The following is a 72,089-nucleotide window of genomic DNA, read 5'->3' as shown; positions in this document are numbered from 1 at the left end:
GTATTAGATAACACAGCTCTAGCCATTAAGCCTCTCATTTGCCAAGTTACTTCTGTTTCCAGGTTGTGTGTATTCTTTTGTTTTCCGTGGTGTGATCTCAGTGCATAAAAGCTACGCAATATGGGTCAGAGAGGGCAGATCCTGTCTCTCTGATTGACCCCATCAACTTAGCCTTTGCTGGAGGGATTACTGATGCAGAGCAAAAGGATATGAAGCTCCAATGGTGGCCATCTCCCTCAGGGTCACAGACTAGGAAATGCCAGCTCTTCCTGGTCAGTATTTTCCCTGAAGATTTCCTGGATGTATCCTAAAAACGCTTCTAAACAAACTCAAAGCAGAAAGAGACTGCCTGGGGATTTCATCATGCATGGCAATGAATGACTTTATGTGTGAGGATAATACTATTGAAGTTTCACTGCCAGCTGAGGTGATGGGTTTGTCCTATGCCATCACATTCCATTGCATGTTACTGTGAGTTCCTTTTGTGAAAAGCTGGTGAGTGATAAGGTGCAGTTTGACAAGAATCCAAAGAGAAAATGCTACCCCTTCATTTTTCTTTTAAAAACATTATAGATATCTAGTATCAGAAGTTCTCTAAGAGGTTATTTGAAATGAGTAATACACTTCTCTTTATTACATGGGAAGTTTAAAAGACAGTAGAATACATCGTATATATGTATCGGAACATCACACTGTACCCCAGAAATATGCGCAATTATTACGTATCAATTAAACATAAAATTAAAAAGACAGTGGTACAGTAGCACAGAAATGGTAATACAATTTTCTTTGTGGTCCTGATGAGCAAGGAGACCATGCTTATATCTTTTATCTTTGAATAAGATCTCTAAAGACAGATTACCCCTGATATCTTTTATTCCCAATCTCTGTCTCCAGCCCCATCTGATGAATATTTGAATAAATGTTAAAGCCTCTCCGATCAATACTGATTTTATATATACCTTAATGGTTTCTCTAAGATGATATCTTGAGAATACAAAGCAAAGAGTGAAATACAGTGAAATGATCATGACATGAGAGCAGCAATTCATTTTCAGAACTTCCTTCCAGATAGCTCATGTGCACACAGCAATGTGAAATACATGCAGGGCACTCATGGGTATGACATCATAGTCTACCTGTGTTCCTGCAGCTGATTTCTTTTAACTCAGAAATGTCAATATGTCATGACATATTGCCATGTCAAAAATTATTGTGATAAGAACAAACATCTATTAAATGTTTACTTATTCATTTAATAAAAGTGTTTTGAGGCTCCACCAGGCCCTGTGATAAGCATTTCAAATGCATCCCCTCACTTAATTTCTACAATTCTCTGAGTCAGTTACTTCTGGAGAGGAGATATAACTTGCTTAAAGTAATAGAGCTAATAAATGGTAGAATGGGGATTTAAAGCTTGGCTTATCTGATACCAATGTTTGTGACCTTAAACCCTGTGTTACACTGTCGACATGATTATTTTTAATGACTCATTTGCATTCCATTGTGTTATGTCTCATAATTTATTTAGGGTGGTTGGAAAAATCTTTTATCACATTCAGCTACCTAACTCTGTAGACAAGATACAAATCCCAAAAATAACTGATTTATTCCTTGGAATCCAATTCCTTTTTTTTTTTTTTTTTTTTTGAGATGGAATCTCGCTCTGTCACCCAGGCTGGAGTGCAGTGGCATGATCTCGGCTCACTGCAACCTCTGCCTCCTGGGTTCAAGCGATTCTCCTGCCTCAGCCCCCTAAGTAGCTGGGATTACAGGCACGCATCACCACACCTGGTTAACTTTTGTATTTTTAGTAGAGACGGGTTTCACCATGTTGGTTAGGCTGGTCTTGAACTCCTGATCTCATGATCCTCCCACCTCGGCCTCCCAAAGTGCTGGGATTACAGGTGTGAGCCACTGCACCCGGCCTGGAGTCCAATTCTTATGCTTCACCTTAGAGTTTTCTAGTTTTAAATTTTAAACTTTTCATTGTACCAAGAATTTGCTAGAAATATTCTTGGGATGATACGAAAGGGAGTGGTTACCTTGAGCTGCAACAGGGTTTTGCATGTTTTTATCATTTGTGTTTACAACTATAAAAATAAATATATACATACATAAATGCATAAGCAAAACCCTTAATGCAATAACTTGTAGTTCTCCATTGTTCCCCCTCTGAACATTCAAAACAAGCTCCCAAAACACAGAATTGCCAACTCATCATTCAAAGATGGGCAAATCTTTGTCTCCAGATAAAGCTGTTAATTGTCCATTTATTATTCTCCAATGATCCCCAATTGTTTCATTAGCTGACAGGAGAAAATGCCAGTTCATTCCCTGTTAAAAAAACAAGGCCAGTATGAAGTTACATACTTTTACTCAGGCAACATGTTAGCCTGTTGTTTTATGAATAATGTCTTAGATAAAAACAAAATCTCTGCCCTCATTATTCTCTCTCCCCTAACCCTGGAAAATAACAGAAGAAAAAATAATCTCATGTTGATTTCTCTACTTGCCAACCAAAGATTTTACATTTCTTACGTAGTTAGTATGTAAGAAAGATTTTGAAGATCAAATTATATCTAGACTATTGAATACTTATCAAGAGTTTATCCCCAAACTATTATACAGTTATTTTACTTTTAACTTGATATTTTATATAATAATATCTAAAAATGCTTTATAGGTATTTTTACCTGTGTTCTGTGATTGAAGGACAAGTTTATTGCATTTCACATGAATTGAGCCAAAAAACTGTAGACCTTATGAAAGAATAAAAAGTATATAATTGATTTTCAAAGTAGGTCATACACTGTCATTGGCAAAACTTTAAGACAATTCAAGTTCATAGGAATGAGAAAAGAAGGAGTTTATTTGTATGTGCCTATATGCATCTTAGGAAATAAATTGTCCTTCTCAATGTAAATATAACAGACCTTTAATTTTAAGAAGTATTTCAAGGCTGGCATCTTTTTATTAAAGTAATTAGATTTTAATGTGTTTTTTATAGTTGTATCTAAGTCAGGAGATACATTCTTAATTTTTGATTAAAGCCTAAAGTTAAAATGCCCATCCCCTTTCAATGAAGAGAGATTCAATGAATTTCCTCAGAGATGAGCCCTTATTCTAACATGTCTTAGCTAAAGCTTTGATGGCTATTTGAATATCAACAGTATTATTGACTGTGATGAGTAAAAATAAAAATAACCTGAAATAAGTTTCCAAATTTAGACTTAGTTACAATCTCTGATCATGTTGTTATTTTTTTCCACTTTGCTTTTCTCACTCTTTCAAACCTTCTCTCTGATCATTTTTCTTTTTCCAGAAATTTGTGAGAGCCATACAAACAAACCAAAAGTAAATCAACAGACATAGGTGTCTAAATGAAACACCTACGACTTTTTTAACCTAAAATTCTCTAGAGTTTTTAGCAATCACTTTAGCTCTTTGCTTATCAGTCAGAATCTGAAATGCTACCCATTGTAGGAAAGCCGGAAGCCATCAACAGGCAGAAGTTATGGAAATATTTAACAAACATAGTCTTGTTGATGTGATTATTGTTGCTTTTTATTTTTACAGTATGGTACAGCCAAATGTAAAATTTCTTTTGTAAGTGTTGATGTTGAACACTTACAAAATGTAAGTTGATGATAAACCAACTGTAGATGCCTGAAATTCAGCTCATTCCCTTAATAATGTCTATTTTTTGAAAACCATGGACTTTATTAAAGGATAAAAAGGATGTGTTGAGAAGACAAAAGGGTACTGTTGGTGTAAGCAATGTGTTCTACATCATTTAGTATGAAGTTTTCATATGAGTGCATATATACACTCACATTCATTTCAACCTGTAACAATTAATTAGAATGCTTATACATTAATGAATATTCTATACCTAGTTCTCTTTAAGTAAGGAGATAATACACATTTGTTCAATTCTAAAAGTATATGTGTACTTGTGGCTTATTATACATACATATATGTTTAATATCTATTTATCTGTCTATCCGTAATCTATTTGTCTGTAGAGACTTGCAAATTACATAGATTGAGGTTAGGGATTGGATTTGTTCCTCGTTATATCAATATATGTAATGTACCAGCCATTATTCTAGAACCTAGTAGGTATTGCATAAATATGTATTGATTGAATAAATGAATGACTATTAATAGTTTTATTACAAACTCTCAACTGTTTTTCACTAAGATGTTAGCAAAACTCTTTCCCATAAAAGGTAAACAAAAATCAGCTTTTAATAGTGTGGAGAAGATGTTTAAAAATTTCATTATAAAACAGCTTTAAAAGGTCATGGCCATGGTGGCTTATGTCTGTAATGCCAGCACTTTGGGAGGCTAAGGCAGGAGGATTGAGGATTGCTTGAGGCCAGGAGTTTGTGACCAGCGTGGGGAACATAGTGAGGCCCCATGTCTACAAAAAATAGAAAAATTAGCTGGAGATAGTGGCTTGCACCTGTAGTCCCAGCTACTTGGGAAGCTAGGGTGGGAGGATTGCTTGAGCCTAGGAGCTCCACACTTCAGTGAGCTGTGATCACGCCAGTGCACTACATCCTAGGTGACAAAGCAAGACCTTGGGTCAAAAAAAAAAAAAGTCCATATACTCTTACTAAAAGCCCTTTTCTCTTCTGTTCCTCCGTCTTTCTTGTGGAGTGTAGCAGAAAGAGATTTTAATAAGCTTGTTACTGGGAAAAGTTTACCTCAAGGATATAGGCCTCCCTTTAAAATCAACCTATTTCAAAATCATGTGTATTTTGGTACTTTCTGAAAACTTATATATCTCCATCCCAGCATCCCTGAAGATTTTGCTTCTTACTTGATTTGTGATTGCTTATGTGGTTATTGGATAAAGAGGTAGTGGTTGTTCCTGAAATTCAAAATCATGATCCATCATCTGTCATCTTCTGGGTAACATGTGGCCAGAGTTCTAAAGTCTTCAGGATATGACCAGCTGAAGATAAAAATAGGAATAATTTTAGAACTCAGGAAAAGGCCCTAAATATGGTAGATATTTTGGTACTTTTAGCCACATAGAGTGCAGATAGGACTAGCCTAAATACTTGTGAGAACTACAATACAATTTCCAGGAAATAAGTAGATGAGAATAATAAATCAGGCCTTTACTTTAGAAAGGTGGAGGTGAACCAGAAAAGGGGCCTGCAGGTACACAAAACTAAAAGATGCTAAAACAGAAATCGTTCACCAAAGAGTATATTCAATCTGCTACAGTTTTAAGTCATGAATAACCATAAAGAATTAAGGGAAATGCCCCTTTAAAAAATAGATTGGCTACAAAACTAGGGGAATAGTTGAAAAAATAATTGCATTGTTAAGATTTACTTTATGAGTACATTTACAGAGTTAGAATAAGTAGGAAGAAGGAATAATCTGTCACTGAAATGTCTGCAAGGAAATTTAAGTAATGATTGAACTTAGGTGGGGATAATGAACTGCAGAGTGGGTACTGAAAAAAATAGAATTTGTTCCATGGAAGGCAAATCAAAAAAATTACCCATAATTCTATGGCAAAAAAGAAGTGTTAAAAATGATGAGCGAAAAAAATAAGAGATGAGGATAGTTCCAGGAAATCTACAAAACAAGAATTGCAGAAAAAGAGAACACAGGCATAGTGAGTCTAAATCTCAAACATTAAAAAAACCCAACCAGCCAAATAATTAAATCTAAAAATCAAAAAGACCAACGATTAGTCCTGCCAAATTAAATAAGACAAGCATATTAGTAAAACATTTACATTTCAAGGATAAAGAAATAATCTTTCAGGACTGTAGATTTTCAGATAAACAGGTTGCCAAAAATGAAGAAAAATCTCTCAAATAAATTAAAGTCTTTGAACAAAATAACAATAAAACAAGAGGTTAGAATATATGGAGCCTCGCTAAATCTACTCTTAGAGAACAATTTATTTTTCTGAATGCTTTTGTGATTAAGGAAGAACAGAAATTGTTGAACTACTTGATAAATAATAATTTTAAAAAATTATAAGCCTGAGCATAGTGGCTCACTCTTGTAATTCTAGCACTTTGGGAAGCCAAGGCAGGAGTATTTCTTGAGCCCAGGAGTTTGAGACCAGCCTGGGCAACATGGTGAGACCCCATCTCTACAAAAAGTTTAAAAATTAGCCAGGCATTTTGGTGTGCACCTGTGGTCCCGGCTACTTGGGAGGCTGAGATTGGAGGATCACTTGAGCCTGGTAGGTTGAGGCTGTAGTAAGCTGTGTTTGTGCCACTGCAGTCCAGCCTGAGTGACAGAGCAAGGCCTTGTCTAAAAAAAAAAAAATCTAAGTTACATATGTATACGTGTGCCATGCTGGTGCGCTGCACCCACTAACTCGTCATCTACCATTAGGTATATCTCCCAATGCTATCCCTCCCCCCTCCCCCCACCCCACAACAGTCCCCAGAGTGTCATGTTCCCCTTCCTGTTTCCATGTGTTCTCATTGTTCAATTCCCACCTATGAGTGAGAATATGAGGTGTTTGGTTTTTTTGTTCTTGCGATAGTTTACAGAGAATGATGATTTCCAATTCATCCATGTCCCTACAAAGGACATGAACTCATCATTTTTTATGGCTGCATAGTATTCCGTGGTGTATATGTGTCACATTTTCTGAATCCAGTCTATCATTGTTAGACATTTGGCTTGGTTCCAAGTCTTTGCTATTGTGAATAATGCCGCAATAAACATACGTGTGCATGTGTCTTTATAGCAGCATGATTTATAGTCCTTTGGGTATATACCCAGTAATGGGATGGCTGGGTCAAATGGTATTTCTAGTTCTAGATCCCTGAGGAATCGCCACACTGACTTCCACAAGGGTTGAACTAGTTTACAGTCCCACCAACAGTGTAAAAGTGGTCCTATTTCTGCACATCCTCTCCAGCACCTGTTGTTTCCTGACTTTTTAATGATTGCCATTCTAAGTGGTGTGAGATGGTATCTCATTGTGGTTTTGATTTGCATTTCTCTGATGGCCAGTGATGGTGAACAGTTTTTCATGTGTTTTTTGGCTGCATAAATGTCTTCTTTTGAGAAGTGTCTGTTCATATCCTTTGCCCACTTTTTGATGGGGTTGTTTGTTTTTTTCTTGTGAATTTGTTTGAGTTCATTGTAGATTCTGGATATTAGCCCTTTGTCAGATGAGTAGGTTGCAAAAATTTTCTCCCATTTTGTAGGTTGCCTGTTCACACTGCTGCTAGTTTCTTTTGCTGTGCAGAAGCTCTTTAGTTTAATTAGATCCCCTTTGTCAATTTTGGCTTTTGTTGCCATTGCTTTTTGTGTTTTAGACATGAAGTCCTTGCCCATGCCTATGTCCTGAATGGTAATGCCTAGGTTTTCTTCTTGGGTTTTTATGGTTTTAGGTCTAACGTTTAAGTCTTTAATCCATTTTGAACTGATTTTTGTATAAGGTGTAAGGAAGGGATCCAGTTTCAGCTTTCTACATATGGCTAGCCAGTTTTCCCAGCACCATTTATTAAATAGGGAATCCTTTCCCCATTGCTTGTTTTTCTCAGGTTTGTCAAAGGTCAGATAGTTGTAGATATGTGTCGTTATTTCTGAGGGCTCTGTTCTGTTCCATTGCTCTATAGCTCTGTTTTGGTGCCAGTACCATGCTGTTTTGGTTACTGTAGGCTTGTAGTATAGTTTGAAGTCAGGTAGCGTGATGCCTCCAGCTTTGTTCTTTTGGCTTAGGATTGACTTGGCGATGCGGGCTCTTTTTTGGTTCCATATGAACTTTAAAGTAGTTTTTTCCAATTCTGTGAAGAAAGTCATTAGTAGCTTGATGGGGATGGCATTTAATCTGTAAATTATCTTGGGCAGTATGGCTATTTTCACAATATTGATTCTTCCTACCCATGAGCATGGAATGTTCTTCCATTTGTTTGTATCCTCTTTTATTTCCTTGAGCAGTGGTTTGTAGTTCTCCTTGAAGAGGTCCTTCACGTCCCTTGTAATTTGGATTCCTAGGTATTTTATTCTCTTTGAAGCAATTGTGAATGGGAGTTCACTCATGATTTGGCTCTCTGTTTGTCTGTTATTGGTGTGTAAGAATGCTTGTGATTTTTGTACATTGATTTTGTATCCTGAGACTTTGCTGAAGTTGCTTATCAGCTTAAGGAGATTTTGGGCTGAGACAATGGGGTTTTCTAGATATACAATCATGTCATCTGCAAACAGGGACAATTTGACTTCCTCTTTTCCTAATTGAATACCCTTTATTTCCTTCTCCTGCCTAATTGCCCTGTCCAGAACTTCCAACACTATGTTGAATAGGAGTGGTGAGAGAGGGCATCCCTGTCTTGTGCCAGTTTTCAAAGGGAATGCTTCCAGTTTTTGCCCATTCAGTATGATATTGGCTGTGGGTTTGTCATAGAAAGCTCTTATTATTTTGAGATACTTCCCATCAATACCTAATTTATTGAGAGTTTTTAGCATGAAGGGTTGTTGAATTTTGTCAAAGGCCTTTTCTGCATCTATTGAGATAATCATGTGGTTTTTGTCTTTGGTTCTGTTTATATGCTGGATTGCATTTATTGATTTGCGTATATTGAACCAGCCTTGCATCCCAGGGACGAAGCCCACTTGATCATGGTGGATAAGCTTTTTGATGTGCTGCTGAATTCGGTTTGCCAGTATTTTATTGAGGATTTTTGCATCAATGTTCATCAAGGATATTGGTCTAAAATTCTCTTTTTTGGTTTTGTCTCTGCCTGGCTTTGGTAGCAGGATGATGCTGGCCTCATAAAATGAGTTAGGGAGGATTCCCTCTTTTTCTACTGATTGGAATAGTTTCAGAAGGAATGGTACCAGTTCCTCCTTGTACCTCTGGTAGAATTCTGCTGTGAATCCATCTGGTCCTGGACTCTTTTTGGTTGGTAAGCTATTGGTTATTGCCACAATTTCAGCTCCTGTTTTTGGTCTATTCAGAGATTCAACACAAAATTGGTCTTTCTATGCAATAAAGCTTCAAAATGCAACATTTTGTTGTTACCAAGGAGCATTCTACAGTAGTGTGGTGTATGATATAAAGCAAATTTATGGGAATTGTCTCTGCCATATGAAAGTTTAAAATATATTATTGAATAAAAGATGCTATTTTGAAAATAGAATGCACTTAAGTGCATTTTTTAAAAGCATATACATATTGAAATTTGTAAAATATTTTAAAAATACTCTGAAAAGAGACTGCAAAAAGTTTTTGGTGAAGTAATGGAATACAGAGTTCTTGTCAATATAAAAATTGTAGACATTAATCACTTAAAGTTTATATGCTTTATTACCTCTAATAGAAACATGATTCTTTGGGATTTGTGATACTCGATATAATATGTAAAATATTTAATAAATTGCTAGATCATTTGAAAAAAAAATCTAAGTACGAAAGCAATGAATATTCTTGTACCTGTGTTTGGCATTTCCTTTTCATAGTTTTTGCAGTATATCTGAGAAAGATTCCATGAAGTGGAAGTTCTGGGTTAAAGGATAAATTTGTATGGATTCTTGATAGATATTGCCAACTTCCTCTCAGAGAAGGTGAATCACTTTGCAATCTTATTGTCACCATTGGGAAGAGGCTCTTTTTTCAGAGTTTCCTCAACAGTGTGCATTGCAGAGCCTTTGGATTTTTGCCTATCTGATGGGTGAAGAGTAGATGGTAGCATGCTATAGGAGCTCATTATTCATGAGCCAAGGTGAGTTTTTATTCCCCACATCTTTAAGGATCAATCTGCATTCTTTTCAGTGAACTGTGAACTTTTATTATTATTATTATTATATTTTAAGTTTCAGGGTACATGTGAACTATGAATTTTTGTGTCTCTTAGTACAATTACAAAAAAATTATTGTTTGAGGATAGTGTATCCATCTGAGGAACTTAGAGAATCACCTGGAAATCTATTAGAAGAACTAAGAGCTTTTAGTAAAAAGGATTATATACACAATAAATGCACACAAATGAAGATCTTTATATAGAACAGTAATATATACTCGGAATATATAATAAAATGTATTAAATTTTCATTAGCAATTAAACAACTCCCCTACACAATCCTAAAGGAAATGTGTATTTTTAAAATAAAGATAATGGAAACCTTAATGGAGACATAGAATACTTAACTCTGATATAGAAAATCATATTTCTAAATGGTAAAGTTTAGTATTCTGAAGATGCGAAGTCTTTCCCAAATAATTTGTAGTTTTAAATGAATTTTAATCAAAATCCCAGAGGAATTCATTTTTTCCCTTGTAGCAAAATCTGTTGCTCATTTGAAAGAATGATACAGAAAGTTGATTAAATTTTCTAAAAGCAGCATAGTTAAATGAGACTTTGTTGCCAGTTATTTAGGTTCTTCTAAAGTTATAGCAATTTACACAGTATGATTGTAAACCAGGAAGAAATATGTAGACCAACAGACAAATCAGATACATAGACCCAAGTGTTTGATGTGTTGGTGGGGCCACTTCAAATCGAGGGGACAATTATTTGGCTGTGTGCTTTCAGGTGTGAATTTTATTTTTCTCAAAAGTAGAAGGACACTACAAACATACCTCAGGCAGTCAGGAATATTAAGGGGCCATATAACTAAGGTATTGAAACATAACTTATTTCTTCATAAATGATACTAGTTCAATTCGTACATCCTTATTTCTTTTGATAGCCAAAAAACCTTTAAATTTGCCATATTAAAGCAAGTCAGTCTCTTCTGGTGTTATATGAGTCTTACCTTCTCTCCAGGGATGATCTGAGATCCGGGATGTGTGGAATGTGGGTGTGTAGTTGTCGTGTGCCAGCCTGGCCTCTGGGGAGGGACATGTGGTACTTGCCAGTGCTCTTTTCTCACCCTACCAAGCTTCCACATCTTTGCTGTGTCACCTCGGTACTACCACTGATGTCCACACTTTCATGGTTTACTGCTTGTACAGTTTAACAGTGTATCCTTTAAAAGTATCCTCTTGTCATTCCTGAAAGTCATCTTCTAGTTCACCTACTCTCTCATCCATTTCTTCACCCATCCTTGGGTATTCCTTAGAAGCTTACAGAAGTTCTTTTCCACCATCCTCATGTGTGCCATACTGGTTGCAAGCCTGTGGCCTTCTGGCCATAGTTTTTGTCTGGCCTGCGACCTAAGAATATGTTTTTAATTTTACATTTGTTGAAAACTAATCTCACAAAAATTATATGACACGCAAAAATTACATGAAATTCAAATTTCTGAGTCCACAAATAAAGTGTTACCAGAGCACAACCTGGCCCATGTGTTTGCATGTTGTCTATGACTGCCTCCTCATTACAGTGGCAGAGTCAAGTAGCAACAGAGGCTAAAATATTTACTGTTTGGCCTATAGGACTGTGTGAGACCATAATCAGGCTCTCTGCCTTTATCTTTTTACCTAGGTCTTCCACTTTGCCACTCTGCGGCCTGGTTAGGATGAGGGGGCAGGGAGCTCATGAAGGGCTCTTCAGTCTTTGTGGGCTCTACCATGGGAAAAGAAGTCCCATCTCTCTGTTTTGTAGAACTTCTCTGGGATTGCTGCCATCTTCCCTCTAAGGTCATGGCCTGGCTGAAATACAGGGTAAAAACAAGAGGTAGAAACCTCATGTCTGCCTTTAAGTTATCTTTTACTCTGTCTTTCTTTTCAAATTTTCCCTTACCTCTTCCCAGAAAGGGTTATTTCCGTGCTGTGTCGTGAGAAAATTTTATTAGCTGTTATAAACTCTTCTTTGAGACACAAGTACACCTTTGAAATTTAAAAAAAAAAAGAGAGAAAAAGAGAAAAACCTTTTTGTAGTGCTCAGCTCTTCCAATCAAAAGACAAGGTTTTGCAGACTTTGCTATTGTTGGGCTCTTTTATGTCCTGAATTTTTTTGGGCAGTCTCTTCCAGAATGGGTCCAGTTTTAATGGGGGCAGTGGTCTCTAGGTTAAAACACCTACTTATGCATGTATACATACACGTGTATATGTCTCTCTCTGTCTCTTTACTCTCTCTCTATATATATATATTATATATGTATATATAGAAAAAAGTATATAGGAATATATATATATATAGAGAGAGAAATTTATATGTATGTATATAGAGAGAAGGGGAAAGGCAACACTTATTAGTTCAAAATATTTCCCTGCTGTATATTAATCATATATTAATCACATTTACATTTACATCCTGTAGACACCAGTGAATCTTGTTATATTAATAAAAATCGTGAAATAACCTAGTAACAGTTGCAGCATGAGCATGTGACATTTTGTTACTGTTGGAAGGTTGTATAAATGAGTTTCAAGTGGCAACCTCTAAAAATTCATTTGGGAAGGAGGCATTGTTTTTTTCTAAAAAAATGTGTTATTGTTTTTAAAATAACAATATATTTTAATGCACGTTAAAGGGACATGAAACCACATCAGGTGAGACTTTATTTCCAACTTGTGCTAATCGTGGGAAGTGTGATAAGATAATTAGCATCTGTTACCTCTGACTGTGACACACTTCCTCCTGGTCTCATATTAGAAACAACTTGACATATTAGTTAGAGAAAGTTGTGCCATATAACAGCAAGAAATAATAAAAAAATTATTAAAAACAACCTCTGAAAAAATGAGTTTTCTTTTTTTTTTTTGGTGGGGGGACAGGGTCTTGCTCTGTCACTCAGGCTGGAGTGCAGTGGTGCAATCTCAGCTCACTGCAGCCTTGGTCTCTCGGGTTCATGTGATTCTTGTGTCTCAGCCTCCTATCTGGAATTACAGACATGCACCACCACACCTGGGTAATTTTTGTATTTTTAGTAGAGATGCAGTTTCACCATGTTGGCCAGGCTGGTCATGAACTCCTGACCTCAAGTGATCTACCCACCTCAGCCTCCCAAAGTGCTTGTATTACAGGTATGAGCCACCATGCCCAAGAAAAATGAGTTAATTTTCTTAGAGAAAGTGAAACCCCATCTCTACTAAAAATACAAAAAAAAAAAAAAAAAAAAAAAGGCTGGGCGTCGTGGCGGGGCCGCTGTAATCCCAGCTACTCAGGAGGCTGAGGCAGGAGAATTGCTGGAACCTGGGAGGCAGAGGTTGCAGTGAGCCAACATCACGCCACTGCACTCCAGTCTGGGCGACAAAGCAAAACTGTCTCGAAGAAAAAAAAAAGAAAGAAAATGTATTAACATAAGTTTCAGATGGCTTAAAGAGTTACAAGTAAAAAATAAAACAACAAAAACAAGAGCGGCAGCATAGAAAGACTTGAAAGGATGACATAAAAAAGGCAGAAAGAAGATTTGATGGCTGCTTAGCAAAAGGTATACTGTGTGCCTTTGTCAAGACCCAGAACTTCTGTAGGACAAGAAATAAACACCATAAAATTCAAATTCAAACAATAAACCAGGAAATATATTTTCAGCCAGGGAGTAATTTTAAAATAAAAAGAATTCTTAAAAGCCATTGAAGAAAATGATACCTTAATGGAAAAAATGGGCAAAGGATATGAAAAGAAATAGAAATTTACAGAATAATATACATTATGACTGGAGAATATATATAGGCCTTCATCTTCACTAGCAATCAAAAAGTTGCATCTCAAAAAGCAACATGTACTTATTGCTTATCAAATTAGCACAGGATTTCTAAAAGTTTACCTTAATTGGCACGATCATACATTGCTTAAGGAAATAAAAAGTTGTTATCTTTCTGATGGACTGTTTGCCAGTATGTGTGAGAATTTTAAAAAGGCTGATACCAGTTTCACAAGTAGAAGCTATGAACCATCTGTCTGCATAAGAACTGCTTTTGGAGCTTACTAAAAAATGCATACTGTCTGAGACCTAATGAATCCAGACACTTGGGGTGGAGTGGCAGGTAAATCTGTAATTCGTAGGTGTATCAAGAACACAATGGTGAGGTTTATAGATACCACTGTATGGAATTGCTAGTTGTCCTAAACCCAGTTGTTCTCTTTAACAATAAATAACCCCCCACACACACATATTATTATATTTTTATATCTTTATAAAAGTGAAAAATTAAGATCAATCTAAATGTACAAGGTAGACATAGTTAAATAAAACATGTAAATTTATATAACAGGTACTATATGTATACACAACAGAACTGTTTCTCAAAAATATATTAGAAATGCCCATGATACAATTTAAATTTAGTTTTAAAAAGGGCATAAACCTTTATGTATTGTGTTAATTTAAGTTCATAAACCATGCATTTACACAGATAAGAAAATTAACTAAAATATTCACATTGTATCAATATAATTTTTTTCCAGATTTATTTTTTTGTTTTCTAATAGTTGTCTTCAAAACTATAGTTTTAAATATAAAATCATAAATTGGCATTTTCACAAAAAGTGTTATTTAAAACAGATTAGAACTCTTTTTATGGGAAAAAAATGAGATGTAGAACCTTTTAGTAGATCCTGCAGTGCAAGGAGGTCTCACTACCGTCTTCCTGGGGCATAGGTAATAGTCATATATGCTTAATTCTTCATTCACCCACATATTCTGCTACCTTTAAGCAGAACTCTTCCATCAACCTTACTAATCATATGTGTTGTAATTATACTGTTTGTGCATTTTTAAATGTGTGTCCTGAGGTATTGGATGATTACATTTTGGTCTATTGCACCACCTCATCTATTCTAAGTTCATCTTATAAGACAAGGTATACAATTAAGTGTACACCTGATTGTAACTCTGTACCCTGGACAGCTAAAATATATACCCCTTGCTTGCTGAAAATTTACCTTATTAAATAATTTAGCCTGATGACATCTTTGATAGAAAAGTTTGTGTAATTATTGAGTTTATTCTCGACTCATCCTTATAGACTGGTGCTTCTCAACATTAGTTCACAATAACTTTACCTGGAAACTTAAATATCTGTACAACCACCCTAGACAAATTGGGTCAGAATCTTTGGGGAAAGAGCCTTTAATTAATTTTTAATAGTGATAAGAACACGTAACATGAGATTACCCTCTGATTTAAGTTTTATGTGCATAACACACTATTGTTAACTATAGGGACAATGTTGTACAGCAGGTATCTAGAACTTATGCATCTTGCACAACTGAAATTTTATCTCATTGATCAGCAACTCCACATTCCTCCCCACCTCCAGCCCTTGGTAACCAGCATCTACACTCTGTTTCTATGAATTCACCTATTTTAGATACCTTATATAGTTAAAATCTCATGTATTTGAACTTCTGTGATTAGGTTATTTCACTCAGCATAATGTCCTCCAGCTTCATACATGTCAAATATAATGGATTTCCTTTTTATAAAGTGAAATAATATTCCATTGTATGTATATGCCACATTTATGTATATTCATTTATTGATGAACGTTTGTTTCCATATCTTGGTTGTGAATATTGTGAATAACACTACAGTGAATATGGGCATTCTAATAACTCTTCAGGATCCTTATTTCAATCTTTTAGATATATACCAGGAAGTAGGATTGCTGGATCGTATGGTAGCTCTATTTAAAAATTTTTAAAGAACATTATTACTGTTTCTATAGTGCTATACCATTTTATATTCCTGCTAACAGTGCACAAAGGTTCCAATTTTTCCAAATCCCACCAGCACTTACTATCTTTTAAAAAATGATAATAGCCATCCTAATGGGTGTGAAATAATATCTCGTTGCGTTTTTGATTTGTATTTCCTTAATGATTCATGATGCTGAGAATCTGTTCTTATCCTTTTGGCCATTTGTGCAACTTATTTGAAGAAATGGCTTTTCAAATCCTTTGGCCATTTAAAAAATCAGTTTTTTTTTTTTGGCTATAGAATTGTAGTCATTCATTACATTTGTGGAATATTAACCCCTTATTTTATATATGGTTGTAAATATTTCTTTCCATTTTATAAATTACCTTTTTCACTCTGTTGATTTTTTTATTTGCTGTGCAGAAGCTCTTTAGTTTGATGTAGTCCCACTAGTCTATTTTTGCTTTTGTTGCTTGTGCCTTTGGTGTCATATCCAAGAAGTCATTGACTAGAAAAATTTTGCTTTTGTCTTACGTTTTCTTCTAGGAGTTTTATCATGTCAGGTCCTTTAAGTCTTTAATCCATTTTGAGTTTACTTTTGTGTATAGTATATGAAAAGGGTGCAATTTCATTCTTTTACTTCTGGATATTCAGTATTTCTGACATCATTTGTTGATGAGACTATCCTTTCCCTGTGTATTCTTGGCACCTGGTCAAAGATCAGTTTCTGTATGTCTGCATTTATTTTTGGGCTTTCTGTTCTGTTCTATTGGTGTATACAATTGTTTTTGTCAGTACCATACTGTTTTGGTTACTGTAGCTTTGTAATGTATTTTAAAACCAGGAAGTGTGATGTCTCTAACCTTGTTCTTTCTCAGTATTGCTTTTGAGTATTTTTGTGGCATCTTATGGATTTTAGGAGTTTTTTTCTATTTCTGTAAACAAATGACACCAGCATTTTGATAAAGATTGGGTTTTTTAGACATTTTAATAGATAAGAGTGATTTTTTAGACATTTTAATAATATTAAATCTTCCAATCCATGAACATGAGATGGCTTTCCATTTCTTTTTGTCTTCTTTAATTTCTTTCATCAATGTTGTGTAGTTTCCAGTTAATAACTCTTTAATCTCCCAGTTTAAATTTATCTCTAAGTATTTATTTTGTTACTATTGTGAATAGAATTGTTCTTGTAATTATTTTGGATTGTTTATTGTTAGTATATAGACATGAAATTGATTTTCGTATGTTGATTTTGTATTATGAAATTTTATTTAATTCGGTTATTCTAAGAGTATTTTTGTGTTGTCTTTAGGGTTTTCTAGGTATAAGACTATGTAATCTGCAAACAGAGAATTTTACTCCTTCCATCAGGATTTAGGTAATTTTTATTTCTTTTTCTTGTCTAATTGCTCTGGCTAGCACTTTCAGTACTATGTTAAATAGAAATGGTGAGTGTGGGAATCCTTGCCTTGTTCTTGATCTTAGAGGGAAAGATTTCAGTTTTTCACTGTTGAATATGAAATTAGCTGCAGGCTTTCTATTTATGGCCTTTAATGTTGGGGTAAATTCCTTCTGTATGTAGTTTGTTGAGAGTTTTTATCATGAAAGGATGTTGAATTTTTTCAAATTCTTTTTGTGCATCTCTTGAAACGATTATGTGATTTTTGCCCTTCATTCTGTTAATGTGGTATATCACATTATTGACTTGAGCACGTTGAACCATCCTGGCATCCCGAGGATAAATGACACTTGGTCATAATATATGATCTGTTTAATGTTCTATTGAATTTTGTTTGCCAGTATTCTGTTGTGGATTTTTGCATCTATGTTCACAAGGGATATTGACCTCTGGTTTCCTAGGCTATCAACAGATTTTTCAGAGACATTTTTCAAGGCAAAAGGAAGTTGGATAATATATTTAAAATCATGAAAGACAAAAACTGCCAACCACTAAAAACTATACCCAGTAATCTCTTCTTCAAAAAAGAAGGGGAGATAAAGACTTTCCAAAACAAACAAGAGCTTAGAGAGTTCATTGCCCCTGGACTTAAGAGAAATGTTACAGGCAATTCCTTTTTTTTTTTTTTTTTTTTCCCCTTTGAGACGGAGTCTCGCTCTGTCGCCCAGGGTGGAGTGCAGTGGCACGATCTTGGCTCACTGCAAGCTCCGCCCCCCGGGTTCAAGCCATTCTCCTGCCTCAGCCTCCCTAATAGCTGGGACCACAAGTGCCTGCCACCACGCCTGGCTAATTTCTTGTATTTTTAGTAGAGACAGGGTTTCACCATGTTAGCCAGGATGGTCTCGATCTCCTGACCTCATGATCTGCCTGCCTCAGCTTCCCAAAGTGCTGGGATTACAGGCGTGAGCCACCATGTCCGGCCAGGACATTCTTTAAGTTGAAAAAAAGATTGCTAAATAGCAACACGAAAGCATATGAAAGTAAAACTCATTGGTAAAGTTTAGTATATATGCACAGAATACTGCAATGGTGGTATATAAATCACTTTTAATTCTAGTATAAAAATAAAAAATAAAAGTATTAACTGTAACTACAAAAATTTGTTAGTGGATACACAATGTAAAACAATAAAGATTATGATATCAATAACATAAAGTGTTGGAGGGAGGAAGTAAAAGTGCAGAGTTTTTGTATATGATTGAAGTTAAGTTGTTACTGGCTTAAAGTAGACTTTCTAACTGTAAGATATTTTATGTAAGTCTCATGGTAACCACAAAGAAAATACGTATAAAATCTACACAAAAGAAAAAGAGAAGGAATCAAGGTATATTAATACAAAAAGTCAACAAATCACAAAGGAGAAGACAACAAGAGAGGCAAATATAGACAAAAGAACTACAGGACAGATGGAAAACAATGAGTGAAATGACGATAGTAATTCTTACCTATCGATGAAAAAGTTGATCTCATAGAAGTAGAGAGTAGAATAATGGTTACCAGAGGCTGGGAAGAGTATGGAGGAAGGGCAGATGGGAAAAGGTTGGTTAACAGTATCATTGTTAAGAGGAATATGTTCTAGTATTCTATAGCACAGTAGGGTGACTATTGTTAACAATAATTTATTGTATATTACAAAATAGCTAGAAAAAAATTTTGAATGTTCTTAACACAGAAATGATAAATATTTGAGGTGATGGATATACCAATTACCTTAATTTGATAATTACACATTGTATACATGTATCAAAATATTACATATACCTCATAAATGTACAGTTGTTATAAATCAATTAAAAATAAAAAATAAAATAACGAAAAATTTGAGGAATATACTTTAAACATGAATGCAGTTTATGATATACATTTGTCAAAACCCATAGAAATGTATACCACAAATAAACCTTAATGTAAACTATAAATTTTAGTTAAGGATAATGTACACTGTTGATTCAACAATTTTAACAAATGCACTGAACTAATGCAGGATGTTAATAATAAGCAAAACTATTTGGAGGGTATATGAAAACTCTACTTTTTGCCCAATCTTTCTGTAAATCTAAAATGTTTCTATAGTCTCTAAAAACAAAACAAAATATAAATGGATTAGATTTCCCAATGAAAAGACATAGAGTGGTTGAATGAATAAAAAGATTAAGTCAAACTATGCTGTTTATAAGAGACTCACTTTAGATTTAAAAACATACATGGGCTGAAAGTGAAGGAATAAAACAATGATATTCCATGCAAGTGGTAACCCAAAAGAGAGCAGGGATGTCTGTACATAGACAATATAGACTCTAAATCAAAAACTGTAACAGGAGAAAAAGAAGTTCAATACATAATGATAAAGGAAAAGGTCAATTAATCAGGAAGATGTAATAATTATAAATATATATGCATCTAACATCAGAGCTGTATATATAAATCATATATATATATAAGAACTGCATATATAAATCTAAATATATATCAGCAAACATTGACAAAGCTGAAGAGAGAAATAGAAACACAATAATAGTAGAATACTTTAATCACCACTTTCCATAATGGATAGATTATCCAGACCAAAAATTAACAAGGAAACAGCAAACTTGAGCAAAGCTATACACCAAATGGACCTAACAGAAATATGCAGAACATTCCACCCAGCATGGAATGTACATTCTTCTCAAGCACACACAGCAGGATTGATCATATGTCTGGGCTTAAACAAATCCCAACAAATTTAAGAAAATTGAAATTATACCAAGTATCTTTGCTAATCACAATAGAAAGAAACTGGAAATTAAAAACAGAAGGGAAAATGGAAAATTCACAAATATGTAACAATTAAACAACACATTCTTTTTTTTGAAAAGATAAACAAAATATTCAAACCTTTAGCTAGATTAAGAAAAAAGAGAAAAGACTAAAACAAATAAAATCATATATGAAAGAGGAGACATTGCAACTGATGCTGTAGAAATATAAAGGATTATAAGAGACTAATATGCACCATTATGTGCCAACAAATTGGATAACCCAGAAGAAACGAATACATTTTTCTGAAATGTACAACCTACCAAGACTAAATCATGAAGAAACAAAATTGGAATGGACCAATCATGAATAAGAATATTGAATAAGTAATTAAAAATCTCCCAACCAAGAGATGCCCAGGACTAGATAGCTCCATAGCTAAATTCTACCATTTAAATAATTTACACCAAGCCCCCTTAAATTCTTCCAAAAACTTGAAGAAAGAATACTTCCAAACTAATTGTATGAGGCCAGCCCTATCTTGATATCAAATCTAGTCAAAGACATTGCAAGAAAAGAAAACTACAGGCCAATATCCCTGTTTGTTTTTAATAATCTCCCCTAAGTGTTTGCAGTAAGAGTTGGGGTCTTTTCATTTACATAAATGTGTTAATGGCCCAGGATTTGAGGTTGGATAAATGGAAACAACTAAGTGTCTATTTGCTAAGTACAGTGGAAAGTTAAATATTAGAAACCTAGAAAGCCTATGATGATATTTCTGTATTAGGACTTCTTTATAAGCCTCATGTATGAGAATCAAAGCCTGCAAGAATGAGAAGCAGTTAGTAAGAGAGGTAGGAGTAATGTAGTCAAGAGCATGTTTGACAAAGGCATATACCTATGGGAAACTTTGGAGGAAATGAGGTCAAAGGGATTAGTTAAACTTGAAAGAGAGGAAATCAAAGGGGTTAGTTAAACTTGGAGAAGATGGGGTCAAAGTGTTTAGTTGGGAGCCAGATAAACATGTGAGTTATGTTATGCCATCTAACTCTTATTCAGACAGCAACTGGGAAGCCATTGAGGTGTGTTAAATGGAAGAGTTCAGTAATTATATTAAGGTTGCGCCAGTGACAATATGAAGATCAAGTGTGCTGGGGACAAGAATGGAATCACCAAGACCAGTCAGGAAGCTAAGGCACACAGTAAGTGAGAGATGATTAGCTTGATTACAGAGGTAGTGGTGTAGGTGGAGAGAAGAGGCAAATTTGAGAATTATTTCTTAAATGATTTTTCAGGTCTAGAGTTTCATTTTTGAGTTATTCTCTACCCATCTAAAGAAAACAGGGGCTGAAATAATAATTTTTATTTGATAGATGTCTAACCAAAAACGCCAAGACAGAAGGCTACATGGCTATCTCAAGGTCATGGAAAGAATATGGCCAAGGAAAATGAAAACAGATGGGCAGAAGCATATCAAGGAGTCACCTTTCACTGGCCACCAGACAGCACTATAAACATCTCACTGTCACGTTATTTAATTCATTTTCCTTCATAACCTCATATGTATTTGATTTAAAGTCCTGTCTTAAGTAAAATATATTTCTCCCCTCTTTCTCCAAAGCTCAAGGTGTTTTCAGGCTGTTTGCTTTCTCCAAAGCAGCACTATAAGCTTATTCAAAACATAGTTAAGAGGAAATTGATCTGATTATTTACTATTTTTGGTGAACAGTTTAAAACATTCAAATCCACTTTTTAAAATTTCCTTGAACTTCTCCATCTAGTACAAACATTTTCAAATAAGAATATGGGGATAGTTGACCAGAAGTGTCATAAAATAGTGTCATAAATCAGTTGTTATAAGTTGGTGACCAAGAGGATCTGACTTCCAAGGTCAAGCCATACTGTATTTAATAACTGTATGGGTTTGGACAAGTCAATGAGCTGTTTTGGGGCTTAAATATCATCTGTAAGATAAATCTCCTGCTGTGAAGATTAGAAGAAATGAGCCCTGTAAAGTTGGACAGCACTTTGCATAATGCCTAGGACAACATTGGTGTCCAAAAAGGGGCTAATTAATTGTAATCAGTAGAAACGTAGAAGGTAGAAGAGGGTAGAGGTAACAAAGATGGTTTCATGCATCTTCCACTGATAGGCAAATGACTTGGTGTGAAAACTTGTTCTCAATGTGAAGAATGCTGCAATTTGAAGAAAACATTGTGTTGAAATACATTTTAAGAGAGAACTGGTATAGTAAAATGGAGGAAGCATCAAGAAAAACCTGTGTTCTAACCTCTTTATGCTTCTATGTCTGAGATATGCCTTTACAATGTTTGCCTTGTTATTTGTCTTGGTTTTCCTGAATGTGTGAGCCAGTATCTTCAACCTGTTATGGCTTGAAGGTTCTTTGCTCTTTTGAGGATGGAGCCTGTGGCACGCTGATAAATGGCCCCTCAAAGATGTCCAGGTTCTAATTTCTGGAACCTGTGCATATGTGGTGGTGAAAAAGCCTTTGCAGATGAAGTTAAAGAGCACAAGAAGGATTGATGATCCTGTAGTATCCGGGTGTGTAATCACAAGGGTCTTTATAAGACGAAGGCGGGAATGTCAGAGGGAAAGAGACATGGAAGATGCTACACAGCTGATTTTGAAGATTGAGGAGGGGGACATGAGCATGCAGAGAATGCAGGTGGCCTCCATAAGCCAGAAAAGGCAAGGAAACGGATTTTACCTGAGACCCTCTAGAAATCACACTGTTCTGCCAACACTGTGATTTTAGCCCTGTAAGATCCGTTTTGAACTTCTGACCTTCAGAACTGTAAGATGATAAATCTGTATAGTTAGATGGCACTATGTTTGCGGTATTTGTTATAGCAGCATTAGGAAACTAATACTGAGCTGAATCATCTTAATAGTAAGAGTTATAAATTTCACCAACAGCAGTGCTCAAGCAAATAATCCAAATGAGTGGGTGCAAGGACGGCAGTGGGTAATGTGGGGGTCTGTGGCAATAGCAGCTTATGCTCCAGTTAATAATCAATACATAGGAATGCTGCTAGAGTTTCTGATTTTTTGAGGAGCTGAGAAATCTGGATTTTTAAAACTATGAGTTTCTCTGTTTTTGTGTATTGGCAGCTAATTCAATGTTTTAAAAATATCGGGAAGCGAAACAATCTTCGTCTAGGAAGAGGTCTTGCATTGGAGAGTATTTTACTTTAATTGTGTGACAGTTTATCTCTGATGTTTTGGGTTTTTTAATTTGTTTGTCGATTTGTTACCAGCTTCTTTGCGAATGGGTATATCTATTGGTCTCTTATATGTATGTGGTCCTCTGCCAGTGGGAATTAGTAGGATTTCCTTTAGAAAATAGAGAAAAGAAATGTATATATTTGACCTTAGTTTCCTTAGCAAATACTTGGCATTTACTTGTTTGGAAAATAGAATAAGCCATTAGATCATTTGGTGCTATAACAAACACATATGGAGACTCAGCAGGGATTAGAGTACAGTTGTGGTTCACCACCCCCAAAACAGTGATTTTATGTATCCTACACAGGAGATCTTATGATTGTAATGATCTTGTACTTATTGGCAAAATGAGACAAAAATTAATCATCTATTTTTCCTTGTGTCCCTTCTTTGTTTCCCCTTTGTTCATGTCTTGGTCTTGCCTCTTCGTAATTCTGTCATATTTTTTCCTCTATCCTGTTTTTCTTCTCTGTGTTTCTTTTGTTTTCTCATTATATTTATGACACTCACCCTTTTTCTTTCATTATTTTGAGTTGTTCTTACGTTTAACAGCACTTGTTTTTATCTCACCCAAGAAGCTTGCGCCCTTGTTCAGAACTATTCAGCAATAAGTAAAGCTTACCTTTCTTTGTGAATGGTAGAAATTTATTGCAGATTTATTGCAGAAAATTTCCACTTTATTAAGCCGACAGATTTTGCTTGAAGGCATACTACCCTGTGAAATTCTAAATTTGATTTAAAGGTCAGAGGAAAAGCCTGGCACCTACAATCTCTGCCTTTGAATTGTTTTTGTAACACTAAATAGAGTTTACAAGGAGAGGAAATTGCAATTGATCAGCAGAAGACATGCCAATCACAGCTTCTCTCAATAACTCTTTGCCTTTAACCAAGCTAAGAGATGAAGAAAATGATGAGATTAACATGATCTTGTGGAACGTATGAAATTTCAGGTTCAATTAGGTGTACCAATTGGATGAACTACTTTGCGGGAAGAGAGGGAAACACTATTTTTCTGAAAGCTAGAGAGAAACCTTAATTACAGTTGTCAACCACAGGGGTATTTTCATTTGCATACATAAAATAACTTTCTAAAAGGATATATGTGTGTGTGTATATATATGTATATATAAAATAAGCTTTATTTTTGTTCGTTTCTGAATACATAATAGCTTAACTTGCTGCTAGTGATAAACATAGGTAATTTATTTCCAAATGCTTTCTGTTACCACAGCAAAAATGTATTACCTTCTTAATTGAAATTATTTTGTATATAATCAAGTTGTACATTTTAGCAGTGGGGCAGCTTAATGAAAATTTTAAATTTACTGTGTTAATCCCTTAAAATGTGCAAATTTTAGTTATCTGATAATGAATTATTGGTAATGGTATGAAAGAAAATAAAGCAAACATCTAAAACTTCTAAAAGCTGTTAACATCAGAGTTGTCCGAAACCAGGAATAAGACTAAAATATGAATCCAAAGTTGTCTAATATTGTTTTGATGGTTGTGGAATGACCATTTTTGGTGACCATTGTACTTCTTTCTACTAAAGGGTAACTCTTCAGAGGTCACCTTGAGGTAGAAACACATTAAGGTCCTCTAGAGTCCTCTAGAAACAACGTAGACTGCTGGCTATGCAAACAAAACAATAGAGTGTAACAGAATCTATATTTACCTAATTTAAGTCTTCTGCCCGAAATTGGTCCCTGGCAAAAAAAAAAAAAAAAAAAAAAAAAAAAAAAAAAAAAAAGCCAACTGTTATTGACAATGTGGCTGGTAGAGGTAGCACATTGGGGCTTTCGTGGTGAAGGCAACAACCATTCTCCTTCTCCTGTTCTTTCTGCATGATGTCCTCAGCTACCAGTGGTAACTTCCATAGGCTTTAAATACAGTTATTAATATGGCCTGCAGGTTCTTGTTTTTTAAATAACTTTTTTTTTTTATTAACTGTAATAGTAACACATGCTCACTGTTTAAAGTTTGGACCATTCATAATAACCTAAGGAAAAATGGAACTATCTCCACAATCTTAGTACCCAGAAATAATTACTTAATAATTGTGAATATTTTGGCCTGTTTCCTCTAGCTTTTCATTCTGTGCATTATGAACATATTGGTGTGTGTTTGCTACTGGGGTGTGTGTGTGTGTGTGTGTGTGTGTGTGTGTGAGAACTGTTACAAAATAGGAGGCATAGACTATGTAATTTTATGTTTATGTTTGTTTTTTACATTTAACATTTTGAGAATTTTATTAACAGTTTTGAAAAACCTGGCTTATGATAGCTAACTAATATTCCATCATAAGGAGGAAGGATCTTTGTTTATTTGTTTAGGGTATTAAGGTTATCTCTAATTTTTCACTGTCAGAAATTGTCCTGTGGTAAATACCTTTGTACCTAAGTCTCTATATATATCTCTGATTTTTTTTTTCAGGATCTTTTCCCAAAAGTGTAATGCCAGCTTCAAAGGATACATGAATGACCCTGAGGCTCTCAATCCATATTGCTGAAATACAGCAGTGTCCACACTGTGGGTGAGGTTTTGGGACCTCCCTTTTCTTTTTTCATGTGGCTTTGGCCACACAGCCAGAAAGCGGTGCTTCAGGCAGGAGCTGAATCAGTGTCACTGGAGCAGGCTTCCTTTGTGCTTTCCTCTCCTGCCAGGATCCTAGTCACAGCTGAGTTTGCCGACAATATGCATTTAGATTCTTGTTACTTTCTCAGAAACAGAAGGGCAGAAACTTGGTCTGATCTGGAATTTTATATATATATATATATATATATATATATATATATATATATATATATGAAATATATACACACTACGCGTGTGTGTGTATATATGAAATATATACACACTATGCGTGTGTGTGTATATATGAAATATATACACACTACGTGTGTGTGTGTATATTTGTATATATATATACACACTATGCAGGTAAATAATTAAAATGGCTCAGAAAGTTTGTAAGTCTTAAGACACTTATGAAACAAAATCACTCCTTTTTGAAGGGTTGGGATGCACTATATTAGAAGCTCAAGAGTACAGTAACAATATTTCAATTGGAATTCTTAAGCAATTAACAAGTTCATTTTGATTATGTTTAAATAATGCATCAATAAGGATAATTAATATTATGAACATAATAACAAATACTGACTAATCAAAGTATGTAGTAATTTGTATTATTTCATTCACCCACAAAGCAGGTATTATTACCTACATTTTATATATGAGGTAATGAAATTAGAAGCATTTAAATTTGCCGAGATAGCAAAGAACAAATCTGGCATTAGAAACCACGTGTAGTGATTCTCAAACGTGGGCTTCAACTACTTCCTAGCAGTACTTTACCTTATTACTTTATCAAACGATAATTTTATAGTTTATGTACAGCGATTAGATATTGTTAAAATATAATTTTAAGAAAAGTAAATTATGACTCAGATAAAATGAACATGTGTTAGATATTTTAACTCAATCAACGAGGAAACCAAGTGGATCTTATAACTGGTGCAAAGGAGAAATATGAAATAAAGGAATGTTGAAACAAATGTGCAAATGGAGGCAAAATCAGCTCCTTCCACAGTGGCAGAAGGAAGTCAATTGAACTGCTGAACAGGGCAGAATTTGGATGTCTATAGACAAGAATTATTTTGCTTTGCTATTAGTTATCTGTCATTTACAGAGTTGTAAAATAGCTCCCATAGAATAGATAATTCTCTGGGCTACACAATGCTTAGGTTTCCATTGACGCATGATTTTTCTGGTGTACCCTTAGAACACAACAGGAAAATGTCTTGCCCTAGAGCAAGGTAGTTCAGTCCTTCAAGTGCCTCTAGCTGAAGTTACACAGGTACTTGAAGTAAGAGGAAGTCACGTGAATTATGTAAACATTCAATTTTGTTGGTGGAGACTTGACCAAATCCACACTGTGCAATGACTTCACCAAAGCCATTTCAGAAGAAGATGGGGGAAAGTTTTTTATTAATTCTCTGACTTGCGTCTTCAAATTTTCTTGGTTTGTGAAATCACAACATAATTTTTCTAAATGCCAGCCTTGCAAATTCAAGCTGGGAATGAGATTCAAGCTGTGTTTTTTCTGCTTCTTATAGTCCATCATCACCAGTAATAAAGAGCCTGCAAATTTGTCAGCCAAGTCCTGACAGTAAAATCTTTATTGCTGGTGATGATGTAAGAGGCTAAAGGGACACAGCTTGAGTTGTAGATCCCAGAATATAGAAAGCTGATGTCGAGGAAAAAAAATCTTACACCAAACAAATTTGATCATTAAAGCAAGATAAATGTGGAACCCAGCAAGGCCAATTTTATAGCCATAGAACAGCCATAAGTACTGTTAATTGTTAATCAGAAGGTGAAGAAATTTAATGTAAGGACTAACTAGCCAAATAGAAAGAACTGGAAAAATTAGAAAATTAATTTAAAGCAACAGCTAGCAATACAAGTCAGATTCAGTGTACAGCTGCAGGGAAAAATTGATAAAGCAATTTCTCAGAAAATCTATGAAGTACTACAAAATTACCTTGTGATAAGAGTTGGAGAAGTAACAAACATTTAGCCTATTAAGAATTGGAGCATTGTTTAATTAAAATTAAGCCCCATCCAAAGGGTTGGTTAATTACCACAGGTTGTGATCAAGCAGCATTAATAAAAAAGCAAGATCTAAATTGGGTAACAAAACGAAACAATACAATATAAAACAACGAAAACGTACTTTATCTGTAACCTCTCTAAACAAAGTGAAATGGAGGTTTGCTGTAACTATGCTGCTGACCTGAGGTTGATCTGAGATCCCTTCTCTGCCCGCAGTTCCAGAAAAAGAGAAACTTTTCCAAACTTGTACTGTACGCTGTCCTTGCATTGCTGCATTGCTTAGAGCTGGACAGGAGGCTTGTGTCTTCAGTCCTGGGATGTCTCCACTCTCCAAAAATGTATCCTGTCAATCACAATGCTACAAGTGTTAGGAAATAGCTGCACCTTGGGGATTGATTGACAACTGTTGAGAGCATAGCTTTTTTTTTTTTTTTTTTTTTTTTTTTTTTTTTTTTTGAGATGAATTCTTGCTCTGTCGCCCAGGCTGGAGGCTGGAGAGTGCAGTGGTGCGACCTCGGCTCACTACACCCAACCCCCACCTCCCGAGTTCAAGCAATTCTCGTGCCTCAGCCTCCTGAGTAGCTTGGGTCACAGGCGCCCACCACGACACCCGGCTAATTTTTGTATTTTTAGTAGAGACAGGGTTTCACCGTGTTGACTAGACTGGTCTCCATCTCCTGACCTCAAGTGATCCGGCTCCTTGGCCTCCCAGAGTGCTGGGATTACAAGCATGAGCCACCGCACCCGACCAGAGCATAGGTTTTGATATGGCTTTAGTGTTTGCCCCTCCAAATCTCATGTTGAAATGTAATCCCCAGTGTTGGAGGTGGGGCGTGGTGGGAGGTGTTTGGGTCATCGGGTGTGGACTCTTCATGAATGGCTTCCTGCCCTACCCACAGTAATGAGTGGTACTGAGTTCAAGTGAGATCTAATTGTTAAAAGAGTGTGGCACCTCCCCACTCGCTTTCTCCTGCTCCCACTTGCCATGTGACGTGCCTGCTCCCTGCCACCTTCCGCCATAATTGTAAGCTTCCTGAGGCCTCACCAGAAGCACCATGCATCCTGCACAGCCTGCAGAACAGCGAGCCCATTAAACTTCTTTACCTTATCAATTACCCAGTTTTAGGCATCTCTTTATAGTAATGAAAGGACGACCTAATATAGCTGTGTAAAATAATGAAAAGCAAAACTGAAAATGTGAAGCCCCTTAAAAAAATTCAGAATTTCAAGATAGTAATAGCAGGGCATTAAACCAAACGAGGGGTGCTTCTGAGCATGGAGCCCCGAATGACTTGTGGGTCACATACTCTTGAAGCTACCCTTGGGTGCTTTGAAAAATCTGTGTGAGAATATGAAAGCCAAAACCAAAACTAGTACACGAATTGAAGGTAAACATCCGGTAAAAGAGAAAAGAAAGAGACATTTCTAACATATATTGAATGTTGAATACTTACAACGTATCAGGCTACTTATTTAATTCTCTCAACAGCTCTATGAATATGGGAGGTTATTTCCATCCCCATGTTGCAGATTAGGACACCGAGTGACTTAATGAATTACACAAGGTCACGCACCCTTTAAGCAGTTGAGCAGAACCTCAGAACCATGTCTCTGGCATGAGTACCCAAACCACTGCTCTTAGCCCCAAGAAAGAGTTGAACTGGATCCAGTTTCATTCCTCTGCATTTGGTTAATCAGTTTCCCCAGTACTATTTATTGAATAGGGTGTCCTTTCAAAATGGCTACTATTAAAACGTGAAAAAACAACAGATGTTGGCGAGGTCAAGAAAAAGGAACACTTGAACACTGTTGGTGGAAATTTAAATTAGTTCAGCCCTTGTAAAAAAAAAAAAGTGGTTTGAGGATTTCTTAAAGAACTAAAAATAGAATTACCATTCAACCCAACAGTCCCGTTATTGGGTATATACCCAAAAGAAAATAAATTGTTCTAACAAAAAGACACCTGCAGTAGTATGTTTATCACAGCACTGTTCACAATAGCAAAAACATGGAATCGACCTAGATGCTCATCAGTGGATTGGATAAAGAAAATGCACATATACACCACAGAATACAACACAGCCATAAACAAGAATGAAATAACGTCCTTTGCAGCAACACGGATGCAGCTAGATGCTATTTTCTTATATGCTTCAATGCAGAAACAGAAAAGCAAAACCCACATATTTTCACTAGTAAGTGGGAGCAAAACAATCGATATACCTAGGCACAGAGGTGGGAAAAATAGACACTGGAGGTCGGGCACGGTGGATTATGCCTGTAATCCCAGCAGTTTGGGAGGCCGAGGTGGATGGATTGCTTAAGCTCAGGAGTTTGAGACCAGCCTGGACAACATGGCAAAACCCATCTTAAAAAAAAAAAAAAAAGACACTAGGAATTCTAAAGGAAGGGAAGGAAAGGGGAGGCAAGGTTGAAAAAATACGTATCAGGCACTGTGTTCACAGCCATTAGAAAGCAGTCAATCAACTCCTACCTGAAGCTGTGGGTTTCTCAGGTTTCTACTCTTTCTAACACTGGCTTCTTCAACTATTTGAGCCATCACATACCTTTTCCTTTGTTCCCTATTTGTTTAACTTTGTCAGAATTCATTTCTGTTGTTTGCACCCAAAAGCTCCAATTAATATATGTGACAATTATTGGAATAATTGTAGCATTTTCATTCTGAATTTTCTGACCTCTCTATGCCTGAAAGCCCTCATGAGTGTCCAGCAAGGGCTTGGGTGGGAAAAGTAATAAATAGAATGGAAGGATAAATAAAGGTAACTACGGGGAAGAACAGGACAAGAACAGACAGAAGAAGGGGTTAGAGGAAGGAATCAGTTGTGTGCCATTCAAAGTTAAACAAGGTACCAAATTTGTTTTTCTTTCATGAGACGGTCTGCATTCTTTTGTTTTTTAAAGGGCTCTGTTGATCATCATCTTCACACTATAGCAGGGGGTATGGATTCCGTGCAGTGGTCCAACGGCCTCATCAAGCTGACTTCCAGAACTATGTTTGCAGCATTTACCTTAAGTCAGTATCAGGAATGCTCACCTCCCTCAGCACAGGGTCTTCACGCTTACAGTAGGCTTTCTGTACATATTCGTCGAGGTCTGTAAAAATGGATGGATACATACACATTTGTGAGGATACAGTTCTTGAAATTGCTACACTGGAAGGAAACTATCTTCAAGGTAGTGATACCATTAACAGTGCAGTGGAAAGGTTTTTATGATGGTTCCATCCCCACCTCCTGGTGTTCATGAGCTTGTGTGATCTCCTTCTATTAAGTGTAGGGGGGATTGTGACTTGCTTCTTACATGTAGAATGCAGCAAAGATGTTGGGAATGTACATGATTACATGACATCATACTGGAGTCTGTCCCTTACTAGCTTTGGGGAGGCAAGTGGTCATGTTGGGGAGCCCCTTGTGGCAAGGAATCGTGGAAAGCCTCAAGGAGCTGGGGCAGCAGCAACTGTGGACTTTGGTCCTATAGTGGCAAGAAAATAAATTCTGATAACAAACTAATTAATCGTGGAAGCTAATCTTCCCCTATCCCAGCCTTAGATGGGACCACAGCCCCAGTTGACACCTGAATTACAGCCTTGTGAGACTCTGAGTACCTTGGTAAGCTGTGCACAGGATGTTGTTTTAAGCTTGTAGGTTTCTGGTAATATTGCTGCTTAGTGATATATAACTAAGACAGGTAGCTTATGTCATAGATGAGAGCCTGGATTTGGAAAGCCATTGGAACCAGTAGAACCTCACCTCTGCCCTTTCATACTTGTATCCTTGGATGACTTGGCTAACCTAAGGCTGAGTTTCACAATAGGCATAAAGCAAGGTTACTCAGCCTTGGCACTATTGACTTTTGGAGCTGGGAGACCATCCTATGCATTGTAGGATGTTTAGCGGCATTCCTGGCCTCTACCCCTTAAAGCATCTCCCGCCCCCAATCTGTGACCACCAAAAATGTCTCCAGACATTGCCAAATGTTGCAAGAGGGGTAGGGGAGGGGAAAAATTGCCCCCAGTTGAGAATTACTGGTATCAAGATTAGTGAGGATGATAATAGTGATTACACCTAGTTAATGGTATCATTAAACCATAAAATGGAAGCTTTAAATAAGATGGTTAGACAAAAACTTGAAAATCTTAATAATAATAACGTAAAGAATGTAATACATTAAGGATACTTTTGTTCTCTTAGTTGCATCTATTGCCAGAACGTGGATTTTGGCTGACACCAAATCTGTCAAGAAGGGAGTAATATCTCCTAGCATGAGATGAGAGAAAATGCTAGCTCTTGAGAGTGAGAGAGGAAAATAAGAGATGGAAAGAGGAGAGGAAGGTCAAAGCCCTAGGTGGAGCCATATGCTTCATGGAACTTCCGGGTTCACCAAAGGTTGTACATATAAGGTTTAGAGTGGGAGGCTGAGAGCAGAATCACATGGGCATTAGCAGTCATGTGGATGAGACTAGGACTCCCGAAGGCTCCGTTAGGCTGTGACATTGGGATTGGGAGCAACCCTGCTCAGATCTTGAGAGATGTGGGACCCCAAGTGATGCCTGGATTGCATTGCTGTTATTGCCATCATCATTATGACTACAGGTATAGATGGGTACCAGCTAGAAGCATTTCTTTTTCAAATCCAGACATTTTAAATTTTTTCCCAATTGAAAGCAAAAGTGTTACAGTTTCATATAACAGTGAGTGAATGAGCACCTTGGGCCTCCTGGTAATTAGTTTAAGCTGGAACATCACTGGCCAAAAATAATAAAAAGAGAATCTCCTATCTCTTTATAAAGCTTGGTTATAGTGATTGGACACAGTTTAAACCAGCCTAAAATGATGGAAAATTCCCTGAAGGAAGAAAACAGAACGCAGAAGAAGCTATCCTTGCTAATCAGTCACAAAATAGTTCAGTAAGTGCCTCTTGTATCGATTTCTTTTTCTTTCTCTTCTCCCTTTTCCTTTGTCCTAATTTCCATCCTTGGCCTCTTCACCCTGCACAATATTTGGCCTTGTAACAAAAAGGCCCAAAATGCACATAAGTCCACAAAATCGATAGTGGAGGTTCACTGAATACAACAGGTGCATTTTGAACACTGTCTTTACAATAATGCCTCCAGGAGATGAAATAGCAACAGTTAGCAGTTGCACCGTTTTCACACGTGTGGAAATACTTCTAAATGCTGCATGTGCACTAACCCGTCTGACTTCAGAGAAGCCCTCTCATGTTCAAGGTGATATTCTTATGCTCACTTGTGAGATAATAACAGTACTACTAATGAACATCTAGTGGCATGTTCTGGTTTGAAGACCCTACACTGATTAACTCATGTAACAACTCTCTGAAATTGTTGTTACACAATTTTAAAGCTGGGAAAACTGAGGCATGGAGGGGTGAAGGGGCTTGCCAGGATTTTTCAGGTAATGTTGTCCTAGTGTAACTGCCATCCCTACCTTCACCTTCCCATCTGGTAGACAGCTCCATGCAAACCTGGAAGGTTTTAGCTATGTCTACAGTTAACTCAGAACAAAGCAAGCAGTAGAAGTGGTGTGTGCATGTGAGTGTGTGTGTTCCTCCAAAATGAAAGATGAATATTTAGGTAAGACTAGATTCCATTTATTTTGTAGTACATCTTCAGCCCAAATAGAATTGCTCACTGCATTTTTGTATGCTGTAGTAGATGTTGAAGTTTGTTTCCAGTAATGAAATACTGCAATTATATATACTTGTGAGACAAGTCACAAACCAAGAGATAAGCATTACTGTTTAGATACCGACAAAAGAGTGTAACTGCTAAAAGCTAGGTTCCATTTTAGCCCTGTCTAATTAAGCCTGGAATGTGTGTAAAATCACTAGCATAGAGTTTTGCAAAGTACATTATCAGGCTCTGGTTTGAGCTACACTTTGGCAGCTTGTGACAGCCAAAGACAATTCTGTGGTATTTGTATTGTTAAATGTGATCTCCAGCAGCATCTGTAAAGTAAAGCAATAAATAGCTCGTGTCTTTTGTTGGAGGCAGCAAATGACTGTTTGCATGGGTAGTAAAATCACAAAAGTTGCAGGTACATCAGGAAGCAGCAGTGGTGTCAGATGGAAAGGATTCATACCTGAATGAGCAATTAGCATCAGACTTATCTGAGGGGAGATGACATATGCACATCCACTTTATTCTGAAGAAGCAGAATTTTTATTTCCATTGCTAAAGATCTCTCTCAATCAGGGGTTCTTAACCTTTTAGAGGACACCAAGTCCTCTGAGATTTTCGTGAAAAGTGTGATCTCATAACCAGAATAATCTACATAGGCATATGTGATTGAAGGAGAGTTTTTATTCCTTGTGTCTCCCCTACCCATTTTTCTGCCTTTTAAAAAATCATTCAAGCAGGAAGATGTATCCTGGGCTTCTCTGTCTCATAGAAGGCTTCACTTTCAAAAGGCTAAGTGTGTAAGAAGAGGAACAGAGTTCATGGGGTTAGTCTTAGGATTTGCTCAAATCAGGGATGGCTCTTCTCTTTGCATCAGACTGTACCTTGAAAGAACTACAGAGAGAAATGGTAGATTCCAAGGAGACAGAGAAAATTACAGAGTGCCACATTCAGATTACTCCCTACATAAGTTACATACAGACATTACAGAGCTCTTCTCATGGTGACCTTCTTCAGTGGTCTGTGCAGTTCTGCTCACAGGGGTTGGGTGACTGGCTTGTCCATGGGAATGAACACAAAGTCCATAGCCAAGACCCTGGAGATTGGCCAAGACTGATGGGCCCAAGGGATTGGGATTGGGTGGAGTATTCTACCTGCTTGTATACTTTTGAGGCATATAGTGACATCTAATCTTGAATCTCATGTCTCATTGGAGATATTGAGGAGCCAGTTTCTCTGTTAGTAGAAATTAAAAATGGAGAAAGCAAAATTTATGAACAAAGGGATATTGAACAGGGACACTAGTGATATCTTTTTCTTTGCTGCAGATATACTGCCCAGGAAGGGACTGACAGTTGCTAGTATAATTTATTTTGGTAATAATCATAGTCTGTTCATCCCATCTGCTTCTCTTAAGAAGGGAGAATGGGATACAGTGATGGCAAAGGGTGTGGAGGATCATGAAGGAAGTTTCTCAGGACCTTCCTCGTAAGGAGGAAGGAGCAAGAAGACATGTGTAGGATGATGTAGAGTTCTCTGCAAGAAACAAGGACATGAAAGGAGTTTTTCACAGGTTCTGCACATATGCAACACATGCACATACATTTGCGACAGACATATACTCAAAACACACACACCACACACACACACACACACTCACAACATATTGAGAGAGAGAGAGAGAGAGAGGAGAGAGAGAGAAGCTGGGACCTAGACCCAGAGTGAACTTCTGGGCAGCATGCTAAGGCTTTGTAAAGGCTAAGCCATAGCTTACACATGCATAAAAGCACACAGATACAGGGCACCCATGCTCCAGAATTCATTTGCTCTGAACTAGTTACAATTTGTAGAATTCGTCCTTTTAGGTTAGGCCTCATGTATATTGTTCCCTAGGTCCACAATGCCTACTCCCAGCCCCAACTCTTCTTTATTCAGCCAATTCCCACCGTTCTTCAAAACTCAGCTCAGGCAACAGTTCCTTCAGGAATTCCATCCTACACACCAGGGCAATTTGGGTAAGTCTCTTCCATGATCTTGTAACCCACGTGCTGACATTTTAAGTTGTGCTGTACTAATTGGTTTAATTGTTTCTTCCTCCTCTGAATTCCAAGTTTCTTGAGGGCAGAGACCATATTTCATTCAACTTTGCTTTGCATAGTGTCCTTCATAATATATGCATGCATAGGTGAAGGAATTGATGACTGAAGAAAACCAGGATGATGAATATTGGATGAAGAGTTTGAATGAAGTAGAAAAACTCAGTAATAGCTGGCTTTTGAAAAGAATACCTTTCAACAAAAGTGACTGATTATGTTAACAAATGTAGGGGAAATAAAAATATGAATCAGGAGCTTGCATTTGGCCCTAGCAGTTGCAGAACTGCCAGTGGTTACCAAGGGGCAAGATGTATAATGGTTAGGAACTTAGGATGATGAACCAAAAAGTCAAGGGTTCAAACCCAGGCTCTCACCCTTACTAACCATATGAGCATGAGACAGTTATTGAACTTTTCTGAATCTTCATTTCCTAATCTGTTAAAAGAGAGAGAGAAGTAGCCACCTTTTTTAGGTGCTGTAAAGATTCAATATAAAGATTGCAAGTACAGTGGTTGGCTGGGTACCTGACACATGGCTCGGGTAACTCATAAATGTTAACATTGTATAGGTCTATTTGAAGGCAGTTGCATTTGCTTGGGACTTTTTTCCCAAGCTGAAATTTTAGGATAGTACTGGAGTATCAGCTCATAACAGTGCTATCCTATGTTCTGCTTAACAAATGCTTAATAAATTAATTTTATGGTCTCTATTTTGAGTAAAAGCATGCAATTTTCATTCATTAGTATTCATGAGCATGGTCCATAGTAATAACATTTCATAAACATTAAAGCATTTAATGTCTACACATGCCACTTTTATCTATCTATCTATATCTATCATCTATCAACTATGTACATACACACAGACATCAATAAAGTTTGGGTGGTAATTATCACTAGCAATATTTTCTACTCATGAATTTTTTTTTCAGCAAGGGTCATCAAACTTATTTACAAAGAAGCATGCTAAGAACATTCATGTTTTTTCTATTCTGGAATTTATGACCACAGTCAGACTTCTGAATCCTTATTTATTTGAACTTTGCATGTCATAGGAGGTCTAGAAACTTCACTAGCTAGAAATGAATATAAACAACTGAATTATGGCAATAGTGGCATAATTATAGTATGACAGTAGTAGGGAATTAATCTTAGGACAACCACCTAAGGCATTGGAAAACACTGGCCAACCGCACTGTCTTTAGTGATGGACTGAGGTAGGTTCAATTAATTGCATTAGCAGCTTTAGAAGAGCAGAGAGGCCTGATAGAGTCCAAAAATAATAATATAAAAATTGTTTTCAGCTAGATTGAATCTGAAAACAAGCAGCGAGGTTGCCAGAATTCCCAAATTCTTATCTTGACTTTGATCTTAAAAGCTGTATGACTTTTGGACCTAAGTTTCTTCAATATGTACAGTAGTCATCACAGGAGGAAAGGCATTAAAAACACGGGGTCTATGAATATTCATCAAAAGGTTTGTGAACTTCTTGTAGCTTTTCTGTGTAGATGCATTTTTCTGGATCTACTATACTACTGTCATACTATAATTATGCCACTATTGCCATAATTCAGTTTTTTATATTCATTTTTAGCTAGTGAAGTACATTAACATGAATGTTCTAGACCTCCTATGACATGCAAATATTTTCATCAGATTTGTGGAGGGGTTCATGAATACCAACATAATCAATAATCACTCCCCATACTGTACAATGTAAAATCTTAAGGATTTTAAGATTTCCTCTCAGATCCAAGATTTTGTGATTCTCTTAAGGTTGCTACTAAAACCTAATAATATAAAAATATAAAATACATAAGAAGTTTTGTAAAGATAATATCTTAGTTCTAATTCTTTTTTAGGAAAATAGCAGGGTGTGACAGTCAAAGCTCAGTGGATCCAGTAAAATGTATTTTAAACTGTGTTTAAATAATTGTTATGGTATGTTAATAGTTGTACCTGGAAAAATTGATTCTATGTTCAAATACATTTTGAAAAAATATACCATATCTCTCTCAGAGATTCATAGAGCACATTGGCATACAGTAAGCTCTAAGCAATTCTGCACTAAAGAACCTGTTTACATTTTTTAAACAGTGTATTCTAATTTACTTGATTGTAGAGCTTCTTATCCAAAAAAACACCTGTTTACATCTTAAAAGATACTTCTGAGGAACGCATTATTCGTAACGCTGAGCTAGTCCATTTCAGCTTTAATTCTTCAAGGAACGTTGGTGGCCTTCACTGGGTTCTTTGAGGTCTGATAATGTTTACTTAATGACATACATGCATTTCAGTTCCCATTTCATGATGTTTTAGGAAGACTTAAATAAGTGTAGGAAAAAGCGACCCATTTTCAAATGACAGAAGGGAGGTATAATTAGAAAGAGCTGAATATTGTGCTAGATAAATTCAAAAACGCAAAGACAAGGGAGGGTGTGTGTAGAGTTGTGGGTATCTGTGATTAGAGGTTCATTCATTCATGCATTTGTTTATTTATTCATTCTAGAATAATTATTGAAAATCTTCTAAGTAATGGGTGTCACAAGAGTTCCTGATAATCTGAAGAAGAGTGGGAAACAATGTCTTTAATTTTATTTTTTATTATTTTTTTTTTGAGACAGAGTCTCGCTCTGTCACCCAGGCTGGAGAGCAGTGGTGCAACCTCAGCTCACTGCAAGCTCCGCCTCCTGGGTTCACGCCATTCTCCTGCCTCAGCCTCCCATGTAGCTGGGACTACAGGCGCCCGCCACCGTGCCCGGCTAATTTTTTGTATTTTTAGTTTCACCGTGTTAGCCAGGATGGTCTCGATCTCCTGACCTCGTGATCTGCCCGCCTCGGCCTCCCAAAGTGCTGGGATTACAGGCGTGAGCCACTGCACCCAGCCCAATGTCTTACCTTAAGGTACTCAAAATCAAATGATATTGGGAGACAGGAAATAATTATAATACAGAGCGATGCATTCTAGGGTAGATGTAGATACTATTGCTCCAAAAACACAGAAAAAGGAGCCAGTTATTTTGGCAGATCTGAAGAAGGCTTCAAGGACCAGATGATATTTGAATTGGCTTTAATAGTCACAGTTGAATAAATTAAGTCTATCCTTTAATAGGAAGTCTTAAAATGAGTATAGGAAAAAACATAGCAGGAAGATATGCTGCTTAATAAAGTGAAAATTATACCAGTTTAGATTTTGGCTAATGGCATTTTGGCTGCAGTGAAGAAAACCCTCAACTCAAACCAGCTTAAACAATAAAGAAGTATGTTATCTCTCTAATAACAACTTCAGAAGGAGGCCTTCCGGGTCATTAACTTATTTCTTGCTCCATTTTGCCATCTTCATTCTGAATTTATTCTCAGCAAGATGACTGCAGAAGTTAACAGCCTTTACATCTACAGAAACAACGTCTAGAAGCAAAGAGACTTTTTTTCCCCCTTTGGTTCCTCCTTAGGAGAGAGAAAACCCTTCTTATGACTCTCTTAAGAGATGTCACTTTATGTTTTATTGGCCAGATATGAGTCACATGACAAGTCCTAAGCCAATCTCTGGCAAGGGGATCTTTACACCAATAAAGTCCACCCAGAATGCTGAGAGTGATGTCATCTTACCGAAGGCACATGAGTTGCACAGAAAAGAGGTGCATACCTGTTTAAAGTGAGAATCCTATCAGGAACTGAGAAGGGGTGAGGAGATGCTCAGCAGGCAATCTATAGCCTGTTCCAAGAGGGCTGTCAAAGAACGTTGCCATCTCCAAGATGCTTTTTCAGTAGCAGATATATTGTCTTTCCCCATTTCAGGGCCAAGACTAACACTCTGAACATAGGTAGTTGCCTGGGGTGCTTCTCCATAATCTTATCTATATTTTAATCCAAAAGAGCATGTATTATTGTAATTTAAAACACTATGCTTTACAATATCTCCCACACTGGCATACCATAAGGTGTTTTGGAACTATTCAAATTAACATCTCCCTTGAGGCTTTGTTCTCTACTAGAATTTAACATGGCCCTCTCTAAGAACATGAACTATAATATTAGAGACATGCTCAAAGTCTCATACAGTGTGCTATGCAAAATGACATTTGTAGAAAATTATTAGATGATGATGACGATTTGACAGTAATTGTCATTTCAGCTAATGACAAACATAAAAAGGTGATGAACTAATTCAAATAAAGAGTTGCAGTTTCTTTATTGTACATAGAGAAAGAAAAAGCCCTACCACATCAGTCTTTTTGTTTTCATATTGATTAACATTAATTGCTTAAAACTCTGATGCCAGCAATATATTACTGATTTATGGTTTGTGAAAGCTATTGACATATGTGGAGATGCAATAAGGAATCTTTTTAGGTGTTATTATAATAGATTGCAGTGGGGATTATCTAATTATTGAGTAAGCACTAGTGATGAACTTTGGTAATAAAAATACCGTATGCTCACCAGGGGGCTGTGGGACTAAAATAATGGCTGACTCTGACAGCATTAATTAGTTTTTCTTTTTCTTTGCTCTTAAGTAGAAATTCTCACTAGTGTTCTTTTGGAAGCAAAGAATGAGTGAGTTGAATAACTGTTTTCCACTCTTTCACCTCAATTTTCCTTTTTTCAATTATTAGTCATTTGAATTTCCAATTGAATTATTCCATTTTTCTTTCTAAATAATTCATTTTTAAGCATCCAACAATAGAAATGACAAAACCTCAATGTAAGGCATAATGTCATTAACTATTTTGCACCCGTAACTTATATTTTTAATACATTTACTGTATGTCAGGGCTTTGACAATTATCATCCACAAGCCCTAGTGGACCCTGAGTATGACCAATTCCCCATGTTCAGTCCCCATAATTGTAATACCTAGTATGGCTTCTGTTTTCCTAACTGGTTCCTGGCTGATGTTATGTATTGTTATTTTACTCACATTTCAGGTAAAGAAACCCACAGAAAGAAAAATTACAGCTAATGGATAGAAACCGTGTTTGAACTAAGGCAGTTTGACTTCAGTGTCAAACTCCTTTACACCCCATTGTTCTTCTGGATCTTAAATTTAGAGGTCTGAATTGGGAGAGATCATAGAAAATGTTTAATACAACTAATATTGTACTCTGTGGTGAATAACTGAAAGCTTTTCCTCTAATATCAGCACAAGATAAGGATGCCCACTCTCAACACTTATATTCAACATAGTACTGGAAATCCTAGCCAGAGCAGTCAGTCAAGGAAAAGAAAGAAAAGGCATCCAGCAAAATTCTCCTTGTAGGTGACATAATCTTATGTATGGGAAGCTCTATAATCTACAAAAAAACCCTCTTAGAATTAATAAACAAATTCAATTAAATTGCAGGATATGAAATCAACCTGCAAAAATCAATTATATTTCTATACACTAACAGTGAACAATACAAAAAGGAAGTTGAGATAATACCATTTATAATATCAACAAATAACCATAATAAGCTTAATCAAGGATGTAGAAGATTTATACATTGAAAACTACACAAAATTGATTAAAAATAATTAAAAAGACACAAATAAATGGAAAGACATCTAATCCATACTATGTAAAGCGACCTACAGATTCCATACTATCCTCATCAAAATCCCAATGGCAGTTTTTCAGAAGTAGTAAAAACAATCATAAAATTTCTATGGAACTCCCAAAGACCAAGAATAGACAAAGCAATGTTGATAAAGAAGAATAAAGCTATAGACATCACAATGATTGACTTCTAAATATATAATAAAGCTATTCTTATTAGAAGACCATGGTCCTGGCATAAAGACAGACATACAGACCAGTGGAACAGGATAAAGAGGCAAGAAATACATACACATATGATCAACTGATCTTCAATGAGAGTGTCAAGATTAGCAGTGGAGAAAGGACAGTCTTTTTAACAAATGGTGTTGGAAATACTGGATTATCCACATGCAAAAGAATAAAATTGAATCCTTATCTTACACCATATACAAAAATCAACTCAAAATAATGACTTAAATGTAAGATCTGAAACTATAAAACTCCTAGAAGAAAATAGGAGAGAACCTCCTTGAAAATGTCTCATTTTCTAGAAGGAAATTTTAGAAATTTAAAATTTTAGAAAAGTGAAATACTTGCCAAACTAGGTCACACCCAAAGAGCAGTATTTTCTTTTATTCATTCAATTCATTGAACAAATGTTGATCCAGGGTTTTCTATTTTGGGTACTTGCAATACAGTAATGGAACAAACTAAGTTTCTACTCTCATGGAGTTAGGATATTTATAAGTTAAGAGACCGAAAATAGTAAATTATACACGCCCCAAAGAAGGAGATGTATGCAACGCAGTGGGGGTGGCTTAAAAATTTGGTAGAGTGATCTAGATAGACCTCGTTAAGAAGGTGACATCTAGGTATTTTATTCTCTTTGAAGCAATTGTGATTGGGAGTTCACTCATTATTTGGCTCTCTGTTTGTCTGTTCTTGGTGTATAGGAATGCTTGTGATTTTTGCACATTGATTTTGTATCCTGAGACTTTGCTGTAGTTGCTTATCAGCTTAAGGAGATTCCGGGCTGAGACGATGGGGTTTTCTGAATATGCAATCATGTCATCTGCAAACAGGGACAGTTAGACTTCCTCTTTTCCTAACTGAATACCCTTTATTTCTTTCTCTTGCCTGATTGCCCTGGCCAGAACTTCCAACAATATGTTGAATAGAAGTGGTGAGAGAGGGCATCCCTGTCTTGTGCCAGTTTTCAAAGGGAATGCTTCCAGTTTTTGCCCATTCAGTATGATATTGGCTGTGGGTTTGTCATAAATAGCTCTTATTATTTTGAGATACGTCCCATCAATACTAGTTTATTGAGAGTTTTTAGCATGAAGGGCTCTTGATTTTGTCAAAGGCCTTTTCTAGGAATCCGACTTACAAGGGATGTGAAGGACCTCTTCAAGGAGAACTACAAACTACTGCTCAACAAAATAAAAGAGGACACAAACAAATGGAAGAACATTCCATGCTTATGGGTAGGAAGAATCAATATCGTCAAACTGGCCATACTGCCCAAGGTAATTTATAGATTCAATGTCATCCCCATCAAGCTACCAATGACTTTCTTCACAGAAGTGGAAAAAACTACTTTAATCTGGAACCAAAAAATAGTCTGTATTGCCAAGACAATCCTAAGCAAAAATAACAATGCTGGAGGCATCATGCTACCTGACTTCAAACTACAGTGCAAGGCTACAGTAACCAAAACAGCATGGTACTGGCACCAAAACAGCTATAGAGCAATGGAATAGAACAGAGCCCTCAGAAATAATACCACACATCTGCAACCATCTGATCTTTGACAAACCTGACAAAAACAAGAAATGGGGAAATGATTCCCTATTTAATAAATGGTGCTGGAAAAACTGGCTAGCCATATGTAGAAAGCTGAAACTGGATCCCTTCCTTACACCTTATACAAAAATTAATTCAAGATGGATTAAAGACTTAAATGTTAGACCTAAAACCATAAAAACCCTAGAAGAAAACCTAGGCAATACCATTCAGGACATAGGCATGGGCAAGGACTTCATGACTAAAACACTAAAAGCAATGGCAACAAAAGCCAAAATAGACAAATGGGATCTAATTAAACTAAAGAGCTTCTGCACAGCAAAAGAAACTACCATCAGAGTGAACAAGCAACCTACAGAATGGGAGAAAATTTTTACAGTCTACCCATCTGACAAAGGGCTAATATCCGGAATCTACAAGGAACTTAAACAAATTTACAAGAAAAAATCAAACAACCCCATCAAAAAGTAGGTGAAGGATATAAACAGATGCTTCTCAAAAGAAGACATTTATGCAGCCAAAAGACACATGAAAAAATGCTCATCCTCACTGGCCATCAGAGAAATACAAATCAAATCCACAATGAGATACCATCTCACACTAGTTAGAATGGCGATCATTAAAAAGTCAGGAAACAACAGGTGCTGGAGAGGATGTGGAGAAATAGGAACGCTTTTACACTGTTGGTGGGACTGTAAACTAGTTCAACCATTGTGGAAGACAGTGTGGCAATTCCTCAAGGATCTAGAACTAGAAATACCATTTGACCCAGCCATCCCATTACTGGGTATATACTCAAAGGATTATAAATCATGCTGCTATAAAGACACATGCACACGTATGTTTATTGTGACACTGTTCACAATAGCAAAGACTTGGAACCAACTCAAATGTCCATCAATGATAGACTGGATTAAGAAAATATGGCACATACACACCATGGAATACTATGCAGCCATAAAAAGGATGAGGTCATGTCCTTTGTAGGGACATGGATGAAGCTGGAAACCATCATTCTGAGCAAACTATCGCAAGGGCAGAAAACCAAACACTGCATGTTCTCACTCATAGGTGGGAATTGAACAATGAGAACACATGGACACAGGGTGGGGGACATCACACACTGGGGCCTGTCATGGGGTGGGTTGGGGGGGAAGGATAGCATTAGGAGATGTACCTAATGTAAATGATGGGTTAACGGGTGCAGCACACCAACATGGCACATGTATACATATGTAACAAACCTGCACATTGTGTACATGTACCCTAGAACTTAAAGTATAATAATAAAAAAAAAAGAAGGTGACGTCTGAGTAAAGACTTAAAGTTGTTGATGAGGTAAGGTGAGATGGTATCTGGGGACAGAGCATGCCAGGCATGGGAAGATAAGCATAAAGGCTTAGGAAGAAACATGTTTGCCAGGATAAGACACATCTAGGAGGATGGTGTGGCTGGATGGAGGGAGAGTATAGGAGATGAGGTCAAAGAGGAACTGAGCTCTGGAGGCCACCATAAAGACTCAGAACTTTCTTTCAGGTTGGCAACTATTGCACAGTTGAGCAGAATAGTAAGAAGGTCTGACCAACGTGTACAAATTTTTTAATATATGTTGTTTCATTTTATTTTTAAACTATTTTTTATCCCATGCTCTAACCTGTTCCCAGAGTTCCAGATTTATATACACAACTGCTTTATATGCATCATTAGACATCTCAAACTTAACATGACAAAATCAGAAATCTTGATTCTCCACCAAATATGCTTCTTCCCCAAACATCTCCCCTTCTCGGTAAATGACAACTTATCCCTTTCCATTGATTAGGCCTAAACCCCAAGGGATTTTTACCTACCTCTTTCCTCATTGCCTATTTGTTAGTTAATCCCATTGACTATGCTAGAAAATTAGCTAATCCCATTAGCTACATTAAAAATTAATTCAAAACCCCACTGCTTACACATGTACTGCTTTCATCCTGCCACTTGCATCTCTCTCTTGGACTCTGACCATCATCTCCTAACAGATCTTGCTGCTTATACTTTTGCCTACCTGCAGCCTACATCTCATCATAATAGCTGGAGTGAAACTTTTAAAATGTAAGTCAGATTATGTTGTTACTCTGCTTAAAACTCTTCACTAGCTCCTTATTTCCACCAAAATAAAATCTAGTGTCTTTGCAACGGCTGATATGGCCCTATGTGGCCTTGCCCTTTGCCATTTCTCTGACCACATGTCCTACTAATCTCCCTTTTATTTGTGTTACTGCAGTCACACTTGACTCCTTGCTGTTCTTTAAACACATTTAGCACAGCTTTTCATCAAAACATTTGTTTTCGTCATTTCCTGTACTTAGAAGCCTTTTCTCTCGCATATCTCCCACTTCTTTGTCATATTTTATGTGAGTGGGCGGGAAAAACATCTTATCTGATATAGTCTTAGTTATTGCTCCATGTACAGCTCTGATAAAAGTGCTTAAACGTAGAAGTGTGGTTCAATAAATAAGTTGTTGGATTGATGGATGGATAGATGGATTAATGAATGGATGAGTGGGGTAGATGGTTGGATTGATAGATGGATATGTGGATGGATGGGTGGATGGATGGATGGATGGGTGGGTGGATGAATGGATGAGTGGATAGATGGGTGAATGGAAGGGTGGAAAATAAACTGGTAATGTTTACATAATTCATCGGGAAGCCATCCATATGAAGAAAATGGCCTGAGATGATGATGATGAAGAGAGAGAGTCACCTCATCTGTTTACTTATTATTGCCTGAATTAGTTTAAATTTAGTATTGTTACTTACCTGAAAACTAAGTAGAGTCTAAGACTATACCACCTCATAAGATTATCTTTATTCACTTGACAAATATGTATTGAGAACTTTCTATGCCAGCCACCATTCCAAACACTGAGAACAGAAAAATAAATAAAACAAGATCTTTGCTTATGGAGCTCACAGCTTAGAGGAAAAGACAGGCTAATATATAAATAACATAGTTTTAGATAGTAATATGTGCTATTAAGAGAAACCAGTGAGTAGGAGAGGATAGGGAACCATAAAGGTTGTTCTCTGAGGATACTTAGAGAAAGCCTATCAAAAAGGAAGGATATCCCAGAATAGGCAGATCCACAGAGACAGAGAACAGATCATTGATTTCTAGGGGCTGGTGGGAGGTAGGAATGAGGAGGGACTGCTTAGTGAGCACGGGTTTTCTTTTGGGGTGATGAAAATGTTTTGGAAGTAGAGGTGTTTGTTGCACAACACTGTGAATGTACTAAGTACCACTGAATTGTTCACTTTAAAATGCTTAATTTTATGTTAATTTCATCACAATAAAACTAAAAATGAAAAAAGGGCAAAATGTTAAAGCAGAGATTTGAAGGATGAGAAGCTGAGCCAGGTAAGAGCATTTGAATGTTGCAGACTGCTCCAGGTAGAGGAAAGAGAAAATTGATAGATTCTGAATTGGGGCAGGTTGGCAGGCTTGGGTTACTTTCAGAAGTCTAGGGATAGAAGCAGTTAAAATGTAGAGATTGAAAAGAGAGTGGCAGGAGAGGAGCCCAAAAGAATGGCTATGCTCAACTGGCCAGTCCCTTGTGCCCAAATATGGAGCAGTGAACTACCCATCTCGTGGTTTTCTCAGGCAAATGCAAAAGAGATAGAGCAGCTAGCAAGTGATTATAATGTGGGGCAATGGGAGCTAAACTAGACAAGAATGGAAGTGAGAACATGAAAATGTAAGATAAAAAAGTAGCAGGGTGGATAGATTGGATGTCTGTATTAGTCCTTTCTCAGGCTGCTATAAAGAACTGCCCAAGACTGGGTGATTTACAAAGAAAAGAGGTTTAATTGGCTTACAGTTCCACAGGGCTGGGGAGGCCTCATGAAACTTACAGTCATGGTGGAAGGGGAAGCAAACATGTCCTTCTTCACATGGTGGCAGGAGAGAGAAGAATGAGAGCCAAGCAAAAGGGGAAGCCCTTTATAAAACCGTCAGATCTTGTGAGAACTTACTCATTATCACAAAAATAGCATGGGGGAAACTGCCCCCATGATTCAGTTATCTCCCACCGGGTCTCTTCTACCACATGTAGGGATTATGGAAACTACAATTCAAGATGAGATTTGAGTGGAGACACAGCCAAACCATATCAGTGTCTCAGTAGGGTTGGAGAATTGTTGCATAGAAATACTAGAGACAGACTGAACTGGAAAGATAGATTGGTGGTGGTTAGCAAGTGGGACCCATGGAATTAAGATTTTACTTGTTTTGAGGTGGTATGGCTCTGAGTGATGCAAAGTTAATAGTTAATTGTATAAGTGCAAGACTGAGGTCAGCTAGAGGAAACACTGTGGTATGTGTGATTTCAGATTATTAGCCTATGTGGTTGTTTAAGGTCCCAAGGGAACTGATGGGAGAAATGAAAATGCAGGCCTCTGGGCCACAGTCTTCACTGAATGATGGGGGATGCCATATTTCTAAGAGATGGTAACAAGGATGAATAGGGGGTTGCATCTTAGATGGTGTTTACTTCATGGAGGAAGGTGGAAGAAATTGTTTTGAGGGAGCTGTGAAGAGCTAGAAGGATACCTGCCTTACTCACAGGCCTGGTAGCACCTGAGATGTGCAGGACAAGTTGTATTTTGATTACAGTCAAGTTTGTTAGAGCCAGAAGAAAAAGAGAACATTCCAAGAAGAGATGGAGAGTCAGGGAGATTTTTCTGATGACAGACCATGAGTTCCAGTGTAGGACAGGAGTTGGAAGTTGCAGATTGGACCATATCAGAGCATGCACCCACCCTCCGGGATAAAATGAAGGATGCATGGAGATGCTTGGACTTTGATTAATAACTGGTATAAAAGGGAAGTAAAATAGGTCATAATAGGTCTGTGCTATTACAACCACGAAGTTTGGCTTGGCTTCCTGGCACTTTGTGGGACTGAGGCTAAAGGTATATGGTGGGCAGCTGGGTTATGGGGAGCTGCAGAGATAAAGATGAACATTCCTAAACTGCTTCTCTGAAGAAAAAACAACCAACTTTCAACTAAAACTCAGTAGGAATATTCAGACATTCTTGATAGCATCTCATCCAGTAATAGTTTATGGTAAACATCATCAATAGCTCCTCCTAGACGAAAAGTGGTAAATTTATTCATCTGTTAAAAAATAAATTGATTTCTCTGAATAGACCAGTAACAGGCTCTGAAATTGTGGCAATAATGAATAGCTTACCAACCAAAAAGAGTCCAGTACCAGACGGATTCACAGCCGAATTCTACCAGAGGTACAAGGAGGAACTGGTACCATTCCTTCTGAAACTATTCCAATCAATATAAAAACAGGGAATCCTCCCCAACTCATTTTATGAGGCCAGCATCATCCTGATACCAAAGCCTGGCAGAGACACAAACAAGAGAATTTTAGACCAATATCCTTGATGAACATTGATGCAAAAATCCTCACTAAAATACTGGCAAACCAAATCCAGCAGCACATCAAAAATCTTATCCACCATGATCAAGTGGGCTTCATTCTTGGGATGCAAGGCTGGATCAATATACGCAAATCAATAAATGTAATCCAGCATATAAACAGAACCAAAGACAAAAACCACATGATTATCTCAACAGATGCAGAAAAGGCCTTTGACAAAATTCAATAACCCTTCATGCTAAAAACTCTCAATAAATTAGGTATTGATGGGAAGTATCTCAAAATAATAAGCGCTATCTATGACAAACCCACAGCCAATATCATACTGAATGGTCAAAAACTGGAAGCATTCCCTTTGAAAACTGGCACAAGACAGGGATGACCTCTCTCACCACTCCTATTCAACATAGTGTTGGAAGTTCTGGCCAGGGCAGTTAGGCAGGAGAAGGAAATAAAAGGTATTCAATTAGGAAAAGAGGAAGTCAAATTGTCCCTGTTTGCAGATGACATGATTGTATATCTAGAAAACCCCATTGTCTCAGCCCAAAATCTCCTTAAGCTGATAAGCAACTACAGCAAAGTCTCAGGATACAAAATCAATATACAAAAATCACAAGCATTCTTATACACCAATAACAGACAGAGAGCCAAATCATGAGTGAACTCCCATTCACAATTGCTTCAAAGAGAATAAAATACCTAGGAATCCAACTTACAAGGGATGTGAAGGACCTCTTCAAGGAGAACTACAAACCACTGCTCAATGAAATAAAAGAGGATACAAACAAATGGAAGAACATTCCATGCTCATGGGTGGGAAGAATCAATATCATGAAAATCGCCATACTGTCCAAGGTAATTTATAGATTCAATGCCATCCCCATCAAGCTACCAATGACTTTCTTCACAGAATTGGAAAAAACTACTTTAAAGTTCATATGGAACCAAAAAAGTGCCCACATCGCCAAGTCAGTCCTAAGCCAAAAGAACAAAGCTGGAGGCATCATGCTACCTGACTTCAAACTATACTACAAGCCTACAGTAACCAAAACAGCATGGTACTGGTACCAAAACAGCATGGTACTGGTACCAAAACAGAGATATAGATCAATGGAACAGAACAGAATCCTCAGAAATAACACTGCATATCTACAACTATCTGATCTTTGACAAACCTGAGAAAAACAAGCAATGGGGAAAGGATTCCCTATTTAATAAATGGGGCTGGGAAAACTGGCTAGCCATATGTGGAAAGCTGAAACTGGATCCCTTCCTTTCACCTTATACAAAAATCAATTCAAGATGGATTAAAGACTTAAACCTTAGACCTAAAACCATAAAAACCCTAGAAGAAAACCTAGGCATTACCATTCAGGACATAGGCATGGGCAAGGACTTCATGTCTAAAACACCAAAAGGAATGGCAACAAAAGCCAAAATAGACAAATGGGATCTAATTAAACTGAAGAGCTTCTGCACAGCAAAAGAAACTACCAGCAGTGTGAACAGGCAACCTACAAAATGGGAGAAAATTTTTGCAACCTACTCATCTGACAAAGGGCTAATATCCAGAATCTCCAATGAACTCAAACAAATTTACAAGAAAAAAACAAAAAACCCCATCAAAAAGTGGGCGAAGGACATGAACAGACACTTGTCAAAAGAAGACATTTATACAGCCAAAAAACACATGAAAAAATGCTCACCATCACTGGCCATCAGAGAAATGCAAATCAAAACCACAATGAGATACCATCTCACACCAGTTAGAATGGCAATCATTAAAAAGTCAGGAAACAACAGGTGCTGGAGAGGATGTGGAGAAATAGGAACACTTTTACACTGTTGGTGGGACTGTAAACTAGTTCAACCATTGTGGGAGTCAGTGTGGCGATTCCTCAGGGATCTAGAACTAGAAATACCATTTGACCCAGCCATCCCATTACTGGTTATATACCCAAAGGACTATAAATCATGCTGCTATAAAGACCCATGCACACGTATGTTTATTGCGGCACTATTCACAATAGCAAAGACTTGGAACCAACCCAAATGTCCAACAATGATAGACTGGATTAAGAAAATGTGGCACATATACACCATGGAATACTATGCAGCCATAAAAAAGGATGAGTTCATGTCCTTTGTAGGGACATGGATGAAATTGGAAATCATCATTCTCAGTAAAGTATCGCAAGAACAAAAAAACCAAACACCACATGTTCTCACTCATAGGTGGGAATTGAACAATGAGAACACATGGACACAGGAAGGGGAACATCACACTCTGGGGACTGTTGTGGGGTGGGGGGAGGGGGGAGGGATAGCTTTAGGAGATATACCTAATGCTAAATGACGAGTTAATGGGTGCAGCACACCAGCATGGCACATGTATACATATGTAACCTGCACATTGTGCACATGTACCCTAAAACTTAAAGTATAACAATAATAAAAAAAATTGATTTCTGGCAAAAGAGCCCTCTGTGGATTGATATTTCATGAACCGAGTTTTGTTTCCTGCTGTTGCTTCCAGCAGAGAAGCTAGGGGTGTACCCGGAGCAGGTGGTACTCATTAGAAGCTATTGCTGTTTCTTTCTTTCTACATTAAATATCTTGGAGAAGGCCTCCAATTGGCTCATCTTGGGTGCATGATGTCTCTGTGGTCAGAGGTGGGGTTTTGTGATGGGCAGGTGGCCTTGGGCATGAGGGGCAAGGGATTTCCCTGGAACATGGGAGTAGGCTAGGTAGTCTTCCTTTAAGAAGGGGAAGATGCTGGACAAACATGGCAATTCCTTTATGGATTATTATTCCAGATTATTAGTCTTCAATTTGACCACAAAGAAAGGGAGATTTAGAGAGTTAAAATGACTCAGATCCTCAGGATCAGAGATTGTCACCTATAAAACCTCACAGACCCTGGACCTCATCCCCACAGCTCTGAAAACATCTGCTAAGCGCCTACTAATAAATTATCAATCTGTGTGCTTATATTTTATCCTGAAGTTCACACAAATTCATCTTATGAGTTCACCCACATGACTCAGTGATCAAAATTACTTATGCATAGGTCCCAATGTCTGCTGTAGCTGATGCATCAAAAATCAGGACCCCTGGCGAGAAGTCGCAGTAGCAACAGAAACTTGGGTGTTGGATAAAAATCAACCAGGGCTCATCATGTGCACGGAGCTTGGGGGAATTTTAAACCTGGAAAAGATCCCTGACCTCAGTGCTTTGTCTATTCAACTTGTTCCTTCTCTTGGCGGAGAGGAAACACTATCAGTAGTGTACAATATATTTTTTCTGTTGTGTGAGTCAGATGTTATGAGAGTAGATGTCTAAGGGAATATTTTAAATAGGAAGAAATTGATGTTATTTACCTGGTATCATTTAATACATGAGTGGTTGAGTTCAAACCACATACTTGACATTCTGGTTTGCCATAAAGTATACTTTGCCCTTCATCTCACCTAAAATACATGTATAAATTGAGAGTTTTTATATTTAACCTTAAGCATTGCTCAGACAACAGATACTAATTTACGATCTCTAATGCTATATTTTCGAGTGTGATTCTGATAAGACCTGCTTTCCAAGTCGGCTGGGTAAACCCAAGATTACACTGAAAACAACCATTAGCTTGGTGCTGTTTTCATTTCTTGAAACAATTCTTGTCAACTGGGGCTAGCCCCAATATCAAATAACAGTTATAGAGGTGTGTAAAAAAATCCTCCCTTCTGAGTGAGTGAAATGAATCATTGCTCACTAATGGTGATATTTAGTGAGATTAATTTGAATTGCTTTCTCTTCTGGGTACATTTCACCATAGTCAGTATTTATCTTTTGAAGGTTTCCCAGTCATCCACAAGAGATGGATTAGACTGAATTAGTTTTGCAGGCAGAAATGTAAAAACAGAAATATAAATTGGAGTCTAATGACCATGGTTTGAACAACTTTATGTACAGCACTCTGAAGACCACTAAAATAAATGTTTCCTGTGTCAGACGGGGCTTGACTCTAATTTCTGAATTTTTTTTCTTTAAGCAAGGAGGTTGAGTGATTACATATGGCTTGTGTCAAGTCATGCTATCTTGGTGAAACAATCTGGGTGAAATAATTTTACAATTCAGGGACCTTGCATTGTATTTGACATGATTTAAATGAGGCGGATTAAAAATTCATGCCATCATTATAATCTTGATGATCCTCTACATTTTTGAAGTTTAAGAACAATAATCTTTCATAATCATCTTTATTTTTTTAATTCTCAGGTATTGGCTTCTTGTTTTACATACTAAAGAGTTCTGTGTTTTTTAGATAAATGTTATGAGGCAGCAGGCACACGATATTATAATGGTTTAGTATCACAGTAGAGAGTTAGGATCCTCAAATAACGTGAGTTTGTGAGTGCATATTGATTGCCTTGAGAGCAACCATTTCTTAATCTCCTTTTTTTCCTAACACTCAAGAGTTTTCTCTGGGAATTTATTCCTTCTCCATTTTTGGTCTTGCATTTTTAGGAGGACAGGCCTGTCCCTCAGTGTGAGGAATGTGGACTTGTTTTTGTGGTGTGTATTAATGTGTCATAACTCGGGTGGAGATGACTCTTGGGAACTCTGGGAAAGATGCCTCCTTTTGTTCCAGGAGGGCTACTAAGAGCAATTCTGCCTCTTCTGGTATGTGTGAAGCAGCAGGTACTGAGCCCCGGGAAATGCTCATGATTCTCAACAGAAGCAGCAATTGGACAAAGCAAGTGTGAGGGAGGGCAGAGAGGAGGCCACAAAGAAAGAGATCAGACCCTCAGCTGAAGATTTTCCAATTATGTGACACAAACAAATTGTTCCTGGAGTTGGAAGAGCAACCTTAGGTAATAGTTGCTTGCTAAATATTTGTGATCTATTGACTCTGTGAACGACTGGATGCATCCCATGTTAGTGAAGCTCATAAATTGAGAATTTATAGTTAGGGGCAAATTTTTCTCAAAAAAGAAAGAAAAAGATTTACCAACATTCTTCTTTAAAAAAGAAATTTACTCAAAACATTTAAAATTTCACTATGTGAATATGTGAATTACATACAAATTTTCCACAGCCTGCCAATGGGCTGCAGAAATTATACCAACTCTTTTTTCTTTTCTTACAAATGCCCCACTTTTAAACACCCACATTTTTACAAATGTCAAGTGTTGTGGAGAAACTGATGGTCACGAAAGATAGTCACTCTTCCTATTTCTCAAACACAGCCTGTTGACCTATCTTAGAGGCATGTAGTAGGATTCTTCCTGGCTTCCTTGTGATTGAGTGAGGCTGTTGACTGACTCTTGCCAATGAGCTGCAAGCAGAAGTGTTAATTCTGGGATAAATATTTAATTACCGGTGGGAGACCCTCTGGAGTTCTGGAGGTATACAGGTCACCAATATTTGAGCCTCGGCCATGAGTGACTGATAGGAGCAGAGATCCCTGCCCACCCGCAGTGCCCATGGAGATTTCGGAATTGTTGGTTACTACATTAGAATCTAGTCTATCTGGACTGACCCACTGGTATCATGACTCAGTTATAGACAAAGACACTAAAGCTAAATTCCCTCTAAGCTGTGAAAGAAACTGGCTTACAAATATTTTTTCAATGGGATGACTGGTTGAGCAATTATTTTTCTGAAAGCAAGTTTTGGTGTTGAAGACCTAGAGGCATGTCCCTGGTTTCTGCACACAGTGCCTTTCACACGGACAAGTCAGAGAAGCTCTATAGAGGACACAATAAAGGACTGGAGAAGAAGAAAGAGGAGGAAACAGATGAGATGCTGCATGTGTGAGCGAAGAGAGTGTTCATCTTTTGTAGGGGAGGTTAGAAAAATTAGAAATAAAAGGGAAGAAGATTCTATAAAGTGTTGGGATATAACTTAGTTTACCACAAGTTTTCCTCAAGGGATGCAAGTAAAGATCAGACTACTTATGTGATCACCTTTGGTTGCCATTCAGCGCTGTGCTACTTTTGTTTAACTTTGTTGAAAGGCTGGTCCATAAAGATTCTAACCTTTATTAAGGTGATGTATATAATACCAAGAATATGATTTGCTTGGAGTGAAGGCTTAATTTAAATTTTTGGGAAAGTTGGGCAGGCAATAAAAATTTTAATTTTTATTCAGTAAGACTTACGAATGTTTACCATATGACCTGGAAATTCCACTCCTAGATAACTACCCAACAGAAATGAAAACATATACACACAAAGACTTGTATGTAAATGTTCATGGCAATATTATTCATAATGCCCCAAAAGTGTAAATGATATAAACATCCATCAACTGATGAATAAATAAATACAGTACAGCCATACAGTAGAATACTATTCAGTCATAAAAAGAAAAATGCTGATATCTGCTACAAAGAATTTATAGGATGAATCTTAAACAGAAATGCAAATGAAAGAAACCAAGCACATACAAAAATATGATTCCATTTATAAGAAATGTCCAGAAAAGGCAAATCTATAAAGGCAGAATAGAGATGAGGAGTTGGTTGGATTTGGGAGTGTGAATGCAGATTAATTGAAATGGGCATGATGATGAGTTTTTGGGTGATGAGAATGTTCTGAAACTGAATCCTGGTGATGGCTGCACAACTATAAATCTATTAAAATTATTGAATTTAATACTTAAAATGGGCGAGTTTTATGGTATGGAGGTGAAACCTCAATAAAACTGTTCTAAAAATTCCAGGGGCTCACCATGGACTCTATTGTTTCTTTTAATAAAGTGCACATGATTTATAATCAGGGACATGTGCAGTGCCTGGCATGTAATAATTGCTTAATAAATACATGTTGAATTGAATCAAAGTTGTGTCCCTCAAAAGAGCCAGGGAGGTCTGTACATGTGCATGCCTGACTCTGAAGGCCGCTGGATTCTGCAGTCTACCTGGAGAGGACCAGCAGCAGGATGGCTAATGCTTCTCTTCCTGAGTTTCTACATCTGCTCAGCCAACTGTGATCATCAATTACAAAATCCACATGATTATAGTGAACATACGCTGGTTTAGAGCCACACAGCTTCCCATACCTCTTAGTTTGGCAGCAATATCTCAAATTTCTTTTGGCAAAACACCCCTCCATATTTTCAGTCCATTTAGTTTGAATGGAGTTGACCTCACTGTCAGTACCAGAAATGGGCACGTGGGTCAAACCAAGTCAGTCGGTGATCCCATCTCCCTGAACACTGTGATTGGTCTGAGACAGACAGGATCCCTGCTGGGCCATTGAGACGGAGCTCTGGACTTTGATTCAAATTCAGGGAAAACAGGTTCCCCTTCTGGATTTGAGCCACTGAGGATCTACCTCTTAGAGCTTTTGGCAGGTATTTTTCCACTGTGGAAATCTTGAGGATGAAGCCATCCTGGAGGAGAGCCCAGCTAGGAGGTGGAGCAAGATGGATCCTGGCAGCATCTTTGCATCCCTGGAGTCAGCCTTCCCTGGGTGTTTCACAAGTCAATGGCAACCCTCCTTTTCGAAGTCAGCTTGGATTATGTTTTTGGTCAGTCAAAACCTGAGCCCTGAAATTGGGATACTTCTTATATCCTGGAAAAAAGAAAGGGTGGAGGTTATACAGGCCCCATGGTGTATTCGTCCTTCCCTTTTTAGATATGCATGCCAGGCAGTGGCCTGCAAGGAGCTAATGAAGTCAAACCTGAGATCCTTGCTACTTTGAAGCTAGAACTGGCCAGGTCACCCATCAGTTTTTATTAGTATTAATGATTGTACTTATAGCTACCATTTATTGCATGCTTAGTCTGTGCCAAATTCTATTTAAAGTGCTCTATGAACAGACTCTGTGCTCGCTGTTTACTCACATCATTTCATTTGATCATCCCAGCACACTGGTGAGTTGGTGCTTTTATTGTCCCCATTTTACACAGGAAGAAACTGAGGCTGACTTGCTGGGTAATAGGCATCACTCAACAGGTCCTTGTTAGGTATTAAGCATAGTTTTGAACACTTTTTGTATTCTAACTCATTAAATCTTCATGACTATTCTGTGAGGCAGGGAGTACTATCATTTCCACTTAAAAGATGAAGAACTTGAGGCCACAGAGCTGGTGAGGGCTGAGCCAGCCCATAATACAGGTCCACAGATCAAACTGCGATCCATCTGAGTTGCACTCTCATGCTCATGAATATTAAGGTTTTTAAATTTTTTTTACCACATTTAAATATGGAGTACCTTTAGATTTATAGAAAATATGCAGAGACACTATGATAAATGCATGAGATGATGGATATCCCAGTTACTCTGATTTGATCCTTCCACATAGTATGCTTGTATCAAAATATCATATGTACTCCATAAATATGTACAACTATTATGTATACATAATGAAAGAAGAAAAAATATTTGCAAAGATAATGCAGAGAATTCTGTTATGTCACATGCCCATGGTACATTTGTCAAAACTAAGAAATCAACATTGGTACATTACTGTTTAATAAAGCTCCTTGATTTGTTTGGATTTCACCAGCATATCCATTATTGTCTTTCTTTTGTGCTTGTATCTCATCCAGGACGCCATACTGCATTTAGCTCTGCTGTCTTTTTGTGAATCCCTTTCATGTTGGAGCCTTTGGAATGAATAAATGCAGTGTTTGCTCTTGGTCTTTTCTGAGTTGGAAGAAAAAAAAAAACAGTTGTGTTTGTCTCCTCTCTCCCCTCACCTCCCCTCCCCTCTTCTCCCCTCCTCTCCTCTCTGCTCCTCTCCTCTCCGCTCCTCTCCTCCCCTCTCCTTTCCTCTCCTCTCCTCTCCTCCTCTTCTCCTCTCCTCTCTCCTCTCCTTTTCTAACTTCCAAGTACCATTCTTTTAAATACTAGAACATTCACATTAGGAATTAAGACCCAGAGTTTAGACTATTACTGGACAATGTGAAAGACTATCAGCAAATGTATTTATTGGTATTGTGTTTAACTTCCTATGGTTGCTGTGTTCAATTGTTTTCATGGAAGTCTCTCCAGTCATTTAAGGCAGTTGCTGTTAAATTTTAGTGACAGATAATTCCCTTTGATTTTTCAGATGTGCGAAATGGACCTGAATTAGGCCCTGATACATGCTGAGAACTTCATGACTCTGACCTAGCATTTTCCAGTGGCCATCCATCACCACAGGGCCAGCCCCAGATATACTGAATCTACTCTCTGGGGGGGTGAGGGAGGCCTGAAATCTGCATTTTAAATAGACTTTTCAGGTGACTGGCTGCATGCTAATCTTTGAGATCCACTGGTACAGAACCTCTCATATGCAAGAGACATCCTTAAGCAAGAGTCCAAACTAAAACATAAGCACACAGCCTTTGAACCATTGTTGTGGCAAACACATTTCTTCTTTAAATCTTTAAATTTGAATTATGGAAACTATACCATATCCACTCAACTAAAACTTATCCCTGGGGGAGAGAAGAAGGATGAAGACAGAGACAGAGAATTTTAGAACATGACATCTGCCTTAGCATGAGATGGAGGATTTGAATTCGCTTTGCCTGGCATTGTCGGGTTCTCCATGCCTGTGGAGGTTCCTGTCATTCTGACTGGTGCTAATATTTGTGAGGCAGCCACTATATCTGGCACTCGGTCAATGAAACAAAGATCTAGTTTAACAGTGGAGAAAAAATTGGTAGTTCAGACTTCTCAAGAGTTATTAAAATTGTGTTCTCTATGAGTGACCCAGGGGATTTTTCAAGAGTAATTATGACTAGTTAAGACTTTAGAACTGGATTCTTGCAGAAGAAATAAATTCCTTATACTTAAGAGAAAATCCTCTCTGTAAAGTATATACATTCATCTTATAAGTCCATATATATACATATTTGGTCAGCCCTCCATATTGGAGGGTTTTGCCTCTGTGGATTCAACTAAGTGTAGATCAAAAATATTTAGAAAAAATTACTTCTGTACCGAACATGTACAAACTTTTAAATCTTGTCATTCCCTAAATAATGCACTATAACAGCGATTTACCTAGCATTTACATTGTACTGCATTAGGTATTATAAGTAACTTAGAGATGATTTAAAGTGTATGGGCAGATGTGCATAAGTTATATGCAAATACTATGCCACTTTATATCAGGGACTGCAGTATTTGCAGATTTTCAAATCTGTGGTAGGTCCTGGAACCAGTCCCTTGTGGGTACCGAGGGACAACTGCATATATATCATTTATACGTTAAGCATAATAAGCATCTACAAATTATTACATTATTTATCCCTAGTGACAGCATTTTGAGACATGTTTATCATTACCCTTTTGTAGACGTTTATCTCGAGCTCTGAGAAGTGCAGAGACTTGCTCAAGCTCACCTAGCTGGTGGGCCATGTAGGCGTGATTTGAAACCAGGTGTTCTGGCTTCAGTCTCTGCTCTCACCCGCTGCTATGTGTAGGTGCCAGCCAGAGAATGTGTGATAACCAGTGTGTGAACTAACAAATGACAGAAGAGATTAAGCATGAGAACCTGGCCACACAGGGTTGCTTATGTGTGCTGACTACCAAGACGTGGCAACTAAACAGAAATACTAATGATGTGATGTTTTCTAAGCAATGGCAGATGAACTGAAAAATTGAATTATCCGTAGCTAGTAACTAATAATGGATATAATAAGGTTAGGGCTGCTTCCAAGTGTCTGCAAATGAAAAGGAACATGACAAGGGCAGAGCATGATGATGAGGTTCTATAGGGAGACCGATGCGACATTGCAAGATAAATGGAACTTGCCTCACCTTTGACTTTCAGGTACGCCTCCCAAGCTCTGCAACTGCCTCTGATTACAAGCTCAGATTTCTCAGTCCAAAGCTTCACAGAAGGGTGGTTCTTATGAAAGGATCTGGGTTTTGTTTTTTAAAAATGTTCCTTGCAAATGATTATCTTTCTCAAGTTAATGCAAACAGTACCTGTTTGTGCTTTAGCTAATACTTTCCTCCTTCTTTAAAGACATAATATGATATTGCCATACACATTGAATGAAATCTCTGTAGCTGTATAAGTAAGACCATAATGAGTTCTGGGCTGATGCGGGGAGCACACCACCAGCAAAACAAATACAAATGTCTCCAGCGTTTTCACTCACCTTGGTTGATTTACATGGGCTGCACGCCACATTTTATCCTGATGGCTCTCATTATCCTACGGTATATGTACTACAGAGACAATAATGGATGGAGCCTCTACTTGCCAGCCTTGCACCTTTACTGTACCAAGTACAATGTTATGTGAGGAAGAGACATCATTCACTCCCTCTTAAGCAGCTTGTCTAAGAGAAATCAGTAATATTTTCTAATATGTTGAGTTCTGCTGTGCACAGCTACTTCTTGAGGGAATTTTCCTTGACACATTTGAAAAAAATTTATGAGCAGAAAAAATATTTTAATATCCTGATGAAAAATAAAACTGTGAACAATGTTTCATTACTACCAAAAGGATATAAAACATTAAATGGAAAGAAATAATTATCATTAGGTTTGTAAGAGACATTTGAAGTTTTTTAAAGTAATCTTTAAAAAAACTAATTATATAATTATAATATAAAACCATATAATTATATATTTGCATATATAATATAATATATATTGAAGAGTTCAATTGCCAAATTTTGGCTTTTCTACTCACTTTTACAGCTGGATTGTGGAGCCATGACCCTGGCTAGCCTAATGGGATGAAGCCTTCCCAGTTTGAATTGGGAGTAGAGATTGGAAGGACCAGGGACTGCAGAGAGTTCTGGTGACAGAACCAGCAGCAGCAGCAGCAAAGCAACATGGTAGTTCCAGGAACACGAGAGGTGGCCCTTTGGTGGAGGTGCACCTGTTGGGGCCTGGAGCTCAGAGCTGCAGTGACTGTTGCTGGTGTGGCCACCTTTGGTGCTCACTGTTTTGAGGCTGATTGATGATGTGGCATGATTTGAGCGGGCCTCTTGTTCCTGCCTCTTCCATTTTGTCTTGCTAATTTTCTTTTTTTTTTTTCCTTTCTTTTCTTTTCTTTTTTTTTTTTTTTGAGATGGAGTCTTGCTTTGTTGCCCAGGCTGGAGTGCAGTGGCGCATCTTGGCTCACTGCAACCTCCTCCTCCCAGGTTCAAGCGATTCTCCTGCCTCAGCCTCCCAAGTAGCTGGGACTGCAGGCATGTGTCACCACACCTGGCTAATTTTTGTATTGTTAGTAGAGATGGAGTTTCACCATGTTGGCCAGGCTGATCTCAAACTCCTGACCTCTTGATCTGCCTGCCTCGGCCTCCCGAAGTGCTGGGATTACAGGCATGAGCCACCGCACCCAGCCATGTCTTGCTAATTTTCTAAGCCCTATTCCAGCAACTCTCTTCAAGATTTCCTGAGCTTCTCAATAGGCTTTTTGTAGATTCTTTGTCTACAGTGATCAGCCAGTCAATTTTTATTACTTGCAGCCAGGAACACTGATACACTGCCACGTTTTTAATATATGCACACACCTGTGGGTTTTTATTTTTAAACAAAGTAGAAATTTTCACATATTTACTTTACCTGTTTGGTAATTCTACACTAGGCCGCGTATTTTGATTTTTCTTTGTACCAGCTGCTTCTAGTTTTATAAAATGGAGTGTTCTATAGGGTCTTTTGAAACCATAAATTAAAGAGTCTCTAAAATCCTTTCCTACTTGTTTGATAGTATCAGAGATTGATCTCTTTTTGATGATTTGCAGGATCTTTTCATAGTCCTAACCATTTTTATCTGTTGGCACTTGGTTTATGGCTGGTTGTAGTTTTCTACTTTTACAGAAGGGGAACTTCTGTATCTTCTGTGTTATGCTGGTTTAGGGTTGCTGAATTTAGCAAATAAAAATACAGGACACACAGTTAAATTTGAATTTCTGATACACAATGAATTTTCTTTAGTATATGTTTGTCATGCTTTTAATATCTGATATGGCAGCCCAATGCTGATTGAAACCTTCAGCCTCATGACCTGCTGTCACTCCTTGGAATAAAGTGTGATCCTGGGGAGTTGTGTAAGGTCAGACTGTCAGGCCTCTGAGCCCAAACTAAGCCATCTTATCCCCTGTGACCTGCACGTATACATCCAGATGGCCTGAAGCAACTGAAGATCCACAAAAGAAGTGAAAATAGCCTTAACTGATGACATTCCACCATTGTGATTTGTTTCTGCCCAACCCTAACTGATCAATGTACTTTGTAATCTCCCCCACCCTTAAGAAGGTTCTTGGTAATTCTCCCCACCCTTGAGAATGTACTTTGTGATATCCACCCCCTGCCCGCAAAACATTGCTCCTGACTCCACCGCCCATCCCCAGACCTATAAGAACTAATGATAGTCCCACCATCCTTTGCTGACTCTCTTTTCGGACTCAGCCCGCATGCACCCAGGTGAAATAAACAGCCTTGTTGCTCACACAAAGCCTGTTTGGTGGTCTCTTCACATGGATGCGCGTGAGACAGACTCCACCACGTTAAAATCCATAAAACTCCTATGTAGATTTGGGAATTAAGTCACCACTTTCTTCCTTTTTCAAACTGATTAGAACTGTGCAATTGTGGGTAGAAATTCCTTAAAGTTTCTAGCACATAGATGATATTCTATTTTCTAAGTCTACTATAGGCTGTTTTTGAATTTTTTTACTCTGTTGATTACTTCTTTTGCAGCGAGGGGAGACTATAGATTTGGGTTGATGATGCTATTTTACTTTGAAGTCCAAATTATTTAATACTTACATGTTTCATGAAATGCATGTGATATGCATGCATACATATATTTACATACACACACGTAAAGTGCTGGCTTAATCTGTAGAAATTTTATGTGGCGGGTATTTTTTCCTTTTATTGTAAATTTGGAAGTTTATGCTTTGGACGTTAAGTATTGTGATTGCATCCATGACATTTATTTGCGAATCCAGCTCCCTCATCATCTTTGTTTCCTTAGCCCACATTCATTCCCTTACACTAATATGCACAATACAAACACAACTCCAATAATGTTGTTTTTACCAATATTCCAAATGCCAAAACTAAATTAGAGAACAAGAAATCCAGCCTCAATTTGGAAATGCTCAGCAATTTCCCTTGATTTGCAAAATTAAATAAAAGCCATCTTCTTTAAAAGTTTGCTGGTAATTTTTTTTGGCAGGGGCGCGGGGGGAGCAGGGGCATATCCTGTCCTTCTAAGAGGAAAAAAAACGTGGCTGAAAGTAACTCTTATAGACAGATGGGATACATTTATTTGTTTACTTAAAAATCAGTAAAAACTTTCCCTTCTTTAGAAATTCATTATTGTCATTTGAATAACTTAGAGAACCTGAACAGAAATTCCAAAGAACTCCTAAGCACTGGGTGACACTCTGACTCATGAGAGAGCATTGGTTTTTATTTTTTTCTCTGAAATAATGCCTGAGGGCTTTTGAGGGAGGTACTAGAAAATTTGAAGAGCTATTCCTATTTGATTACTTCTGAGAAACTAGGATTCAGACAGAAAGAAAATAGTCAAAAGTAGATAAAACATTATTTTTGCCATTAAAAAGGAAAAAAAACGTTCCTAGTAAAGTACAGGAGTGTAGATGAAAAATTCTGAAACCTGTAAGTATTCAAATCCAAGAGTATTTAGTCACAGTGATTCTAGAACTAGTGTTTTGGGTCAGCCATTTTTCAGACATACATCAAAGAGGTTAAAAGACAAAAATTGAGGGATGAAAATGGAAAGCCACACTCTGCCTCCACCAAGGATAGAGTAGGGGTATAAGACTGATACCACTAATGTCTATTCGATATCCATGTTCTCTGAGTTTATTACTCACAGAGTGAGTTTGTTTAGGGTAACAAGCTTTGCAGAAAAGTACAAATACAAAGCCATCTTTAGCCAAGGGCTGAGATCTCTTTAAATCTCTGATCCACTTTGAATCTTTCTGACGACTTCTACTCACCAGCCAAAGAAAACTGGCTGCTTTTAAGGACAAACCAGATGACAGGCAGCAAGTCTACACAGAGCAGGTTGGGAGAAAAGCTGCCCTTTTTCTCTGGATCTTCCTGTATGTTCCTTAGCTCCTCTCTTAGTGCCTCTCTATCTGCTGAGGTCTAAGGGTTTCCACTCTGAAGCACCTCTGCCACAAAAACCCATGAGTGAAACAGAAAGAAAGAGGGTGAAGTCATTCAGAGGCATTACTGATATGGTCCTGGGAGTAGCCACAATGGTGCTTCGTGGCTGAATCTGTGACCAGAGAGAAGAATCAGTAGAAAAGTTTGTAATAGTAGACACTAGTGAGACATTTCTGGAGAATAACTTAGAATCACATGGCAAAATTCTTAAAATATTCACGCGTATTGACCAATAATCTCTCTCCTAAGAAATAGCTCTTGAAAAGTATCATCATTGCGGGTCAAAAAAAGATAATGAGATGTTCATCATAGACTTATTTATAACATCAGACAGCCTGGAACCAATCTCTATGCTCTGCATACAGTTAAATAAATTAAGCTGCGTATATTAAAAATGTTATAGATTATTTTTATGGAAATGAAAAAATGTTTTAATATACTGTTAAATTTTAAAATCCTATGACAAAAGCCTATACAGCACAAGTTAATGTGTGCATCAGAGGGTCAATAGTACAGTTAAGAGCCGAGCTCTGGAGCCAGATTGCTTGTGTTTAAGCTGTCTTGCCACTAACTTGATTTTTTTTGAATTATTATTTTTTATTTCAGTTTTTGGGGTAGAGGTGGTTTTTGGTTACATGGATGATATCTATAGTGGGGAATTCTGAGATTTTAGTGCACCCATCACCCGAGCAGTGTACACTGTAGCCAATATGTAGTCTTTTATTCCTCACCCCTTCCCAACCTCCTCCTACCAAATTCCAAAGTCCACTGTATCACTCACTGTATACCTTTGCTTCCTCATAGCTTAGCTCCTACTATTTGCTTCTTCATAGTTTAGCTCCTACTTGTAGCTTATCTCCTCATAACTTAGTTCCTACTCATAGCTTAGCTCCTAGTGAGAACATACAATATTTGGTTTTCCATTCCTGAGTTACTTCACTTAGAGTAACGGCCTCCAACTCCATCAAAGTTACTGTGAAAGACGTTATTTTATTCCTTTTTCTGGCTGAGTAGTATTCCATGGTATATAGATAACCATATTTTCTTTATCCACCTGCTAGTCAATGAGCACTTAGGTTGGTTGTGTATCTTTGCAATTGTGAATCGTGCTGCTAGAAACATGCATGTACTTGTGTCTTTTTCATAGAAAGACTTATTTTCCTTTGGGTAGATACCCAGTAATGGGATTACTGGATCTAGTGGTAGATCTACTTTTAGTTCTTTAAGAAATCTCCATACTGTTTTCCATAGTGGTTGTACTAATTTACATTCCCACCAGCAGCGTAAAAATGTTCCCTTTTCACCTCATCCACACCATCTACTGTTTCTAGACTTTTTAATTAGGGGCATTCTTACAGGAGTAAGGTAGTATCTCCTAGTGGTTTTAATTTGTATGTTTCTGGTGATTAGTGATGTTGACCATTTTTTCATGTTTGTTGGCTGTTTGTATGTCTTCTTTTGAGAAATGTCTATTCATGTCCTTTGTTGGGCAAATTACTTAACTGGGCAGTGATACTTCTTGTACCTGATTGTAACAGATTAATTCTCATTTGTTAATCCACATAATCATGACCATAGTAATATATGACTATAATAGCTAGCAGTCTGAATCTGTTTTATACGCTAGGCACTGTTCTAAACACTTTATGTGTAGTAACTTAGTTTCTCTTCACAAACAACCCTATTTGCAGGTATTTTCCCCATTTTGCAGATGGGATAAATGAGGCTTTCCTATGCTTGATTTCATCTCTTATCATGGATGACTGCAGTGTATTTGCTTTCCATAAATTATATCTACCTCTAATCCATTCTTGTCACAGCAGAAAGAAAAACTGTTAAAATGCAAACTAAATAACATCAGTCACACCCTCTACTTCAAACTCTGCAGTGGCCTTCTATTCTGTGGGAGAAAGTACAATCCCAATGTCTTAGCAAGGCCTTCAAGGCTGTATCTGATCTGCCCACTTGAACAATCTCAACTCCAGCCACTTTTCCTTACTCATCAATTTCTAGCCACAATGGGGCATCTTTCCAAGTCTTTGATCAGTGCCATATTGTTTTCTTGCCCCTATTTCTTCTCCCTAATTATTTTTCCCTCTGTTATCACATGGACAACCCTTGGGCCTCCTCCAGATCTCCTTTTAAATGGTTCCTCTTCCACAGGATTTCTTTGAAATCCTTATGCTTTCTGCTTTTATTCTTTTTTGTTTTCTTTTTTTTTGAGAGAGAGTTTCACTCTGTTGCCCAGGCTGGAGTGCGATGGCACCATCTCGGCTCACTATAACCTCTACCTCCTAGGTTCAAGCGATTCTCCTGCCTCAGCGTCCTGAGTAGCTGGGATTACAGGCACACGCCATCATGCCTGGCTAATTTTTGTATTTTTAGTAGAGATGGGGTTTTGCCATGTTGGCCAGGCTGGTCTCAAACTCCTGACCTCAGGTGATCTGCCCACCCCGGCCTCCCAAAGTGCTGGGATTACAGGCATGAGCCACTGTGCCTGGCCTGCTTTTATTCTTTATCATAAAACATACTCATTTTCTTTGCTATCTCCTCTTCCAAATTATAATTCTATACCCAATTGTGTGTTTGTCACCATATTGGACTAGGAGTTTCATGCAGACAGTGTTAATATCTTTTTTATTCACTATTTTAATTAACTGAGTGCCTAACATATGCTTGTACCTCATTGGCATCAATACATATCTGTTGGATGGATGGATGGATGGATGGACAGATGGATGAATGGATAGATGGATAGATGAATGAGATAGATGGATGGATGGATAAATGGATGGATGGATAGATGGATAGAATGAATGGGATGGACAGATGGATTAACAAGTGCTGCAGCTCAAGTATGGTTTCTTTTATGTAGAAAGGAATTTCTACCTTCTTACCATAAAAGCATGTGTGCACAACAATTTCCTATCTAATGGTGTTCCTTACATTTTGTGTGTACATCCATGCACATCTGTCATTGCCATTCATTTGTGAGTCCCTTGAAACCAGGGATCAACTCTTACTTAACTGTTTTCTCCTCAGCTTTTAGCACACTCTCTTGCACTAGTAAGGGTTCAGCATGAGTTTGCTGAGTTGAAACAAGAATGTGCTAGTTGACTGGGATAGCGAATTTGATAAAGTAATTGCTGTTAATGAGTGAAAATGACTTAATGTGAGCTTCTTCCTAGTTCATATTTTTGTGTTTATATAGGAGTCTCCTGCTATTAGAAAAGTTTCTGGTGACTTAAACAGTGGGTATTTGAGGTCCTGAGATAGATTCCAGAATTTCAGAGATAGGTGCACTTGGTAATCCTCACATCATATCACGTAGGCAGATGTCTGTCTAGGTACAACACTTGCCCTCAATATATAAATGGGAAATCAGGAAAGCTGCCGGTTGCTGAGTGTTCACTGTGTGCTGGGCACTGTGCTAGGCAGTTCATATATGCGTTCACTCCCTTTGATTAATCCTCACTATGCTCCCAAAAAGGTGGTATCATTACCCTCCTTCTTACAGAGAAAATAACAAAGGCGGAGAAAATAGGTAATTTCGCCAAGGTCATTTAGCTAATAAGAAACACAGTCGGTATTTGAACCTGGTCCGTCTGACTCCACATCCTCTTAAGTGGTACCCTGTATTTACTACCTCCCAACAGATTGCAGGGTTGCCCTGCTGTGTTCTCTGGTTATACAGTTGAATGACAGTATTGCACGGTTTGGGGAGGGAAGATAATATGAAAGTGTGATAAAGGCTGACACAGACAGGGCCTGCTGCATACAAACAGAATGTTAATGCTTAACCAACGGGGACTTACTGGAAATGCGCCAACATCAGGTGGAAATGAAGCCAACTGAGGGGCACCAGTGGAGGCTCACCCAGACAGAGCAAAGGCAGGTGAGAGCAGCCGGGATATTTGCACTGATGTAAGAAGTGGAAGCGATACTGGGGGAAATCCAGAAACCCTATTGCCCTCTTTCTCTGCAGCCTGGCTACATGTTTTCGGCAGGGCTAATTTGCACATTTTTTTTTCCATCTTAATCTGATTTTGTGGTTCATAAAACTTTTTTTTTTTTTTAAATAGAAGAGTTAGGTATTTCTTCTCCCGGTCTTGAAAGCAAATAATTAAAACTGTTAGAGAATATTTGTCCTTGATATTGAAGGAAGTCTGTGAGGGGATAAGTGTGGAAATAAAGAAGTTATCTCACACAGTGAATATTTAAATATCCTATCTCTCCAAAGAGACATTTTTTTTTTTTTAGTGACAAAATATTATACTGCACTTCTCAGCTTAATTCATTATTGTTGTTGCATTTATAATTTAATTTATTACTTTGAGTGACTTGAGAATGAGCTAAAATATCAACTATCCAAACTGGGAAGCAGTGATGGTTTGGGACATATGTTGACAAATGTTTGCCCAAGGCAAAGCAGGTCTTGAAAGGAAGCTACACTTTAATTAAAAGCTATGCCTTTTACATCTCAACATTTGTTTGTCTTTAATGAAAGTTTAGATAAAGGGGCTTGTTAATTATATATCTGTCTCCCAATGTGGTCCTTTTTCATTTGCTTTTGTTATCAAGGCTTTTTCCAATTTCACTTAACTGATTAGAACATAGCAAATATTCCAAGTTATTAAGGGTTATAGCTATAAACTCCCAGTAATTAGTAAAAATGCTGTATTAATTAGTGCATCTATCTGACCTTAAAATTGAAGTGTCTTGAGGTCATATTGTGAGAGGTTGTAGGTAAAAGTGGAGAAAAAAGGAGGGCCATTCAAATCTATGAGAGTTACCTTGATTTCAGATAAGTAGAATAAATACATTTTTTGTTCAAATGAGGTTCAGCTGTTAGCAGAGCACTACATGTTTGACAGATAAAACATGAAATAGCGTATATCATACACAATAGCTATGGGCATTTTAGATGTTTCTTTTAAAAATGCATAAAGTGTTTTTTAAGATAAAATGAATAGACTTGTATATAAAGTATAAGAAAACATTAAAATTAATAAATTAAAAATATAGAAAATATTATAAAAATAATCTGTAATGTCATGTCCCAGTTATAACTATTTTTGACATTTAAGTTTTCATATGTATCTTCATGTTTAGATACACATATATATAATGAGATATATTAATTGAGATCATAATGCACTTGCATTTGTTTATATAAGTGTGCATATTCATATATTAAGTTTTAGATTCTGTTCAGACTTCTCTGTTTTCTTATTTCCTATCTTACTAAGGTAGAATGAGTAATTCCATCAGTAAGGATTCTTTGGTAGCAAGCATCGGAAACCAACTTTGACTAACATAACTAAAAAAAGGACTTTATCTGAAGGGTTGATGAATGCTCAAAGAGTTGAAGGAACCAGACCTAGAAAGAACAGAAATTAGTTCCAGAAGGTGTTGATTGCAGAGACTGCTTGACAGTTTCATTCAACCGCTCCTTCTGCAGTGAATGAATTTCAGCAAACTTGAGTCCTATTTGCCACTCTTGAGAGAAATTCAAGGGAGAGTGTGCCTAGTTGGCCCAGACTTAGGTAATGAGTCTTCCCTTCAGCTGAAAGGGAATAAGTATCAGGACACATTGATTAATTTTCCAGACTATGTCCAGAAGAAGAAAAGATAGTTTCTTTTAAAGAAATCAGAAAAATTGTCACTGAAAGAAGATGGGATGAATGTGATGCCCAGATACAACCATTGTCTGCTGCCATGATTTTCTAACTACTTATTGGTCACTCTTATGTCTTCAGTGAGATTTTGAGTTCCTGTAGGCCAGTGATTCTCAACCAGGGGTGGTTTTGTGACCTAGGGAACATTTTGCAATGTCTGGGGACATTTTTAGTTGTCAAAACTGGGGGCCTTCCTACTGGCATCTAGTGGGTAGAGGCTGAGGATGCTGCTAAACGTGCTGCAATGCACAGGACAGCCCCCCATGACAAAGAATTATCTGGTTTCAAATGTCAGCAGTCTTGATGTTGAGAAACTCTGGTCTAGGTAAAAGTTAGCATGTTTTACCTCCTTTTTAGTACCCTTAGTAGAGTTAATTGACACTTTCTGCAACATTACCATCTCTATCTCCACTTTCAAGGAAGAGAAATGCTAAAACAAAATGGCATATCATTGCATATATGATCTGGAATTCTTCACTGAAAAATAAATTCCACGATCAGAAAAGGAAGAGCCCAACATTGACCAAAGTAATCTGAAGCTTTTCTGAATATGGTGGGTACAATCTGGCTCCTGAATGCTCAGATAAATTCAGGGAAGTGGAGATGAAAGAGGAAGGAAAGACATGGATTTCCACTCTTATAGGATAGATTGTGACCAAATATATGGCAGAGAGGAACAATTATAGGATGAATCAGAAGGATGTGTAGACAGACTAGCACAATCTTATATTTGGGGAAGTTTGAGACCAAGTTCTAAGTCAGGCAGAGGGTGCAACTTTTAGTGAGTTCAGGGGACAGACGGGTGACAAAAATGAATAAAACTGAACAGAATATAACAACAGTAGTGGAAACTGTGAGGCCACAAGTCCTGTGTACAGGGGCCAGCCCTTACTCATTCCTGGGCAGTTATTTTCTTGTAGGAATAGAGGTCCAGTATTTCTAGATCTTCTGAGATTCAAGGGAAGCTAGAAATCTGGATTTTCTATGTTGCTTCCCAATTTGTAAATACTACAAGTAAATTATATTTTTTGATAAGCCCTTTGCAGGATGAATAAACATACTGTAAGTCAAATTTGGTCTTCCTCCACCAGTTTAGCCTCTGAAATAAGGCCTATTCATATTACAGAGACTCTTAAACATCAAGGAAGAATTCAGATGCACAGGCTTGTAGATGTTTAGACCAAGTAGAAGCCTTATGTAAACACACATTTTTAAAAACTTTATTTCTGTCGTTTATTCCCTTTTTCCCTCCAAAGCAGAACTTTTTTGTGATTGAGAGGGGTCGACTATTGCACAATCCCTCCTGAGTCACTTGTGCTGCTGCCAGTTTTTCTGCCACTGCCTGTCTCAAGACCACCGCCCTTGGTGCCATGACAATCTTTCTGCATGGCTCTACCCCATGCTAGGACCCACTTGCCTCTCCTCATTCTTCTCCAAGCAGCACTAAGCCAGGCTGAGTGGCAGAGCAGACTTTTGGGGATGGTTTCCTAGGCACTAAAGAGAATTTCAGCTGAGGTGCACAAGCGTGCCCTAATGGGAAGAGAATGGACTCTGGAGCCAGCTGCCTGGCTGTGGATCTCAGTTTTACCTCTCACATCTAACCTTGAGTGATTCTTATGTGTCATTCACACATAAGCGTGGTGTGAGGGTTAAATCAATCTAGTGCATGGAACATGCTTAGAACTCTGTTACTGAAAATATATCTGCCCATCTCCACTGAAGGTCATTTCTTAACGGCCACGTTCCCACAAGTATCTAACTTTAGTCATAAACTTACATCCTCTTCTCAAGTATTTTTCTTCTTTCTGGTCCCCTTACCTCCCCCATCTCGTACCCTATCTGTGTTCTTTTTTGTCTTAGCCAGAAAACAACTCCATATTCTTATTGCGGGGAATACTTTATTTTCTTCATGCTTTGCTTCATCTTCTCTCTCAAGACCAGGGTAGAGGAATCCTCATGTTTTACACGCAAAGTGGACTGTTAGAGTTAGAATACTCGGTTGCAGGTGACACCAGACATGGTTCAAACAGGCTTAAAAAATAAATGACACTAATTGGCTCTTGTTACAGAAAAGATAGAGCTGCAGTAGAATTGACACCAAGCACAGCTTGGTCCCGCACTAACAGTGTCTTCAAAGCCCTACTTTCCTTCTATGTCCCGTCTTCCTTCCATGATGTCTGGTTTATCATAAACCCAGTTCCCTTTGTGGTCCCCACATTGCTGTTACCCACAAGGTACTTTCTCACTGGGAATGTCTCTTTTCCAGCAAAATCCTGAAACCCTTTTTTTTTTTTTTTTAAATCTCGTCACCCAAATGCCTATCGTGTACCAATTACATAGACAGAGAAGTAATAATGCTGATTGGCTTAGTGAAGTCATGTGTGCTGTCCTTAGAGATGAGTGGCACGAGAGTCACTGGAACCCTGAGGACAACAGATGGTAATGAGAGCTGTCAGAAGTAGGAAAGCCACATACATATGTGCATAACAAGGCCCATAAAAGTATTCTTTTAGACCAATGGTTCTCATATATGAGCTTACATCAGAACCACCTAGAAGGCCAGTTGAAACACAGAATTAAGGGTCCTATTTTCAGAGTTTCTGATCTGGGACAGGGCCTGAGAATTTTTATTTCCAACGAATTCCCCAGACCATACTAATGCTGCCAGTCTAGGAACAGAACTTGGAAAGCCACTGAGTTAGACCGAATCAAACCAAACAATAAGGAATCCCTTTGAGATCAGAAGAAGCTACCTATAGCTGTACTTTTATATCATGTTTTTATTTTTATTTTATATTTCAATATACTTCAAGTAACCAGGTCCATGGAGGTGATTTGACTTTTCCAGGTGCCATAGATACTTTGTGGCCAAACTTAGACAATATCTCTTTTTTTTTACTACATCATGCTGTCTTTACAGAATGGATGATGGGACACCATTCTAGGGCATTTTATAGAGAGCATCCTGGTAGGAGAGTGGTATTATAGGAACACAGCAAATGTTTCAAAAGTAAATGCAGGAGTTTGGGTGCTGTCTCCTATAGCCAAGCTTTAGATGGAAATGGGATTCATACCTCAGCTCTGAGATGCATCTTTGCTCTTATGAACAAAAATGATGCCCTCCGGCTTCTGAGGATGTGTCTGCTCCATCCTCATACACACCTGGAAGACAGCAGAGGTTCAACATCCTGC

The 72,089-nt window shown here is 37.5% G+C and overlaps 2 long non-coding RNA genes across 3 annotated transcripts in view; both read right to left on the bottom strand.

The window, feature by feature from the left end:
• LOC105372678 (uncharacterized) overlaps positions 1 to 4,960 on the bottom strand; it is a 5,864-nt gene extending 904 nt beyond the window's left edge. The window contains exons 1-3 of one of the 2 annotated variants that reach the window (XR_001754723.1): positions 4,832 to 4,960; positions 2,697 to 2,762; positions 2,247 to 2,337 (exon numbers count right to left, since the gene is read on the bottom strand). This is a non-coding gene — a long non-coding RNA (uncharacterized LOC105372678). Of the gene's footprint in view, positions 1 to 2,246; positions 2,338 to 2,696; positions 2,763 to 4,831 lie in introns of those variants that run through there. The other variant, XR_001754724.1, reaches the window with a different exon arrangement.
• Positions 4,961 to 27,776: 22,816 nt separating this feature from the next.
• LOC105372677 (uncharacterized) lies at positions 27,777 to 53,568 on the bottom strand. Its single transcript, XR_936887.2, has 3 exons — positions 53,486 to 53,568; positions 30,651 to 30,709; positions 27,777 to 27,938 (listed from the first exon to the last, which is right to left on the bottom strand). It is a non-coding gene; the product is annotated as an uncharacterized LOC105372677 (long non-coding RNA).
• Between the last annotated feature and the right edge of the window lie 18,521 nt (positions 53,569 to 72,089).

Source organism: Homo sapiens, chromosome 20, assembly GCF_000001405.40.
Source record: "Homo sapiens chromosome 20, GRCh38.p14 Primary Assembly".
In the NCBI taxonomy this organism is placed as follows: Eukaryota; Metazoa; Chordata; class Mammalia; order Primates; family Hominidae; genus Homo; species Homo sapiens.
The sequence above is the reverse complement of the archived record's forward strand: the minus strand, read 5'-3'. Positions and strand labels throughout refer to the sequence as shown.